Raw genomic sequence first — 71,582 nt, 5'->3', positions numbered from 1 at the left:
ATTGAAGAGTTTCTGCAACCTAGATTTGTTGTCTCCATGTGCGAGCCTGCTGCAGGCAGGGACTGTCCAGGTGGATTTACATGTCCAGCAGAGGACAGCAGGGGGAAAAGGCTGTTTAATGCAGTTTGTCACTTATTTTCTACATACAGGTAAATTTAGCTAAAATTACAGGAGACTTCTTGATGATTTTGGTAGCTAACCTTCTTAAACATAATCAACATTTTAGCAAAGAGAACACCAATCTTATTGTGCCTCTAAAGTTGCCAAAGTTAAAAACGTAATCCTAACGGGCCACTCAGTCAGAATTAAAGACTCATTTTGTTTTCTGACAAATCAGGCTTGAATTAATTAACTATTAATGAAACTTTTTTGAGAATCAGGCCAAATTAGAGTACAGGATGGGAATAAACAGGCTGCAAATGGTACCTGAAGACACAATAAATGTACTAACTGTTGATGTCATGACTGATCTATATTCATAACATTTTATAAAATTAATGAATACATGAAAAGTAATTCATGGTGTAGATATGAACGTTGTTTAGTATGTTTAGGTTAACATGAATTGAATCACTTTTAATTTGTGTGAGCTGAACATAAAATTGTTAAGTATGTATTTATACTTACTGGCCACTTTATTAGGTACACTTTTCCATACCAGACTGAACTCCTTCTTTTCCATCACAACTGGTCTAAGTACTCTGTGCATATTTTCAACAAAGTGTCAGAAGCATTCTTTGTTCCTTTTGGTCCATATTGACATGACAGCATCAAGTAGTTACTGCAGATTTTTGGGGTGCACATATTTATGATTTCACCAACTCTCCCTAAAGGTGCTCCAATAAACTGGTGAACTAAGGAGGTCATTGGAGCACAGTAAACTAATTGTTATGATCAAGAAAGCAGGTGGAGGTGATTTGAGCTTTGAAACGTGATATTCTGGCCTCCTGGAAGTAGTCATCAGAAGATGCGAACACTGTGGTCATAAAAGAAAATCCATGAGGAAATCCATACTCATCAGACCAGGCAACGTCTTCGTAGCCTTAGTTTTTTTGTTCTTAGTGTAGTGGCAAAGTTGGAAAGGCCTTGTGAGATCTGCGAGCAGTTAAATTTCCTTTAGTTTTTCTTGCCTGCTCTTCGGGAAAGTACAGGCAACAAAAATATTTAGAAATGTCTATTACAAATGTATATTTTTACAGATGGATTTAAAAACACCAAGGTGCAGTAAGAATACAAAGTTTTCTATATTCATTCCTCAGTGCAAGTTAATTCTACATAAATACCAGTGATCCTTCTTAACCATCTTGTTCACCACCATGTTTCTACTGAGCAGCCGAAAGGAACAAACCACACAATGGCTTTAGAACGAACCTTTCATGTTTTCCAAAGCTGCCCCTTCTTGTCATTTACACATCCACCAACTGGTGTACCCAAAATTTCAATGGAAGGAATGCCTGCCATCAGAATACAATATAATTTATAAACTATAATTAAAGATAAAACCCAAATGTTTAATTTTTCTTTCAGTGCCTAAACTCTGTAAGGTTTGTTGTTGGAACTGACTGCACCTTTTGTGACCACTCTATACTAAAACACTTAACTTAGACCATGTTACAAAAATCAGAGTTTTTAAACAGTATGTCGAATCAGAATGTTCTTAGGAGTTGTGTGACAAGCAAAGTTTGTAGAAAACAGCTGATGGCCTCTCAGAGAGCCATTTAAGGGATAAAAGGGTAACTAAATGTATTTGTGATCTCACAAAAAACAGCAATAGACTTGTAAGAGATCTAGTTGTTGCTCTGATCACTACTGTAGCACGGGATGTACGATCTAATCCTCAAGGCCCTCTGCCCTGCAGGTTTTAGATATTTGAATGCATCAAACACTTGACTTAAGTAAATTTAAAGGCCTCTGCAGAAATTTGATGACAACCTTTTGAGGTAACTGTTGCATTTGAAAGGGTATGTTGCAATAATGTGGCCTGAGAACCAGGTCCGGGAGACACTGATGCAGGCAATATGTTTGTTGGTGGAGCAAGAGCATGTAAAACGGGATTATGGAGACAAGATGTCCACTGGTTATCCAGTCATCCAGGACATGTTACCTAACCCAGTCTTAGCCACTAGATGTCTTCAAATTCTCACATTCAAAGTGTTAATCATCTAATAGTATAGAACAGGTTTACTTTGTTTGCTGTCAAAATCCCATAATTCTTCAGACTTAAATGGTTTTGAAGTGTTAATACAAAATGGTAGATACTTCTACAGGATCTCCTGGATGGATGGATGGATGGATGGATGGATGGATGGATGGATGGATGGATGGATGGATGGATGGATCTTTTCAGCATCCCTCTCTGCTTTGGAATGTAAAATGTAAACAAAGATCTATACGTTATGGACCAAGGAGTGAAAGAAAAAAAGAGAGAAGAATTACTTGCAGTAAAACAATATCAAAACAGAAATAAATCAAACCTAAATTTTAGATAAAACAATTTTATCAAAGATGCCAGAGAAACAAAGCTTTAATAAAATGACAATGTACAGAAAATAGCACTAATGCACCAACTTTGAACTGTTCAGAGTGTAACTTTGACATTTTTAGATGTTCTCTTTATGGCACAGTGCCATGCAAGGGGTAGTAATTGTCACTTGTCTTTTGTGGCTTCCAACGTTTAATCCTCAAAGCATTAATTTATGTCAGGGTTTAAATTATTTTCCTATGTGTACATTTAATTTGGCTTCAAAAGGCAAATGTTACGACCCTAGGGTGACTGTGTCTCCTCGTGTGTTTTTGTATTGGGCTGTTGTTCTCCATAAGGGTGGAATTCTCTGTTCTGCTGCTGACTCGCCTGTTTCTAAACGCTGACCAAGTCACAATTTAAATAGACCAGCAAGACTCTCCAGTGGCATCGTACTGTCTTTTAGTCCCTCTTGTATGAGGCTGTTGAATATGAACAATGCCTAAATGGGTTGTTTTGTTTGTTTGTTATGCGTGTTTATCTTTTGTTGTACTTATGCTGTGGTTTTGTTAAATTATTTAATGATTTTGGTTAGTGGATGCATGCTAGAGGTGAATGTATGGATTGGTAGGGTACAAATTAATTGCCCATTGGGATTAATAAAGTTGTCTGAATCTGAATCTGAACATGGTTGCAGTCATCAAGCTTCATGTGTCCTTGTGTCTTAGATATACAGAGCTGTAAAATAGTATTTTTATTTTGTATTTTCTGAAATCATTACATAACCAAGGTAAATTTTATTAGTTATACCCAGGCCTAATTATTGCCAGATATGCAGAATAAAAAAAAACCTTTAACAGAACCTGTCTGACAGCATGAAGTAGGCTAAAAGATCTCAAACAGCCATACATCATGTCCCAATTGATAGAAATCAAAAATAGTCTTTGAAATCTGTTGTTGTGCAAAGGGGCTGCACAGTGGTGCAGTTGGTAGCACTGTTGCCTTGCAGCAAGAAGGTCCTGGGTTCAATTCCCAGCCTGGGGTCTTTCTGCATGGAGTTTGCATGTTCTCCCCATGCATGCATGGGTTCTCACTGGGTACTCCAGCTGTGTTGCCCTGCCCAGGGTGTACCCCACCTCTCACCCATAGACTGCTGGAGATAGGCACCAGCTCCCCCATGACCCACTATGGAATAAGCAGTAGAAAATGATTGACTGTTGTGCAAAGGCTTACAAAGCCACTTCTAAGGTTTTGATTCTCTGTTGAATCACAGTATGAGCTATTAGTCACAAATGGAGAAAACAGAACAGTGGAAAATCTGCATTGCAGGCCTAAATTTAAGAATCATAAAGAGACTGCGTAAAATGGCATCCATAGGAGAATTCCAAGACCAAAACCACTGATGACCAAAAAGAATCCAATAGCCCATCTCACATTTGCCAAAAATCATGTTGATGATCCCCAAGACTATTGGAAATATATTTAGAGGACTGATGAGACAAACGTGGAACGTTTTGGAAGGAGTGCATCCCATTATTTCTGTTGTGAAATAAACACAGAATTTCAGAGACAAACACTATAACAACAGTCAACATGGTGGTTGTTGTGTGATGTTGTAGATCTGCTTTGCTTATTCAGGACAACTTGCAGTAAATGATGAACCCATTAATTCTGCTTTTTACCAGATATACCTACATACAATGAACAACAGCAAGTCCACTTCTGAATCAGTGAAGGCCTAGGAGTTGAATTGTCAAAGAATGGACCAAAAACCAATTGAAATGTTTAAAGAGGCTCTTCATTGCCAGTTATTACAAATGCTTGATTTGAAGACCAATTACGTTTAAAATAGGGCAGGTTGTTTTAGATAGCTTTTTTCTTTAATAAATGCAATAACACAAAAAACTGGTCTTGGTATTTACTCAGGTCACCTTTGTCTGAGGGATGTATTCAACTCCCACCTCCGGCAGAGCTTTGAGCAGATTCCAGGGGAGGTTGGAGACTGAGAGTCCAAGTGGACCATGTTCTCCGCGTCTATTGTCGGTGCTGCCACCCGTAGCTGTTGCCGTAAGGCCTGTGGTGCCTGTCGTGGGGGAAATCCCCGAACTCAGTGATGGACACCGGCAGTAAGGGACGCTGTCAAGCTGAAGAAGGAGTCCTAACGGCTGTGGTTGGCTTGTGGGACTCTTGAGGCGGCTGACGGATACCGTGAGGCCAAGGGTGCCACGGCCTGGGGCTGGGGCAGAGGCAGAGGCAAAAATTCAGGCCTGGGAGGAGTTCAGTGAGGCCTCGTGAGTTCAGTGGGGCCAACAGGAATACCTGTTGGCCTCGAAGTGATTCTCGCAAACCCTCCGGCGCCTCAGGAGGGGGAAGCAGTGCTTCGACAACACTGTTTACAGTGGGAGTGGGGATCTGCTGACCTCGACTGTGGACTTTATGGGGCGTTGGAAGGAGTACTTAGATGACCTCCTCTATCCTGCCATCACGCATTCCCTGGTGAAAGCAGAGGCTGGGGACTCGGGGTTGGACTCTTTCATCACCAAGGCTGAAGTCACCGAGGTGGTTAAAAAGGTCCACAGTGGCAGGGCTTCGGGGGTGGATGAGATCCGCCCTGAGTACATCAAGTCTCTGGATGCTGTGGGGCTGCCATGGTTGGCACACCTCTTCAACATTGCGTGGTAGTCGGGGACAGCGCCTCTGGATTGGCAGAAAGAAGCGTGACCGGAGGGTGTGTTCCAACTACAGGGGGATCACACTCCTCAGTCTCCTTGGTAAGGCCTATGCCAGGGTATTGGAGAGGAGAGTCCGGCTGATAGTCCGAACCGCAGCTTCAGGAGGAGTGGTGTGGTTTTCGTCCTGGCCGTGGAACACTGGACCAGCCCTACACCCTCTGCAGGTACTTGCGGGTTCATGGGAATTTACTCAACTGGTCCACATGTGTTTTGTGGACCCAGAGAAAGCATTCGACTGTGTCCCCCGTGGTGCCCTGTGGAGGTGCTCCAGAAGTATGGAGTAGGGGACCCTTTATTAGGGGGTGCATGTTGGACTCCAGCAGGGCTGCCCTTTGTCACCGGTCCTGTTCATAACTTTTATGTACTGAATTACTAGGCGCAGCCAAGGGCCAGAGGGGGACCTGTGGATTTCGTCTCTTCTTTTTGCAGATGACGTGGTCGTGCTGGCCCCCTTTAGCCAAGACCCACGGCATGCACTGGGGCAGTTCGCAGCCGAGTGTGTAGTGGCTGGGATGAAGATCAGGTCCTCCAAGTCAGAGGCCATGGTTTTTGACCGGAAAAGGGTGGCTTGCCCTCTTCAGGTTGGAGGGGAGTGCCTGCCTCAAGTGGAGGAGTTTAAGTATCTTGGGGTCTTGTTCACGAGTGAGGGGAGAATGGAGTGGGAGATCGGCAGACGGATCGGTGCAGCTCCCGCAGTAATGGGGGCGCTGTGCCAGTCCATTGTGGGGAAGAGAGAGCTGAGTCGAAAAGTGAATCTCGATTTACCGGTCGGTCTACGTTCCTACCCTCACCTATGGCCATGAACTTTGGGTCATAACCGAAAGAACAAGGTCCCGGATACAAGCGGCTGAAATGAGCTTCCTCCGTAGGGTGGCCGGGAACTCCCTTAGAGATAGGGTGAGGAGCTCGGCCATCCGGGAGGGGCTCGGAGTAGAGCTGCTGCTCCTCCACATCGGGAGGAGCTAGTTGAGGTAGCTCGGGCATCTATACTGGATACCTCCTGGATGCCTCCCTTGGGAGGTGTTCCAGGCACGTCCACCGGGAGGATGCCCAGGGGACGGCCCAGGACACGCTGGAGGGACTATGTCTCTTGGCTGGCCTGGGAACGCCTTGGGCTTCCCCCGGAGGAGCTGGAGGAGGTGTCAAGGGGAGAATGAAGTCTGGGTGTCTCCATGGAGTTTGCTGCCCCCGAGACCCGGTCCTGGATGAATCGGAAGACGACGACGACCTTTGTCTGACAATACATTTCTGATGATCTGAAACATTTAAGTGTGCAAAAAAAAAAAACAGAAGAACAAAAGCAATTTTTTTACTTTATTTCCATTATGTTCTATGGTGAACCTTCTTTTGAGTCACACCCTAACCTGGGAAACCTACCTTCAGCCATGAAAGTCCATCACTGGTCCTTCTCCTTAGTCATCCTGGGATCATGTTAACCCAAATCATTTCCTAGATACCGGCTTCATCTGGACATTCATAAATTTCCCACTTTTGAGAATAAACCTAATTGTAATTTGACTGCTAAGTTCCTAAAAAACAAATGTAAACATGTCAAATCTGTCCATGTAACAATAAAGGTTTTCCATGACTCTGCCCAACAGCAGCACCCACGTTTTCAACATCCTTATTGCACCTTTCCGTATCACTGGAGAAAAAAATAAAGATCGCTCCAGTTACACATCTGTAAACTTTTACCCTGCAGAGGCCGGACAAGTGACAACAAACAGATAAAGTAACTTCTCAGCAAGCTTTTCACATGGATTGACCGATTTGGATGAAATACCCAGCATTAGGGTGAAACTTTAAACCACTACATTTTACAGGAGAGGGGATTTGCTCGCAAACACTGTATGACCTCCTGTAAACATCGCTGCAATGATGGGGCAAGATGTTGAGCAAAGGCAACCAGCAGCTGAATATGTTTATAGATGTCTGACCTGGTGTGGGTACAGTGAAGAAACATTTCAGCTCTGAGATCAACACGAAATATGAGCACAAACTGTGGAGGAACTCGTGTGACACAACAAAAGCCTGAGCATATTTCACCTGTCAGCAGAATTAAGGTCTGCATTTATTCAAATTGAATGGACAAATTATTCAGAAATTACCTCAATATGTGTTTTGCTGTGTTCATTTGTGACATATCTCAGGTAAAAATCAATTTCTGAGCTGTTACTGACCACACAAGGTCAAAACCGTATTGTTTGCAGTCTAAAAGCTCATTTTTATCAAGTGTGGACCACCTTCAAATAAACCTAAACGGCATCATCCTTCCGAGAGTAGTAGCGGTTATCTCTTAACTAGATGTAATGGTGAACAGAAGGAGACATTGCTCAGATTTTGGTTGCGATTGCAAACAGTGTTTCACAGCGACAGTGGGCGAGCATTCAGCACTGACACAGCACTGGAGGAATGTTTATTTGCTGCAGTTCAGGAGTCGAGAGGCTTGCTGGAAACGTGACACATTCCTATTTATTTGGCTCTCATGCAGCCAGACAAACATGCACACATGCTCAGACTGCTTTATGTATTAGTTCGCAGCTACACACATATAAACAACTATTCTTTTTTTAATATGATGCAGAGACGTGCACATTGGACACCTCTGGATTTTAAAAGCATCTCTTATTAGGGTAAGGGGCAGTTTTATACAGGTCCTTCTCAAAATATTAGCATATTGTGATAAAGTTCATTATTTTCCATAATGTAATGATGAAAATTTAACATTCATATATTTTAGAGTCATTGCACACTAACTGAAATATTTCAGGTCTTTTATTGTCTTAATACGGATGATTTTGGCATACAGCTCATGAAAACCCAAAATTCCTATCTCACAAAATTAGCATATTTCATCCGACCAATAAAAGAAAAGTGTTTTTAATACAAAAAACGTCAACCTTCAAATAATCATGTACAGTTATGCACTCAATACTTGGTCGGGAATCCTTTTGCAGAAATGACTGCTTCAATGCGGCGTGGCATGGAGGCAATCAGCCTGTGGCACTGCTGAGGTCTTATGGAGGCCCAGGATGCTTCGATAGCGGCCTTTAGCTCATCCAGAGTGTTGGGTCTTGAGTCTCTCAACGTTCTCTTCACAATATCCCACAGATTCTCTATGGGGTTCAGGTCAGGAGAGTTGGCAGGTCAATTGAGCACAGTGATACCATGGTCAGTAAACCATTTACCAGTGGTTTTGGCACTGTGAGCAGGTGCCAGGTCGTGCTGAAAAATGAAATGTTCATCTCCATAAAGCTTTTCAGCAGATGGAAGCATGAACTGCTCCAAAATCTCCTGATAGCTAGCTGCATTGACACTGCCCTTGATAAAACACAGTGGACCAACACCAGCAGCTGACACGGCACCCCAGACCATCACTGACTGTGGGTACTTGACACTGGACTTCTGGCATTTTGGCATTTCCTTCTCCCCAGTCTTCCTCCAGACTCTGGCACCTTGATTTCCGAATGACATGCAGAATTTGCTTTCATTCGAAAAAAGTACTTTGGACCACTGAGCAACAGTCCAGTGCTGCTTCTCTGTAGCCCAGGTCAGGCGCTTCTGCCGCTGTTTCTGGTTCAAAAGTGGCTTGACCTGGGGAATGCGGCACCTGTACCCCATTTCCTGCACACGCCTGTGCACGGTGGCTCTGGATGTTTCTACTCCAGACTCAGTCCACTGCTTCCGCAGGTCCCCCAAGGTCTGGAATCGGCCCTTCTCCACAATCTTCCTCAGGGTCCGGTCACCTCTTATCGTTGTGCAGCGTTTTCTGCCACACTTTTTCCTTCCCACAGACGTCCCACTGAGGTGCCTTGATACAGCACTCTGGGAACAGCCTATTCGTTCAGAAATGTCTTTCTGTGTCTTACCCTCTTGCTTGAGGGTGTCAATAGTGGCCTTCTGGACAGCAGTCAGGTCGGCAGTCTTACCCATGATTGGGGTTTCGAGTGATGAACCAGGCTGGGAGTTTTAAAGGCCTCAGGAATCTTTTGCAGGTGTTTAGAGTTAACTCGTTGATTCAGATGATTAGGTTCATAGCTCGTTTAGAGACCCTTTTAATGATATGCTAATTTTGTGAGATAGGAATTTTGGGTTTTCATGAGCTGTATGCCAAAATCATCCGTATTAAGACAATAAAAGACCTGAAATATTTCAGTTAGTGTGCAATGAATCTAAAATATATGAATGTTAAATTTTCATCATGACATTATGGAAAATAATTAACTTTATCACAATATGCTAATATTTTGAGAAGGACCTGTATAGCTGCAAAGTAAGTTTTTGCATAATTTCATTAGTTGCCCCCCACAAAGTATAGATGTGTAAAAGGCTTAAAATAAATTAATATTTATTTTCAAATTCAAATTCCTTCATTTGAGTAAATTTATTTAGTGAGGAAAACATTCCTTGTGAGGAAAGTAATATTTTAACAAAAGGAACACTTCAGGTGGGTTTGGTGTGAATCAAAAGATAAATATCTTGAAAAGAAAGTCACGTCCACTGTTAAGTAAGGTGAAGGATTGGTAGTGCTGTGGGTCAGTTTCTCTTCCAAAGGCCAATGAAACCTTGTTAGAGTGCAAGGCATAATGAAGTATTAGAAATCCCATCACTTATATTTATCATTTTAAAGCCCTTTTATGTTTACATGTGCATATTGCATTGTTGATGCGGCTCTTGTCAAAGACCTTAAACCTTGAACATTTAGGAAAAAATTGTGTAGACTCTACTGGTAAATTAAAAATAGGTTGTTAGGGATAATAATCCAACACATTTGGGCAGATCAACACAGAAATGGTTTCCAAGACAAAAAAAATCAACCTTCTTCCATGGTCATCTCAGACCCCAGACAAGACCTGTGGAGTGAAATGAAGAGAGGAGAGCATCAGATAGGACCCAGCACCCTGGATGATCTGGAGATATTATGCAAAGACGAATGGCCAAAGATCCCTCTTTGTTTGCTCCAACCTTGTGACAAATTATAGGAGAAACCCTATTGACAAGAGGATGTTTCAATTAAAATATTAGCAGCAGAGGCACAAATAACTGTGCCACCAGTGATTTAATTAAAAATAATTATTCCTAAAAACATGACTTTTGATGTTTAGGATAAATGTGCTAAAGCAATAAACATAAATTTGTTTAAAGTCTTTTTACATCTTGTAGCCTTATTATTGTTAAATTTATATAAATGATAAAAGATATCAGAAGAAAATCTAAAATTAATACTCAAAAGAACACCAAAACGTTTGGGTGTTCTTTTTATTTACACTATGCAGATTTTCATTTAACACGAATAAAAATCAACACATGGATGTCCCAAGGGAGGAAACAGCACTATTTTTCTTATTATTGATATGTGACTACTTTTAATTTCTGTTCTTTTTGACCACAGAGGAAAAGCACTAATATGAAATACTAATGTGATAGTATTAAACAGAAGAGTAGGACCATATGATAGTCATGTAACTTTGGCTTTATTGCCAGAATAAACCCAATAGACTTTCTTTCCTGATGTGAGCGAAAGAGCACATCTTCAGCTGTGATAAGGTTCCAGCTCACCCTTGGAGCATCCAGGAAAAAGCAGGGTGTGTCCTTTGGTAAATTAGAGACTCCTGATTATTAATAGTTCTGCTTGGTTGTTTTGGTCCTGGTAGGCTGCTTTGGTCATCATTAATCTCAGCAGGTTGGGCCTGTGTTTGTAGGTCAGCACAGATTTAGAAATAAACACTTCCACAGGTTTCGTTTTATGATTTGCAGACAGATGCTAATTTCCACAGCTCCTGTTGTTACTGGCCTAACAAGGCCTAATCCTTCTCTTAGGCTTTGTGTGTGTGTGTGTGGTAGGTGTATAGTGACTTGAAGATTAATTATTCACTTCTTCCTGAAGCACAACAGGGATTCCTGCCCACAAAGCGTGCAAACTTTTGTGTGTTTGTTTTCATGTCCATGCCGCTGGCCGGCCAGTCTCATCTCTACGTCTTTTCCCCTGAAGTTCTATCCATTATCCTCGGCATCTGGCTGCCAAAGCCCGTAAAGAAGACATTTTTCTTGGCGAGTTGTGTTTTTTTTTTTTTTTGGGCAGTGACACAGGGGACAGCCAACCGCAGGAGCCACACATCTTCCAGTCTACATGCATGCAGAGAAGTGCTTGCGAAAAAAAACCACCCCAATATCCTTTTTGCTGTCTTTCTCAAAACACAGCTTCCCACTCAGACTTATAAGCACAAGACGCTGCTTCCACCCACCCATTGCCTCTTTGTGATTCGAGGCCTAATCATTTCCAGAGACAGAGCTTTAATAGAAAATATCCCAGTAGTTTTTACCCTCTAGGGGCTCCTCCTGGCTTCTAAATTGATATTATCTTATTTTTGCATCTAAAATAAATCCTAAAAGGTGAACATTTCAGACGTTGAAAGTACGTTGTTTTATTTTAAAACATTTGCTTGTATTAGAGAAATAAAATTTTCAGCTTTGATCAACTTCAATTGCACTTTTATATGTAATTGTGTTAGCTCTTGGAGGCTTAAGGAAACGCAGTCTTGCAGAAGGTAATATTAAGATAGATTGCACTCTGCTCACACCTCACTGTGTCCTCGGGTAACATCCAGCTGCTGAACAGTAAACACATTCTTTGTATGGTAAAAATGTCATCCAAGTGCATTAATTGATATCGTGCATTTTCTAAGCCATTCAGGGTGCAGTTCAAATCAGACTGTCTGATCAGCAAGCATGTGGGAAGACGTCTTGGCTGCAGCTTATGACATTTTCTGGCATCTGGATCATCCTGAACACACGTGTGTTTATCATAAGGGGATAATTGTTCAGATTTTGATAAGCTACCAGCCACGCATTTGACAAGCAGCCAGAATGCCTCCATCATATTCCCTCTGAGAAAGAAAGAATGATTTACATATTGTTGGGTAGGGGGGCACACGTGAGACAGTGGTTTTAAAATCTGCCCTGACCAAATAAGTATCAAGGTATGCAAACACTCATCTGTGCAGCTTTAGTCTAAAAGGTTCAGACAGATGTTTTTCTCTTGATTTGGCTTCATCTTCCTAACTGGGAAATTGAAGTTGCTCCAGTAAGACCCTAGAGCTAAAATATCTAGTTCTATCAACTAAGATAAGATTTAATCTGTTCACAATCTATACTTGGCGTGTTCCAAACACTGCTGTCAAGGTGTGCCCCGTCCTTATATTGAGGTGTCAGAAAAACTGCTGAAGTGAACAGTTTTCTCTAGCTGTGTAGAGCATAGAGTAATGCAATGGTGCCCTTACCACATCTACTGCTGTGCACTGCTGGTCAGCTGGCTAAAAGAATGCTTCTACACTAGTTCTATGCTAACCACAAACAGCATTTAAGGTATCTGGAAACAAGTCAACTTATGACAAACACGGACAGTCACCACCTAACTGAGATCCACCCATCTGTTATGATTTGGGTTGTTTGGTTTTTGGTTTCGGGTCTTTTCTTATGTTTTTCACAGTTAAGGTTTTTAATCGTTCTTTTGTTTATTATTTTTCTGGTCATGTTTTAGTCTTGTTCATGTTTTGTCAAGTTTGGTTTTGTTTGTATATTAGAGTCTCTGTTTTTGCCGCAGCCACGTTTTGTTTTGTCTTGTCTGTCAATTAGTTTATTCGGTTCACCTGCTCCAAGTTAATCTGTCTCCTTGCTCCACCTGGTTTTCACTCCATATATACACACCTGTTCAGTTAGTCATGGCGGAAACATTTCTCACATCATGTGTTGTTGTCAAATCATGCTCTTGTCTTGCTTTGTGGTTCATGCCAAGCCTGTCCTGCCTGTCCATTTATTGTTTTGTTCCTGTCTCTTCTGAGAGTGAGTTTTTGTTTTTTATTAAATCGTTTTTGCACTTACCATCACGCTGACTGCTCGTCTGCATTCTGGGGTCCTATATCTTGCAAGCTATAACAGCCATCACGCTTATTAAGGTTAAACTGTTTTAAAACTACGGCTGGCAAGCTTCAAGCAACTGCAGACTCCACCTGAGTGGACAGCCCGGATAGGGAACCTGGTACATATAGGCCTGTTAGGGATATGTTTTACTTTTTAAAATGCAGAAAAGCAAAAAGGTCAAATATTCTGAGTAATAAGAAGCTACGACTATATTTAGTGAGTATTCATTGTATGTTTTCTCAAGTCAAACGAATAAATATATCAAGTTTAATTAATTCAGTGGTTTTAGTACTGTGGAAAAGTCTTGAGTTATCCCTTATTTCTTTAATGTTTGCTTTTAAGGACTCTTCTAGTCTTAAACAATAGTTCGGCAGGCTTTTTGAAAGATATTTAAAGTTTTTCTTTAGATTTTGGCTGCTTTTTTACCAGTTTTCAATCAAGTGCCTAAGAGTTTTCATTCAGCTTTTTATTTTAAATGGGATCTTAAGGCACTTTTGGTGCTGATGGCCTGTCAAAATGTTTGGTGACTTAGCTTAATTTTTCCATTGGAACCGTTTTAATTTTTTCTGTTTTGTTTGCATGTATTCAGCTTAGTAACATTGTAAAATTGACACTTTTTCTAACATTTTACAAAAGTGTTTTGTAATGGAAATTACATTTGTAAGATTGTTGATTATGTTGATTGCTGCATCTCCACACGTTGAAATGTTGTTATCCCTGTGTATTGCCTTTATATGGGCGTGTCCTGTATGCTTGACCTGAGAAAAATCGCAGTAGTATCGAAACACTGCTGAAAAATCCTGTGAAGATTAAAACTCTATCCATGTATTGCAAATAGTCCGGCACCTTCATCTGCTGATGTACGCATAACTACCTTTCTCCAGCCTGCCACAAAGTCACAATAAGTTCCCATATCTTTAACTAAAAATATGCTTTATTGCCAAAAGTGTTTGTCTGTCTACTTTTACATGTAAATGAACTTTGATTGCATCCTACTTTTAATCTATAAGGTCTAATTTGTTGATGGACCCACTGTTGCCAGCAATAGTAACTTTAACTATTCTGTAAACATCTTCCAGAAGGTTTAGGAAGGTGTTCATAGTTACACGAGATAACCAGAATTGCAGCCTCTGCTCTAATTCATCCCAAAGATGTTCAAGAAAGTCGAGGTCAGGACTCCATGCAGGTCAGTCAAGTTTCTTCACACCAAACTTTATACACCTGCAGCCCTGGAAGTGATTGGAAAACCACAATTCATGGATTTGGTGGAGTGACCCAATACTTTTGCCAATATATTGTACCAAAATATAGTTTGACAGACATAAAATAAGATTTTAGCACCACTAATGTGATTTTCAAAAAGGTGCTGAAAACATGGCAGACAGTAGATGATGTATTTTTCAGGTCTTGTGCCAGTTCTGTGGAGGACCTTTCCCCATATTTCTTAAAGACATTTAGACATTTTTAGGCCTTCTTCTGTCCTTCTCTCGTCCACTTCTCTCATCGTTCAACCACAAAAAACACACTGCAGAATAAACTGTCATGGTCAGGTAAAACAACTGAAAAAAAACCAAAAAACAAATTACTATTATGGATAAAAGTAATGCGATACTACTCATTAAAACACAAAGGCACTAAGCTTTACACTCTTATTATAGGCCGCGCTAGTGTGGAAAACTGGAAAAACACTGCCATCTAGTGAAAGTCGGTCCAAATAGCAAAATATTGATCCCTGACTACAAAGGTATACTCTTTCGTCAGGGATAAATAACGTTCTCTTACCTTTTTACGGTTCAGGAATCGGTTTTCAGCTAACCGGATCTCCAATTGACTTAATTTATGAAAACCATAAAACAAAGTGCCCTAAAAATAATATGAATGTATGACTCAACTGCCTCGCATTGAACTCAGTCTTTTATACAAAACAAATATTATTACTTATTATTTACAGCCATTAGAGCAAAAACTGTTAGCTGTAAAATTACTAGCTTTAGCTAGTTAAGCTAACATTGTTTCAACCACCGACTTTGAGACAGCTAAAATGAAAAAGCACAGGCCAAATTTTTCCTGGTGTACAAAAAAGCTTTAATAACAACAACAATAATAATAATAATAATTATAACTATGTCTATATCAGCACTCAGCTGCAGATGTGCATAAGTTCATAAATGTGGCCTTATAATAATTATTTATGAAGCTATACCTTGCTCGCTTGATTTGTTTGCTGTTGCAAAATTCAGTTTAAAATAAATCTGTTTACTGAACATTTAATTACTGGTGTTGTTTCAATAAAATAGTACTGCATACATTTATAAGAATAGAGGTGAACATGATGCATACAAATCTTTTATTTTTGAACCACAAAAATGAAAAATTTATTTAAAATAAATAAAGCACTTAAATAACAATAATAACCTTCCTGGCACATATTTTAACATTCAAGCTGCAATACATAATACATTAGAAACGGACCAAACTGTCCTTGAAAACAGCTAATCTCTGTCTTTTAGTGATATTCTGTGATCAGGCTAGATTTAAAAAACCTACATGTCAGGGAAAAAACGTTTGCTGTATGAAAGCTTCCTGTTCAAGACACATGCGGCAAATCTATGTATATTAACAACTAAAGAACAAACACAAAATTTCAGAGAAAATTGCCAGCGGATTATTTCCTCAGAATTGTAAAAGCTGCACATACCGAAAGTTCCTGGGTTTCTCAAGCTGTGCCAAGCCCTCAAATTAACAGTAATTGCCGTGTGTGAACTCAGCTGCTTCAAAGTCATTTTTTTTTATCAAAGAACTGAAGTTGTACTGAGGCATGAAGAGATGGAACTGTGTGGGTATCTGACTGTGGCTTTTGTTGACACTGATTAATAAACACACCTATTTTATGTATGACATATGTAATGACATAAGCAAAACCTACAAAGGACCCTGAGAGGTAAAAATACACACATTGCATTTGTCGTCATTTTATCGCAAAGAACTGCTCGTCTTTATTGGGGTGGTAATGATGGATGAAGTCACACTTGTAAAAATAAGAAACAATGCTCACATTTATGCCATATGAAGAAAAAAGTACTTGACTGTTTCTAAGGGGTTATAATTCCCAAACACTACTAAATCATCACATCTTTGATTATCGAAACATACTTCTGGATAAATATACTACTGTCTAAATCCCCACAGTCAAGCAATTGTCACAGCTAACAGACAACACATACATTTAATGTCATATTTTGTTAAACATGTAGTATTATATTACATATATAGTTTATCATGCATACTGAACTCCCTCCCCCCTTTCACTCCTTTGAAGCAAGAGAATGAAAGGTCTGGTTTAATTATATCTAGAGTCTGAACTGCACCTGGAATCCCTATGTGGGATCTTCTAAACCAGATTTTCCACTGCAGAAGACAGTAAAAGGTCAGAACTAACCTGAAAAAGGTACAACAAAAGTCTGTCATGTAGGCATAAAGGTCACAAGAGCTTGAAGCAGTTAAGTTTCAGGTTCGTCCTATTTACTGCTAACAGCAACACCTTTTTTTTAGATGAGCTTCTAAGAACTGAAAAACTTTACTTTTTGAACTTTCACACTCATGGATCATTAACAGGGGCCTCTTTCTATTTTAATAGCATTACTGTTTTTGATGACGTTTAAAATAATAACTGGAAAGTACCTTTGATATCTTACTTTGTTCCGTAACAATGACTTTGCATCAGTTGCAAATATTTGATTATTGTGACTATGCATTTTGATAATATACAGGCACAGGCGACTCACTAAATTGGAATACCACTGAAAGGTTATTTAATTCAAAAAGTTAAATGCATTTCTTTTATAGGTCCATTGCTCATTGATATATTTCTAGTGTTCATTTCTGTTGATTTTCACAGCCAATGAAAAACCCAGAAAAAAGATAAACTCAGAAAATTCTCAGAAAATTAGAATTTTACATAAAACATTTTAAATAAGCAAATGTTACCTTACGTCCATACAGTCATGGTAATGACTGCTGTCTTAACAATCACCAAACACTAACACCCTCAACAAGGAGGGTAAGCATCGAAATGTCATAGCTTTAGAAGCTGGCTGTTCACAGAGTACTGTATCCAAGTACATTATTGGAAAGTTAAGTGGAAGGAAAAATTGTGGTGAAAAAAGGTGCACATGCACCAGGGATAACAATAGCCTTGAGAGGATTGTGAAGCAAAGCCCATTCAAGGGTTGGGAGGAGACTCATAAAGAGCAGACAGTGGTTTATATCAGTGTTTCAAGAACCACCACACACAGACATGTCTAGAACATGGGTGAAAACTGCAGCATCCCTTGCTCTTGCAGAAGCAACATCGGAAGTATCTTACTTGGGTTAGAGAGAAAAATAACTGGACTGTTGCTCAGTGTCACAAAGTCCTCTTATCAAATCAACCGCAGGCTAATTGCCTCCATAGAGTTCTTCATGCAAAAGATGCCCTTACTAAGTACAGTATGAAGACATACTGTTGACAAGACCAACGTTTCTGTATTAAAATATTTTCCCCTTCTGTATGGCTCATTTAATATTCTAATTAATTAGCTAAATTAATTTAAAAAATCTGCATTAATTACATCATTGTGTGTAATGAATCTATATAATGAGTTTATGTTTTTTTATTTAATTACTTAAATACAAATAACTTTTTGATGATATTTTTGTTCAATGAGATGCATCTGTAATGCACTGCATGACCAGGTCACAGATTAGTTTCTGTATTATTGATGGAATAATGTACATGTCTAGCACACACTGAGTTGTTAAGGGCCGAAATATTTCTTCCAGCTGTTGCAAAAATCACAGTTTCACAACAAAATGAGAATATCTCCTTGTATGCACATAGCACATAGCAGAATGACGAAGATGTTGCTTCTTAAACAACTGATATCAGATCCAAATGAAAAGACACAGAAGCAGTCATGGTAAAAGAAACTACAACTAGGTTTTTACCTAGTTGTATGTACCTTTATTTTGGGTGGGGACATAAAAGTTTCCTTTTTGGCTTCGTCTTTGTGTAATAACTGATAACATGGTATAATCTATGGTGTGTAGTCTATGGTTTGAACTCATGTTTGAACCTTGTAGATGCCAGATAATTTACACATTTAAACACTAGAAAAAACAGACCAGGTACTTTCTTTTTATCACGACTGTGCTGTATATAAGGAGAACATGTAAGCTGTGAAACATCTACATGAGTTGTGGTTAATAATAAAAGCTTTGCGGTTAGTAGGAAAAAATAGGGAAATAATGTGTGATAAACCTATAAAGAAATACAGTTAAGCCCAATATTATTTACACCCCTGGCAAACTGAGGTTTAAAGTAATCTTTAAATTCTACCGACATGTTTCTTCTGACAGGAAGTAATACTAATGTTTTGGAGAGGCCCAGGAACAGCCCTGATTTGAATCTGTGGAGGGTGCTGCTAAAGGTAAGGGTGCTGGTAAAGAGACCTTCCAACCTCAAAGACTTGGAGCTCATCACCAAAGACAAATCTTAAAAATACCAATGGAAACCTCCAAAAGCTAAGCTAATATAGGAAGGGTTTGATTGCTGTAATGCTAATAAAGATTTTTCCACTGATTATTGAGAAAATTACAATAAATCTCTCACATGCTATTTTTAAAAAACAAGTTAATTAAAAACTTTAGATTTTGTTTTTCAGAATTGGTACTCCTTTTACATTGTTTGTTATCTTTTAAGAGATACCTGTCTCTTTTCCACTCAGCAACATCTCAGGTCAACAAAAATAAATTAAAATCTAAATCAGCCAGTATGAATAATTTTGGGTTTAACTGTAGTGTGACGTGATGCATATATGACAACATTATTTGTTTTTGCGACTCATCATACCTAATTATACTTGTGGTGATTCAGCACAAAGACTCATTCAAGCTGGACAGAATCAATTTTTACAATAAATGCAACTTTATTGACAGTAAAAACTTTTGAAAATATCAAGGAGCACGCAATCTGTAGCCGCAAGAACATCTTGGAAAGCGACATGACCTTTTTTTCTTTTTTAAGTTTTATTGAACTAATGAGGCAGTTGTACATCTCGAACTTTGAGGTAAAAGTGTTTTTGTTATGTTACATCATTCACAAAGGTTTTTTTTTTTTTTTTCTTAGAACATTAAGTCAACGCGAGGAGGGCACCAATAAAAACCCATGCCTCATTTCCACTTCACGTTTCAAAAATAATTCACAATTCAGGTAAAAGCAGAAAATGACAAGCACCCATGCTATAGTCCATTCGCGCGCACACAGACACACGCACGCACACACACACACATACATTTCAAACCCAAGTGCATTTTTATATATATTTTTTAACTGTTTTCAAGTACATTTTGCTTGCTAGTAAAGAAACTCAAGTTAAACTATAAAGCAGCAAACCAACAATAATAAGAATACTGAGTTTGGTTTCATTCATGTTCCCAATGTTAACATCATCAAATCATTCACCATACTGTAGCAATAAGGTATTTGGGTGCTATAAAGAAGCAGGAGGTAACATTTCATGGACTTTGAGGAGTATGCTGGATAAGATTTGGAATATAGCTGATTAAATACACAAAGGCAGAAACAAACAACACTAAGTAGATAATCACAAGTGAGATAATAACAGAAGAGATCCAAACTGATTTGCTAATAATTCATCTTTAAATAATTTCTTAAATCACTTACAGTATGAAACTTGTTTAAAATCTCAGCTGCAGCCACCGCAGTCCCAAACCAAGGTGCAGAAGGCCGGCTCCAGTAAAAACCCACCACATAAATCAGATGGTCAGTTACTGTCATTGTTATATTCGCCGTAACCATTCTGTAAAGAGGTGAAGTGCTTCAGTAAAGACGTTCATATATAAGCAGGGAACCTATTCTAAAAAGTGCAATCCTGTAGAGAGGTAGAGCACCCTGGGTCCATTCAGTGAGGCTCTTACAAATGACAAAGCTCACAGTCTGATCTGCACCAGTATCCTAAAACTCACTTTGAAATCCAAAAACCTACTTCATCCTAATTTTCCTCAATGAATTAGCTTCATCCTGAGGCTCTGTTCCACACAGGTTGCTTTGCACTAGGCATGGGCTGGTTGTCGGTATTGATGTATACCAACGCTTTAAGAGGTTTACGTTTTTAAAAACGTTAACATTCTATGTAAAACCATTTCCATGGTTAAATTATTTTTAACGGGATGCTGCAGAAATAGCGGGATTTTCTTTGTCTGTACGAATCATAGAGTAGCACTGTGCTATCCCCTCCCCCACCTGTTTCTGCATTCTGCAAGTCAGCTTGCTCAGAAAAGGCACTTATTTCCATCCTTCGCTTACAACAAAGACAAATTTGATAGCCTGTAAATATTTCCAGTCATAAATAACAAGGGCAGATATGGAGTGGAAAATACAGGAGCTCCATCCATCACACCTATTAAGGTAAAGCCCTTTTAAAACTATTAAGGCTGCTGTTCATTTCATCCCATCACCATTTCATACCTTTGCAGTTTTGGTCATTTTGTACCCAACTTTTTCCAGGTATAAAACGGTGCAGTACATTTTATACTGAAGTTACGACAATTCTGACCTGCCTTTGGTATGTTTCGTACCGGGTCTGACAACTAACGATTAAATGTGATTTTCTATATCCTACTTATTGTCTTCTATGTCAAAACATCACAATAAGTAATGTCTATTTTGATTTTAAGCAGGGGGTCATAATCTTTCATATTTCAAAAGAGTAAATGGATCAAAGTGGGTGTCAGAACCAGAATAAAAGGAAATGGAATGTAATGTAAAGTTTTCAGACAATATTATACAATTTAATTAATTTTACTGAGGATTTGAGCATTTTTTTGAGTATTTACCTCCGTAATCCACTTAATTACAAAAAAACCCTGATACGTCAGGTTGACGTTTATGGGAACAAAATGATTTGTTTAGTGACAAAATGAAAGTAGGAAAGAATGAAACGGCAATCTGTAGGTATGAAAGGAAATTAGTAAATGGCGAATTGACCCGCAGCCTTTGCAAATGTCGTGTCTGTCCAGCAACTGACTGCAGGCTTTCTACCAAAGGGTCTCTGCAAGTTTCAGTAGGTATACTTTTTAAGACCATTATTAATTACATTTAAGATCTACAAGAATAACTCAATAATGTTTACTTAACTTAATTAGGAACTTAAATATGTGTCAACTTATGATTTTTTTAAATAAAGATTTTGTGGCACTAGTGGCTTTTTGCCATTAGTAGCTGGACAGGATGAAGGGCAGAGAAAGACATGAAAGACATGCAAATGGCCTTAGGCTGCCATGACTGTAGCCTAAACATAAAGTGCACCTGCTCTACTACTGGATCACAGGGCACCCATGTTTGTATTTTTTTGGCTCTGGCAAGTGAGTCTGCTGATTTTGCAACGACCTAACTTTGACACCCTTTATACACCATACTGTCCCTAAAACACTGCAATAAGACAGCTTCATGTACAATTTTAAGATGCAATTACATGCTATTTGAGACCTATGATGGCAAATCTGGACATTTTTAAGACTTTAAGATAGAGAAGATTGAAAGAAAGACCTTTTGTGTCTTTTTATCACCCTGCAGAAACCCAGTTTGAGAGCTGAATACCTGACTAATTAGCCAGCAGATGTAAGCTTGTTGTCTTTCAGTGTTGCTCTATGAAAAGCAGGGGGCCAGAAACAGAAAATATTCTGCAGGCTCTCAGAAAGCACGTGAACTTGAAAAGTGCTACTAAATTTTGTGGGTGTTTATTCAAAAATTTCTTCTTAAGTCAAAATAAATAAATAAAAAATTAATAAACAAATGCTCTACTACTGTTATAACTGTAATAATTAACATTCTCTCTTAGCAGGAGAAGCATATGTTGCTTATCTATTTTAAGTGAAAGAAAATAAATCATTAAATGCAATTTAGTTTAAAACGTTTTTGTAAATACTGTGATGCAATCGGACCGCAGTATTTTTTAAAGAAGATATGAAAATTTCACTCCGGCCCATGCCTACTTTGCACACTATTGAACTGTGCTGTAAACAATATGTGTTCCTACAACAGTTACCACTGTAGGAGTTAAGGCAATCCACGTCTGTGCTTTGTCTGTGACAAAAGCTCTTCCCACATTCAGAGGCACACAGCTCAGTGCATATGCTGCTCACCTGACACACAAAGCACCCTCCTCAGCCGCTAGAGCAAAGCTCTTAGTGCACACTGCATGGAATATATTTTTGATAAATGTTTAAATGCTTTCAACAACTGCATGGGAACATGACCTCTTAGATGTGATCATTTCTAAAAATCACTGAAGAAAGGATGGCTAGTCGAGTTTCTTGAGCACCAGTTTTCCACTGTTTCTTTTTGTGTGGGTGTGTTTGTGCTGTGTGACAGTTTGTGTTTAGAGGAAATCCCCAAAGAAGGCACTTCTGTGGCAAAACCTGTAGGTTGCCATGCGATTTGATTAGGGAGTGCAATCAGTTACATAATTTAATTTGTCTAAACTAATTTAACTGATGTGTTAAAAAGATTTTTCACTTACCTGTGCCTTGTAGGATATAAGTCCACAGTAAGCTCATGATTTATTCAACTTAAACTAGGGATTTAAAGCAGCTGATCTGGTGCAGAACAAACGTGAGCCCCCTTTTAGATAACAGCAATCACCCCCTCCTTGTGCAACCACCTGTCCTCAGCCCACCTGGTGCTCTCCTCGGCTGATGTGAGATGAGAACTCGTAGCGGTCCTGGCTGGGGTGGCCGCAGATGTTGCACTCGAATGGTTGGCGGAAGCCGTGACAGCCCATGTGGATTGTGTACATGACGTGGTCCAGGAAGAGGATGCAGCAGTGTCGGCAGTAGAAGGAGCGCACAGGCCTGCCTGCCCTGTCTAAAACCTGCAAACTGTTCCTGGAGGAGAGAGGCGAGCCTGGGTTCCTCTTTACTACCCCCAGGGTCACCGGACCCCCTCTGTCCCACTCTCCGTCCAAGTCTTTGGCCTGGCTGGGGCTGGGGGTGTGGCTGGCGGTTGGATGGCTGCGGGGCAGTGCTGGGGTCAGGTAGTGGAGGTGATGGTTGTTGGAGGTACTCATAGGGGCTGTAGCCCTTGTGCTCTGCTCTTCCGCTGTGCTCTCTGTGTCCGTAGAGTCAGGACAACCATTGGGCGAGGTGGTGTGGCTGTGTGCAGAGGGCTGGTCACCACGGCCTTCGCCTGCCTCTCGCCCAGGGAGACCAAGCGATATTGGTGCAAGCACGACTCCGCCGTGGGCTCGGGGGCCCTGAGGAACCACACTACTGTTGAGGGAACCCACAACATTTTGAAGCTCTGCCACAAAACCAGGTTGGAGCTGAGGCAGCGAGGGTGACTCGTGGTTCTCGGCTTTACCTCTCGCAAATTGGAGGTATGAATTCACCAGACTGGATGAGTCTCCAGCAAAATGGGAACTCATAAGATCCCCTTCCTTTTCAGAGCCAGAGGACAGCTCGTAAGGTGCTTCTGGTGGTTCAAGGTGCATGTGCTTTTCTCCTGCAAAAGAAACACGTCACTAATAAATGCTATTTAGAGATGATTTAGCCCAGTGATTCTTAACTTTTTACTGGAAGCCCCCTACCACAGTAATGCTAGTATGTAAACACATTCCTTCAAAATCCAACAGTCGCTTTTTTCTTTCAAATGCAGAGCAAATATTTCAGGATTTACAAGCCTATACAGTATTGCTCTTATTGTGAGCTGTATTCCCAAACAGGCCCTTTTTTGGGAGTATCCTTTAGCAAAGGATACTTTTTCTTGCCTTAAAACTCTCCACACTGGATGAATTTAGGTCTTTACAAAACAAGACTTAATTCCTACCAAATAATGTTGTAAACCTCGTCTGAAAGATGTTCACAGTGACACATTTTCTCAAACTTTTTACTCCAGGTTGTTTCCTTCAGGTTCCGGCTGCTGATCTCACGTTAAAGAACGAATATATGTGCAGGAATTGTCAGTTTTAATATTCTTTACATAACATGGAGTTCAATACAGTATATACAATGTACTTAATTTGTATGTTGATTGTTATTCTCTAAACATATTTATAACTGGCAGATATGTGTTTGAAAGCAGTGTATGCTGAAATTAAAGTTAAATTGTTACATTTGATCATATTAGTATGTTAATATTTTCAGTATGTGCGAAACATGTTAACTGTCCCTTTAAAAGCCCAGGGCCCCTACATGATTTTGCCTGTTCAAATTCAAGAACCTTATTGTATTAATAACTGTATTTATTCTATTGCACTTTCAAGGCAACTGAGGTTAATTACACAAAGACACAGACTGAAGTACAAAACAGAAAGTGAGATGGGTTATTAATAAAGTCCTAGTGAGAAATATACAGACATTCATTATTGGCATGAAAGTCATACTTATGTTGGGTTCTAATTAGGTTTTTCTAAACATTTCTTTTTTGAGGGGTGGATTAATTATACAACAATCAAGTTACCTGAATTCACACGTTATGATTCATTATTTTCTAATCCTCTATATGTCTAATCCATAATATTTGGGAGCATACAGTTTTTAAAGCATCATGCATTCAGGCTCTGCAAATTAATATTATATATGGGTAGCTGGGTGGACTTTAACTACCCTTACTGCCGACAATTGGTGTTTATTTTTAGTGCAATAGTAAGAGAAAAAAGTCAAAGAATGGGGGATAATCATAATAAATATTGTCAAAGAAATATTTAGCAATAAAATGACACATGTTTAACTAATGTGTTTTAGCTCTAGTTTAATGTCTGTTATCAAGTAGCATAGACGTCACAAACATTTTGTTGCTGTCATCAGGGTCCCGTCTTAATTCTGGCCGGATGTTTGGCAACTCTTCTTATGAGAGTTGGTGGGGTTCCATTAAACTAGATGGCTTCCTGGCTTTGAAGCATAGCCCCAACATTTTCAATAAGGGTTGAGGCTGGGGGCATTAACGTTCACCTGAATAAGCCATTTCAAAATCCATTTTTGTGATATCTGTACTTTTTGAACACCCAACTGTGCTCACGTTTCTTCCATCTTAGCTGTTCATTTTGAAGTGAGTCTGAAGCTTTGGAGGTAGTCCTGCTTCTTCATTTTTCTATACACTTCATACAATGCGCCAGTACCGCTGGCAGTGAAAAAAACCCTTAGCATGATGCTGCCACCACCATGCTTGACCGCTGGTACAGTGTTCTTAGATATGAAAGCTAGTGTTCTTAGGATTAAAGACTTGTAGTGAGATAGCTCAACCAGCTTTGATGTGTGTTTTGGATCATAGTCTTGTTGGAACACCCAATGGTGTCAAAGACTGGCCCATCTGGCCCAAACTGTTACATGGAAAGGAAATTGGTTAGGATGGTTAAGAAGAACAGCCCAAGAATGACCAAGGCTCAAGCTGATCATAAACTGGAATCTGCAGGAACATAAGTGTCACTGCTTACAGAAAGAATCATCACCTTCAAGCTTGAAATTGACAGCTGATTAGATGGACAAGCCAAATCTCTACTGGAGAAAAGTTTTATTGTCAGAGGAGATAAAAGCCTGAGCTATAAGGCTTTGATGGCAAAGTGTATGTATGTGTCAATGTAAGGTTTTCAAACCTAAGAACACTAAATCAAGTGTCAAGCATGGTGGTGACATCATAATGCTGAGGGTCTATTTCCCTGCCAATAGTACTGGTGTATACAAAAGAGTGAATAGAATAATGAGGGAGGAGGACTACCTCCAAATTTGCTAGCTTCACTTCAAATAAATAGCTAGATGGTTAAAATCTTAACACAACTGGTTGTTCCAGCTGGACTATAATTCAAAACACACACTGAAACTGATTTATGATAAAGCAGGCTAACATAACTCCTGCAACGTCCCTGAGCTGAGCCCCATTATAAATGTATGGTCTATGCTTTAAAGCCAGGTCTGTTGCAAAAAACCAACCTATTTAAATTAACTCTACCATTTCTGCCAAGACGAGCGGTCAACTGTCCAGTTAGAATTATGCCAGAGGTTTGTTACTGTTATTATTGGGGGTGTATGCGTATGTTTGAGCTCGTATGTATAATTATGACCCCTGTATAAGACAAAATCCACAATAAATACAAATCAGTTATGCCCTCAATTCTTATTTTTAAAATGAACTAAAGTTGTTTGTTGCTGTTTGAACTTAAACCGTTCAATTGCATCATTTAAACTCATAAATTAATATGATATTCACGCTGTTGATCAGTGCATATAAACTTCTAACCCACGTTGTAAATATGGGTTATTCTAGCTTCACAAAAACTCACCCAAAAACTTCTGCGGTGTTGACCTCTTGCGCTTGGTTATGCTGACAGTCAGTCTGTCCACAAACGGCCTTTTCTCATTGGACGGCTGCAGTACAGGTTTAGTGATGGTCTCCATATTTACTGACTCCTTACCTGCACAGAGAGAACCCCAAACTTAATAACACTGACAAATGAGCTAATATATATGTTAATTCGTGAAGGGTCTGGGCTTCATCTATGTGTGGTGTCTTACCCGGTGGCATCTGTGCAGAGTCCAGACTCTTTATATAACTATGGCAGCGCTCCAGATGTTCCTCCAGTGTGCTCTGTTGCTTATAGCTGCGACTACAGTAGCTGCACTTGAAAGGTTTTCCCACCGTCGGGGAAGTAACTGAAAATGAGAGGAAAAGGTGAGACTGGGGAGCATCTTCTCCCGATCCAGATCAATAAGTACTGGAGCCCCCCAGGGGTGTGTTCTAACCCCACTCTTCTTCTCTCTGTACACAAATGACTGCACCTCATCGGACTCGTCCGTGAAACTCCTTAAGTTTGCAGACGACACCACTGTCATTGGACTGATTCAGGACGGGGATGAGTCTGCATACAGACAGCAGGTGGATCGGCTGGTACACTGGTGCAGTCAGAACTACCTTGAACTGAACCCACTCAAGACTGTGGAAATGGTGGTGGACTTTCGGAGAACACCACCCCCATACACCCCCCCTCACCATCCTCAACAACAATGTATCGGCCGTGGACCACTTCAGGTTCTTAGGAACCACCATCTCTGAGGACCTGAGATGGTCATCACACATAGACACTGTTCGAAAGAAGGCCCAGCAGAGACTGTACTTCCTGAGGCAACTCAAGAAGTTCAACCTTCCACAGGAGCTGCTGGTCATCTTCTACATTGCCATCATTCAGTCTGTCCTGTCTTCATTCATCTCAGTGTAGTTTGGCTCATCCACAAAACAGGACAGGTCCAGACTGCAACGAATAATCAGGAATGCAGAGAGAATAATCAGGGCTGACCTTCCCTCCATCCAGGACTTATACAGGTCTAGGGTCAGGAAAAGAGCTGCTAAAATATCTGCAGACCCCACACACCCTGCACATAAACTGTTTAGAGCTTTACCTTCAGGCCGCCGCTACAGAGCACTGTTCACTAAAACCAGCCGCCACAAAGACAGTTTCTTCCCCCAGGCTGTTTCTCTGTTGAACATTCAATAGAGTACAAAACAACACCATACAGATGTTGCAAATGCACCTTTTTATTATATATGTGTATATTGTACATTGTAAATATGTATATTATGTAATACAAAAACAAAACCAAAGAGCAAAGTGTACCGGAGTCAAATTCCTTGTTTGTATATACGAACTTGGCAATAAAGCTGATTCTGATTTTGATTCTGAAAAGCATTTTAATGACTGTATGTAGAGCCATAATTATCCAATAAAAATGAGACTATTCATGACTAGAAACGTAAGAGATATTATTTGTTTCTGAAGGGGATTTTTACAGAAGAAATAGCACCAACTGCTTGGCCTGAGAAATGGATTTTCCCTTTGATTAGGAATTCCTGAAATTTATTTTTGAAGCCTGAAAGTGACGGTAAAGAAAACGCCTAACCCCTCACCGCACCGTTCCAGTTTGGTAAGCCATCGGAAGCACTGACGTCAATTCGCTGAAATCCAATGTGCAGTGATCGTTTCTCTGTAAATGAACCTGTGCGACCCAATCACATTCAGATGTAGTGTATCAACACTGTATGTGAACACCTGTTGTTCACATTTATCAGCTCAAAAATTGAAAGCACACTCACATGATTTCCTGTTTTTAAAACTGCTAAATGTCACGTTTTTTTTTTCTTTTTTTTACAGAAAACTGTAATGAAGACCTACTTCCTTTGAGCTTCAAAGGAAGGAGAAATGGACCATTCTAGTAAGTACCCACTTTTAGTGCTCTCTTTTTTTGGTTTTACACCAGCATCCATTAAGTTCACTACCTAAATGCATAAAGTAACTGTAAAGTGGAAGGACCAAGATACACGACAGAAATAAAATCTGAAAAGTATGGTGTGCATTTGCATTCAGCCTCCATTACTCTTTACTCTGTGGAAAAGCCTTTCACAGCTCAGGTAGAAGAATGTACAGACAGGACAACTAGTAGTCCTGCATGCCACATGGCATGGCATTAATAGAAGAGTTGCAAAGAAACAGGGATTGGTGAAAGAAAGCAGTAAGAAGTCCAGTTTGTTGTTTGCCACAGATAACACTGCACGCCTCCAGAAACACACCATTCCAATCATGAAACGTGGGGGTTAAAGCTTTATGGTGTGGGAATTCTTCCAAGACAACAACACTAAATGTACAGCCAAAACTACAATGCAATGGTTTAGATAAAAGAATGTTAGAAAGAATGTTAGATGAAAGAAAGGCTAGAATGGCCCAGTCAAAGTCCACACCTAAATCCAAATCCAAAATCCACATCAAATTTATCTATAAAGCACATTTAAGAACAGTAAGTTTGTAAAAAACATAAAATACAATAGTTACAATAGAAGAGTCAACTCACAACTGGTCTAATGCTATTGAGAAAAGATGTGTTTTTAAAAGAGACTTAGAAATAGGAAGCAAAGTTGCCTGTCTGACGTTTAAAGGCAGTGCATTCCAACGTTTGGGAGCCACAACAGAAAAGGCTTGATCTCCTTTTAAATTTTGCCTGGTGTTTGGGACAACTAAAAGCAGCTGGTCGGCTGATCTGAGCGCCCACAAAGAAAGATAAGCCTGGAATAAATTCGAGAGGTACAGAGGAGGAAGACCATTCAAGCATTTATAATCTAACAATAACATTTATAAATTAATTCTGTAATGCACAGGGAACCAATGAAGAGATGTGCTCATATCTCTGCATGCCAGTAAGAAGACAGGCAGCAGCATTTAGTGTTAGACCTGAATAAAATAACCTAGGTATATCTGGCAGTTGTCAGCATAGCAATAGAGGAAGAAGCCATGTTTTCTAAATTATGGACCCCAAGGGGAGTAGGTATAAAGAAAACAGAAGAGGACCAAGAACTGAGCCCTGAAAAACCCTGCAGGAAAGAGGGGGAGAGGCGGACAGAAATTTCTCAATACAAACACTAAAACCTTCTTTCACTCAAACAGGAGCGAAGCCAATTTAGTGCTGCACCTTTAATACAAACCCAGTGCTCCCAGAATAGTGTGGTCCACACTATCAAAAGCTGTCGTAAGATCTAAAAGCACAAGAGTCGTTTGCTAAAAGGATGTCATTAAAAACCTTTACCAGTGCTGTTTCTGTGCAATGTAAAATCAATTGAGAATCTTTAGTGAAATGTTATATTTGAAGTTAACAGACAGTATTTATCCAATCTGACAATAATGTCAGTCTCTACATGAAAAGCTGGTAGAGACATGGGCCAAAACACATGCAGCAGTAACTGCAGTCAAAGATGGTTCCAAAAAGTCTTAACTCAAGGGGACTGAATAGTTCCAAAGCAGTGAAACACTTACCTACAAAGCTTTTTTGTTTTAACAGGCTTCCATATATGCCCAGCTAAAGGTCGATTCTAGCTCAAATGTTGAACTCTATGAGAATGTAGCACTTAAAGGTCAATATGCTCCAAGGCAGCTCACTGACTTACCTGCATGAGTTCGCAGATGACCAGCAAGAGCATCTCTCCGGCGGCAGGCGTAGTTGCAAACGGGACATTTGAAAGGCTTCTCCCCTGAATGAAGTTTGATGTGGCGCAGCAGGTTGCCCTTCTGGGTGAAGGAGGCTCCACACTGGTTGCACTGAAATGGACGCTCTCCTACAAACATGTGCATGGATGTTTGCGCTTCATTAATTTATTTATTATGTGTTAATATCTGTGTTGCATGGTCATAAACATTGTTGTTGCTGGCTCATTCTCACCTGTGTGGCTGCGCTTGTGGACCATCAGCACATTAGGTCCGATGCAAACCATCCCGCACACCTCACACTGCAGCTTCCCGTTGGGCAGCCGGATAGGACCCGGAGAGGCAGAATTAGGAGTAGCCATCTCATTGTAAATGTTCCCTCCCTCACCCCCGATTCTGCCAAACGCTGCACCTCCTTCTTCAGCAGGACCCACTCTATCATCTTTCCCACTGTCGCTCTTCACAGCCTCTTTGTTCTCAGACTGTCGGGCACCTGAAGACTCTTCATCGCTACACAGCTCAACCTTAATGGAGCCTTTTTTTTTTTAGAATGGAAAGTAGAGGAAAATACATTTCCTTAAATACATGCTTTAAATGAAAGAGTCAACATATTCTATAAGGCTATAATAATTTAAATAGATACAAGGGCTGACCACTTAGGGAGCGATGGGGCGAGGACAGCTGGCTGTTAGGAGATCTTGCAGAAGTGGCCCGCAACCCAGCATAAAAATCCTGTTCTGCTGATGATTCACCTCCATTACCTACAACACAAATACATTGTAACAAAGTAATCATTAAAATGGGAAAGAGTGCACAAATTTGTCTATTATGCAGCACTCTGCAAAATGTCTACATTATTTCTTTATATTCATAGAATACATTTGTTCTGTTATTTTTCTTCCAAGGAGTCAAACTTTCTTAAAGTCATAGAACATTTTTACTCTTAAAAAAGTCAAAGTATTTCTATGAATAATACATGTTTTCTTCTGATTCTAATCCCATTTAGCTTCTACCTGATGACTGACCATTTTAGATTTGTTATTTAGCTCTGATCTATAAATATTTAGCTCTGATCTATAAATAATTTAGAAATAATTAGGTGGGGATCTCTAGAACTGCTTTAATATCCCTTTAAACAAAATCATGGCAGATTCCACTGATTTAATATGTGGGGTACCACAAGGCTGTGTTTTGGGGTTTCTGTTTTTCTCCCTCTTCTTATCATACATATAGTCATATTCAATAAATAAAATGTGTGTTCCAGGTAGGATTGATTGTCAGATTAAAAGTATTTTTTTGAAAATAACAACCTTTATAATTCATATTTATAATTGAAGAATTTATAAAACATAACTTTCACAAAATCCACATTTCTGAATTAAAAACTTTTTTATTATTGTCTCGTGTAATATTCTAATCTTAAATGTTGTGTTTTCATTAGCTCTATGCAGAAAATCCTCATAATTAACATAAAGAAAGGCTTAAAAATACCAGCTTGTGTGCAGTTAATATATATAATGTGTTTTACCTAGTGAGCTAAGTTACTAAAATAAATGAACTTTTCAACAATATTCTAATTGATTGAATATTTAATACATTTAGCCGTACTGTTCATTTGAGTTGTTCAAACGTAATACTTGAATGCCTAAAAGCAATTGTCAAACTCCCTTCATTTGAACTCTGAGAAGACAGTGTTTCTCTTATTTCTGCCCTAGACAGCAGGGTTCCTCTGATCCGGCAGCATTTGGTTCATTTGAATTATGCATTTAAGTAAACTTGAAAAATGTAGCTATTGTTTTCAATCAATCAATGGCTCTTGAAGGTCACTCAGAATAACTAATCTGAAATAGCTTTAATCCTTTAATATCATTTACTATTTCCAAACTAAGAAGGTTGGTGCCAAAACATGAAGTTTAGATAAATATTCATATTTACATTTCCTTTCGCCCTGACTATTGTAACACATTTTATGGATGTATCAACAAGAAACGGTTAAGTACCTTCTTATATTACTGAATTGTTAAAGCCACATTCTCAAGCCCTTCGGTCTTCAACCCAATGTCTACTTGTAGTCCCATGGACCGGATGAAAATCTTGATATGATCGCTCATTTAAGACTATTGGATCTTAGCTATGGAATGAGCTTCCTTTGTTTTTACACTTCAGAGTCTTGAGTAACTTGAAAAAGCAGCTGAAGACATTCTCATTTAAACATGCTTTTTCTTAAGATCTTTTTAAATATTTTATATTTCTTTTCTAATTATCTGTATAACTTAATACATCTCCTTATTCACACCTGAACTCAGGGAAAGTCTCTAAATATAAAAAGCAAAGAATCAATTTATATTGGATCTTTCCCAACTTTGCTATGGCAGACAGTTACAAAGACATAATTACTTTAGGACCTGTGAGAAAACACAAAAAACTGGCAGTTGTACCAACATAAAATCGCTTATAGTAACCTAGCAGTAGCAAGAGGATCCTTAAAACAAAATCATCTGAAAGTTTTGTAAGATGATGCATCTTTTAGGTCCTGTGTCAAGTCTTTGCTTCATTTTCCCCCACTTCCTAAAGACAGGTTTTTCTGATGCTGTTCATCTGCTGTAAATTTATTCAATTCAGTTTACTTATTTAGCACAAATTTATCACAAATGGCACCTTAAGGCACCTCACAGAACAAAAAGGTCCAATTCATATCCAATTATATAAATACTTGAATTCAAATATGACAGTTGTTTGTTTGTCACCCATTTGTCCGCATCCCTAATTTCTTTAAGCCTTTTTTTTAAGAAATTATCTGTCCAGGTCAAGAACTACAGAGAAAATTGGTAAAAAAGTTAAAAAGCAGCAAAGCAGCAAAGAATAGCAAAAAAAAAGAAAAGAAATCTCTTAGAAAACCTGGAGAAATAATAATACAAACCACTTTAAAACATCCCAAGAGAGTATTTAATCAATACAAATGTACCTTGTGGATATGAGCGTCCATTACATTCGTCAGCATTCATTCTCTTACCAGATGCCTGTAAAAAAAAGAACACATTACTTGCTTCCATTCATGATAATGATTCATTTATAATACAACAAACTTTTAAATAATAAATAAAAATAGATACCTTTACTATTGGTAACACAAAGTATACTCAGTTGGTGGATGCCACAACCGCAGACCACTTTAGTCTTTCAGTTCTGATTATCTAAAGTTAAATTTAGAAGTAATGCAATTTTTAAAGAAAACTGAGTTCTATCTGACTGCTTCTGTATTCTGGAGAACCTCCTCTGTCTCACACATGAAAATGAGAGGCTTGACATTTATACAAAACGTCTGGGAAAGAGTGACAAAGGAGGAGTTGAAAGTAACACAGAACAAAGATTCAGGGGTTAGTGGGTAAAGCTTAAAATAAAGAGTATTTTTAACAAAAGTTCACATACAATTGAATTGGTAGCTCATTTTAAGGACCCCATCCAAATAAACTACATTAAACTTAAGAATTTCGTCATTTTGATCAGTTTAATCTTTGTCCTAATAATGGAAAAATATGATGCTTATTTTCCAATAAGTATACTTAAGAGATTGAAAAAATGACATCTTGGGCTCCATCTGACCTCATCAAACGTGGATGGATGGATTAATGGGAATTGCAGCACTTAAATTTCACTTGAGGTCACAAACTGATGGCTGCTAGGCATGGGCAATTATCGTACCGTTTAATGTTATTGTAGAAAAAAAGTTACCATGATGAGAATTCAATTTTATTATTATAAAGATACATTCGAATTGATTATATTTGCAAAACCTGAAAACTAACAGCATGGTTGGGATTTTTACTTTTATTGTTTGAACCATCTTCGTTTCCATAGTTGCTTTCATAAAAGCAACATTCCATATTTTTGAAAATATGACTTAAGGCAATTATTGTGTACGGTTAGGAGTGTAACTGCACTATACTTTATGTAGCTGGTATACCAAGGAAGCCTATTTGATGATGGTCTAAAAGTCAAACTTTAGAGCAGTATTTGTGTTTGGCTGTATGCAGAGACAGTAAAAGAGAATACTGATGCTATTTGTTTTATTTCTTATCATGACTTTTATAATTATCACGATAAATGCCACAAATTATTGTGATAATATTTTTAAAGTCCATATCATGCATCCCTAATGGCCAGACTTTCTCCTTCAGAATTTTCTGGTGGAGAACAAAATTTATGTTTGCTGTCCAGGTCCTGAAGCAGCAAAACAGGCCCAGATCATCACACTACCTCCACCATGTTCGACTGTTATTGTGACAGACTAAGCAATGTTAGTGATCTTTTTGCCTCTGATCTGTTCTTCAGTTTCTTTATATCAGAGCACAATATGTGGATTTGCTTTTTGCCTACTTCGTGCTGTCAGAGAAGTACTAATTAAATGATTCCCCGATAACACATGCCAGGCAGTAATCAGGGTTGGATCTATCAGTGGAACACAGCCACAGACAGTAAAGTCTTTATTTTACAAGGGGTGAAATTTCTTCTTTACAACATGAACAGGTTGGTTTGGAAAGCTTTATTACCTTAATAAATGAAACCATCTTGTAAAAGCCACTTTTTCTATTTACTCAAATTATCTATGATCTGAAAGATTTAGACAGACATAAAAAACAAAGCAGAAGAAATCTGGGCAAATAGCTATTCACAACTGTAACTTGGAAAGCTAACCTGGTTAGATAGCTTGAGTCTGTTGGCTATTAGTAGACATCATAATACCATTGCAAGTTTCTGATTAAAAAAATGTCTAACCATCTCTTTAGTCCACACTGGTACTGGATACTGAAAGTCAAGTTAAAGAAAGGTTTTCAGCCAAACAAGTTGGTAAATTCTGTAGTGATTTTTGTTTTTTTAATGTGAAACAACATTCTTTTCAGTTTAACATCGAGGAAACCGGCATATTAGTTTTAGCAGCCCCAGGTGAGTAGATGTTAAAAGCATGTTTTTGAAAGATTTGTGTTTTTTTTCTTCTTCTGTATTTTTATATTTTGGTCTTAAATAAAAGATCGATGAGGCTGATTGAACTGAATACCAAAAACATTGGTCACAGAGAAGTTTGTTACCCTCTGAAGTTTTGAATAACCTTATGTTAAATAAAAGCAAAACTATAGGACAAATAAAGGACAAATATAAAGGAGTGAGGGTGCCAGGGCTTTTTTAGTAGGTAAAGGTAAAAACCTTTTTAAATAATCACGGGTTTTTTTTTTTTTTAAATCTATTTAGGGTGAAATAAATATTGTACAAGTTATGAAGATTGCCACATAGGGAACTCAACATCTGAACCAGCCAGAACTCCAAAACTGCAAAGGACCGATATTTTAAATTAGGAAATACTTATATCATTTTAAAGAATTGTTACTGTAAAACATGCCTGACAAATGTGTGCACAAAGCATAGGAAAACTATGTATACTTAGCTCTGTCTACACAGCTATTTTACAGAGAGATTGTATTACCCAGTCTAGGAAGATAACTCAAACCAGATGTTGTATTTATTTAATATAACTTGCTGGAGCTAAGAAAAGGAATTAGGTGATAATTTGCATGCACTTTTCTGGGTAAAATTGAAAGGAAAACAACTTTAACAAAGCAAGTTGACACCTAATATAATCAAAAGTTTAGTGAAACAAAAGTGCACTAACCTGATGGAAAAGTTTCATATCTTTTTATATTAATTTTAAGCTATCAAATTGGAACTGAAAAAAATAGAATCCATGCTATTTTTTTTTTTTTTTACCAAAGTATTATATTATTTTATAGTTATCCTAAATGTTTTTATTTTTATTAGTTAATGTTAAACAGGTATTTAATCATTAAGCCTTATTTTATCCATCTCCTTCATGCATAATTGCAAGGTAATTAACAATAAGGGGCATATAGTGTACGTTACATAAAACAGTTATCCAATAACCAATTGACACATATAGATAAACCAAGACCAGACACTTTCTTGCTGACTTACGTTGTCTTTAGACCTAGCCGCCAACATGTTTATTTTCATTGAGAGCAGACGGAGCTTTCACGTTAGGGAACGGAAACAGACCAAGATGTACAAGACAGCAGCACCTCTCGCTCAAATGGATGACAACAGTGGACATTGACTTTGAAAGGAGGGGGGAGGCGGAGACAGCACATCTCAGGGAGAATTAATATCCTGGCATTGGCCGCGCATGGGGAGCAACAGGCGCTGATGCAGCCGAGAGACGCGCCAGCCACACCGGGGCACGGCGATTAAAAACAAAATTAAATAAATAAATAATGGCAAGGAAACGCGCATCAGCACCAACCCTTGCTTTACAATCCTTTCTGGCCCCCAGACTGTCGAGTGTGGATTAAATCATATATGTTTCCAGATAAGTGTCATGCCTCTCTCCCTCTCTCTCTCTCCCTCTCTCTCTCTCTTTCTCTCTCTCTCTTTCTCTCTCTCAGTGCATCCGCGGCTACTTGTTTTAGGCTTCTCGGTGGATTTTTGGTCCGATCAGCTCACGCACGGCTCCAGACAGCGGCGAGACGCGGCGGCGACGGCGGTGTGTTGCAGGAGTTGCGACTGAGCGAATTGTCCGCATGAACGCAGCTGTCATCCAACACCGAGCGCGTCAAACCGACCTGGGCTATATGTTTCTCACGAGCCGTTGCTATGGCACCCGACCACACGACAAATGGCATTCACCCGCAGCAACTGTTCAAAAACACACCGATCAAGCGGCGACGGATGGGTGGCGGAGTCCTCCACCTTACCTGGCGGCCGATCGGTGCTCTCCTCTTTAATTGCCTGCCTGGCTGTTTGTTTTTCCCAGCGACGGCAGCATATCTGGGATATTTTTTTTCTCTTTCTGTCTTTCCTTCTTTCTTTCTTTCTTCTTTTTTTTCACCTGAAACCCAAACAACTTCCGGGCCCATGCTGAGATACAGACAGAGCTGTTGATCCAGTGATTGTCGAATGCATCGATACACATAATATACAAAAAAATATGTTGACGCTTGTAGATTTCTAACAACATAGATTGTAAGAAATTACAGAATCCCTTTTGAGAATATGTGTTTTTGGGACCTACCAGTCTACCAAACCAGTAAAATGCTTTACGAGAAGATCTGAACGCGTTTTTTATTTGCATTTATCGTGATTTTATGTGATTACATATAAACACTTTTACGTAAACATATAATGCACCTGCTGAAACACCCAATAATGACAGCAAGAAAATTTTTGCGATGAAATCGTTTCTTTTAATACTACATCCGTACCACAAGATGGCAGCAAATTGCTGTTTTTGGCACAATCAAAAGTGTAAATTTAAGATTCGTTAGCAAAAGTACAACCCTTGGCAAAATCTTAGGAAAATAGTACTCTTAATATGTTCACGAGTTGTACTTTAAATTAAATCGAATAAAAAATATGAATGATACAAATTTATTTATTTTAACAGACAACAATCCTGGCTTTCTAAAAACATACATCAAAATAATTCATTGACATCTCTGCAGAACAGAGAAGGGTTATACAAATACCTGCACAAGTCTAATTCTGCAAATGGGTCTGCATTTAAAAAAGAGTGCTTGGAGGCATCTCTGCCTGACAGGATACATGACTCCATCCACAGAGCTCTCAATTGAAAAATGTAATTTTCTATGCTCACTTAATGTTGTAAAGTCACAGGGAGGCGGGTGCTATATCAACTGGTCAAGGTAGGGAGTAAAACCTGCCAAGTGGCTGAAAAACATTTTATCTAAATCCTTACAGGACCATAATAGAGACAGATGACCCTAACAGCCATTCGTGCACGTTGACATTTTAGACACTTTTCTTGTTCCACCAGTCCTGAAGGTTTGATGATGATGAAATAATTTTTAATAATGTATCTTCCAAATGAACAAAAAACATTCAAACCTTTCTTTAAGAACTGCAGATCAACTTAATTACATGTCCTGCAAACCTTCAGGATCTCAATCCAATTAAAGATAGAAGAAATTGGAACTGACAGGTGGTCCATAAACACGGTGCACATCACAAAACTGCTCCTTTATTACTGAAATTCGAGTTTGGCCAATCTGTAAGAAATACAGCACTGTTATTTGAATCTATGGGGTTTGTGCCATTTCATCAAGACCTCATAAGCCTCCTGGACCTTCATGAACATTTTCTCAGCATCATTGCTGGGATTGTGGTCTGGATGCCATGTTTTGGCCAGATCCCTGTAGCTTCGGGTTATCTCCTCAAGTGATGCTTCTGTCTCCAATGACAATACCTTGAGAACAAACATTCAAGCACACAGGCTGTAAAGAGAATCTTGACCAGATACAGCGTATGGGTATTTTAACTCATCACTCACAGCCTGCTCACCCTCAACGCCTCTTTTTCTCTCTCTGTGTACTCTTTCAGCAGTATTTCCAGCACCTTCCTCCAAGCATCTTCGTGGTATCCCCCTCCAGTCAATGCACACAAGATACGATATGGCATTAGAAGAAAGTATTCCAACACACCTCTGAGCCAAGGCAGGAACCAGAAAATATCCAGCAGTGCAGCTATTGTGTCAGACATGTAATACAGTGTGGCTGTAGTGTTGTAAAAAAAACAATAACCCAATGGAGCAGAGAAGGCCAGCCAAGCAAGACCAATCCTGTAAAGCCGTGGACCTGAACAAAAAGCGTAGAAAAGGTAGGTTCAGTTGGATTTTATGAATTCAGTTTTCAGTATTTGTGGGTGCTTAAATGTGCTCACCTAATTTCTGCTGGCTGCCACGTGCTTTGGAAGGTTTGAACTTGCGGTTCTGTGAGGCAGTGATGCTAGCAGCCAAGCTTATGGGAAGAGGTGACAGAGAGCTGCCATAGAATATTGGTGATGTAACAAGACAGGCAGTCAGGGTTTTTTGGAGATCTGCAGTCTGTTCACCAACACTGGACACCAAGTGAACTCCTGCACCCACGCTTAAGGGCAGAACAATCAAGTAGAAGAAACTGAGGGAGTTTAGTCCAATGAGAGCTACCACTCCAAAGTAGATTCCAACACACACCTGTCCAGCAAATCTGACGGGGCTGGCGGGTGGGGGTCCCTCTATGTGAGGCCATCTTTCTTTTTCTGCATCTCGATTGGCCTCACTTACGTATGCAGGAATACGCATGAACTCTCTGGCCCAGCCAAACCCAAAACCTCCCAGGGTTAGCATCCACAGTAGAGCATGGCTGTCTCTTCCTAAGTAGAGATGGTGAAGACCCAAAGGCCCACCCATGGCCCACAGGGCATAGGCTACCAGTACTCTTTTCACCATACTGTGCTTGAAGTGGATCAGTTCCTGTGCTAATGAGCGGTCATCCTTGGTTTGTTCCTGCAATGGAGTAACACAGAATTATGTTTGCTTAAAAATCAAACACTGTTTCCATGTTTTTTATTTAGTGAGACTGAATTTATTTAGTTCTTTACCCAATATGAGCTGTCATGAAACTACATTATATTACATGTGGTGATTTCCTGATCTGGTCTCCCAGCTGCTTATGTCATTTTGGGCAGAAAAGTCTAAGTGATTTTTAATCTTTGTGATACTCTTCCCTGCTTGGATTAATATGTTATATAAGTAGGATTTGTTTTAGCTGATAATCAGCACTGTCATTTAACATGACATATACCCACAAATGAGTACTGTTCAAAAAGAATCATATCACACACCCATTCCAGTAGACTGAAAAGAAAAAAAAGTTCATCCAACCTTCCCTATTCATCAAACACATCTGTTACTTTTACACATTTAGTATTTGGCTTTGAGTCATAAAGACTGTTTTACTTACTTAGTCCATAATTTCAAATCTGTAGTCAGAGAAAATCCTTTCCAGCGCTTTCCGGAGTTGAAGTTAGGACATGTTGCAATAGTTGGACTTTGGATCAAGTCAATGAAATTGCACAGCAGCTTCGATACAGAACGTGCATTGCCATGAGCTCCCGGATCATCAAAACTGATACAACGAATTCAGTGCCTTTGATGAGCACATTTTTAAAAACAAGTTGCTAATGTTAAATGTTTTCAGTATTTTTTTATTATTTTAGAAGCATTCAAAGAAAAGTAACATGAAATAGCAGTGATTGACATTGTGTCAGTTAATCCAAAAAAATAGGATCAAAGTTGTCTAATGTGAAACTGACTTTTTTTTATTAAAGAAGCAGCTGATTAATCAGCAAAAAAAATTAAACAACATCATACAAATTTAGATTGATAGCAATGTATTTTTTTATAATTACATATGTTCCTTCCATCTTAAGGTCCTGGTGTTTTAAAAACAGATTTTCTGCTGTTTGTTTGGTTAAAGAAACACTCTAAAAATCATCTGTAAAAATGCTTTTCAAAGTAGAGATTTTTAAAAACTTAATTTACAATGCAAAAGTGTAGACTGGGTGTCTAACACCTATTAGAAGTATTGACTTTGTGCATACTCACTCTCGCTTTCTGTGCCACAAACCACAGCAACAGTGGAGCCATTTTTTATGACTCATCTTATATCTGCCTTGCTTTGTGCTTTTTCAATTGTAAACTGTAAGTTGAATAAAAATAATGACTAACAAAAAACGCACGTAACAACTGTTTTGTAAGAATTTTTAGCCTAGCACTGCTTTAGCCATCTTCAAGACCAGTTTCTTTAGATTTTTTTATTTTGTGTTATCGCCACTTGCTGGTGCAGCCAAGGGATTACAGCATTTTTGACTGGAATCCCACATTTTGAGTGTATGCAGAACTTTTTCAAATATGCAGGAAAAATATCCATTTAAAAAATATCCAGAATATTTCCTGAGAACTTAGGGTACAATCTATTTGTACTCAGAAGTTGGATTTTCAGAGTTCCAAGTCAGAAATACAAGAACATCCCCGAAAGTCAGAAAATAAGAAAAAGAAAAGCATAATTACTTCAATATAGGAATCAATAATCAGTTATAGTGAAAAGAAAAACAAATGAGAACAATACCAGATGCAGTATAACAATACAAAGTTATTTACACTCATAACCCTCAAATATTGTCCCACTTATCATTTTTTTAAAAGCTAATAAATGAGCTAATAATGATGACGCTTGTAAATCCATGCTAGCATCATTACATAATTTAACTCCAACAACAGAAATACTCTTCCTTTTAATCTCTTTTCTAGTTTGCTGTTTAGTAAATTTGCAAACCTGTCGCAAATCATATTTGGATTAATATAATCTTTGCACACCAGCAGGGAGTAAGTTTAATTTTGCTCTATACATTATTTGCATTATTTTGTAGTAGACCAAATCATGAAATTTCATGTTAGAATTCATAAACAGTGGATTACTATGGTCATAATAGCCAGGCTTATTAATAAAACGTATGGCTCATTCGATCCCAGCGTCACCTATTTTTTAGTGTCATATACCCATTAATGTCTTTTCGATTTCCAAACACCATGAATATATATATATTTTTTTATGTTAAGTGATAATCTAAGGTACAAATCAATTTTTAAGATTTTCTAACTCCATTTCAATAGAAGGCAATAGCACCTTTAAAAATTTCCCTGAACAGTACATGTTAATATCTTCTGCAAAAATAATACATTTTAATAAGTTGGTGACATTACAGATATCATTAAATTACAATAGGAAGAGTTTTGGACCAATCACAGATCCCTGGGGTACTCCACATGTGACCCTACTGAATTGTGACACAGTCTGGTTAATTTCCACACATTGCAGTCTATTTTCTAAATTACGCTCTAGCCAAGAATTAGCCACCCCTCTTATCCCATACCTCTCAATTTTTCTCAGTAATACACTGTAGTCTATAGTATCAAATACCTTTTGCAGATCAATATAAATGCCAACAGAGAATTCATCATTTTTAATTACCTTTGATACCTCCTCTATCATCTCCATTACTGCATGGGTTGTAGTTCTATTCTCTCTAAAGCTGTACTGATGTTCAATTAATATTCTATATTTGTGAATAAATAAATCCAATTGTTTAACAAACAATTTCTCTAATAACTGGGGAAGAAGGGAAACTGGTCTATAATTCTCAATACAATGTTTATCTCCATGTTTAAATATTGGTATGACCTTTGCTGTATTCATATTATTTGGAAATATGCCCTTTTGGGAAGACAAATTGTATATGTATGTCAGAGAGGGCATAATTTAACGTCTGATTTCAATCAATTGAAATTATATTAGTCGATGTTTTAGTTTTGAAGTTTTTTACAATCTTAATTACGTCATTTTCATCAATCCTCTGCAGGAACGTAGTATTGTTGTTACTTTTAATTAAATTTTCATTAAACTCTTCAGTTATGTTTTTTAAACCACCCACTGTATCTCCAAAACAATTTAAATATGACATAATTTGAATACTGTTTCTAATAATGTGATTGAGTGCTTTCCAAGTCCTTTGTTTATTTATTATAATACTCCATATTTTGCCTTCTTATAATTAATTCAATAATACTGTATTGACCAAAGGAAAATTAGATGATTTAGAAACTCTACTCATTTACGTGTCTTTGTCTTGAAGACACAGTTGTTAGATTATTGTGTTGTGAAGAGGATGCTCATGGATGTCTGTAATGTTTTTCATTTCACAAAGCTTTCTTTGCAGCACAATCAGCTCTAGAGGCTCCAGAACTGTTCCCACAACTGAAGCAGTCTTCTTTATCAGTTTGTTCATTATCTATTAGTTTTATAATGGAATATAATAATTATAATTATAATATAATGATTATTGTTAGCAAGAACGTCCCAGGTTCAAATCCAGGTCTGGGGTCTTTCTACATGGACTTTGCATGCCCCCCCTCCTGCATGTGTGGGTTCTCTCCAACCACTCTGGGTTCCTCCCCCAGTCCAAAAACAAGACTGTTAGGGTAATTGATCTCTAAAACTGCCCTGAGGTGTGAGTGTGTATGTAGATGGTTGTTTCTAGTGTGTCACTGTGATTGACTGGCGGCCTGTCCACGGTGCACCCCACCCCTCGCTCATTGACTGCTGGAGATAGGCACCAGCTCCCCCGCTACGCTGCAAGGACAAGCGGGTATAGAAAATTCATGGATGGATGGATGGAATTCTGGAGATGCATATTGTTTTCTAAAGGTAACTGTAACAAGAACATATTGGGTCTTCAAAATACCAAATGCAATAAAAATCAAAGTTACTGAGTAGTTTCCCCTAATTATGATGGTGTTAGGATCCAAAAGTCAGTGCTTTAAAGCGCACTTACTAATAAATATGTGCTAATTCTTTGCTATTTAGAAATAATACTAAAAGTTTATACACAGAACAAGTCATAAAAAACCCTTTGAGCTCAGTTGTGATTGACAGCTACCTGGGCCAATCGATTGGCTCCGTTCTCGTGTTAGGCCCCGCCCCCACTAGCCCCTCCCTGCCCGGTTTTGATCAGGGTGGCAGCAGCCGTTTTAAAACTCAGCCCTGCTAACCATCTGAAACATCCGCTGCAGATCTTCGAAGATGCGCCCGGTTCAACGTTTTTAATCAACCCGGCCCCTTCAGCGCCTTCAGGGCCGATGATACCGGCATGTGTTTTAGAGGATGGAAACGGACGAAGTGTCGATTAGAGAGCAACTTTTCCACAACCGCGTCCGGGAGACGATAGTAAGTAAAGTTGGGCTAAAGTGAAGCAACCGTTGGGGTTGATGAGTTAAAGGGGGGGTCGTCACACACAATACAGTATGCTGCCATTTCTCATGCAAAAACTCACGTTGTTTAAATGTTTATGTTTGCCTTTCTCTAAGTTACATTTATTTCACGTGGGATTTATTTATTTTTTGTTACTTTTACCTGCGCTCAGTGTAAATATTACAAGGCAAATGCAGTCATAATAGTACTGTATTACTGTCTGTTTTTATACCGTGTGTATAATTTAATTGAACCGTGCTGCTTGCTCTTGTGTCTGACTCAGCTTTGTTTAAAACCACAGCTCAAGTTGAACTTCAGACTTTGCTGCCTGATCTAATCACTTACAGCAAGGCAGAGAACTTTAACCCGATATAAAAAAAACATTCAGGTCTCCCAGGCAGCTCCTCCTGAAAGTGGAGATGTTGATACACCAGTTTATCTATAAGGATAATGTTGAATTTGCAGTTATGTTCATGTTTGTTCATTTCTTGAAAGCCCAGAAAAGAGTTTCACAGCAAGGGAGGATAAGCAAAACCTATGCGCCTACAGTTCAGACAGATATGTACATGGCCATAATATTAATTAAGAAACAGGTAAACTTTTTGGAGATCATTTCAGCATATAAGGATAGATTAATTAATTGTGTGACAACTGTGTGCTTTATCATGAGCAGATATGCATGATTAATAGCTTAAAAAAAAAAAGAATTTCAACAATGTTGATGATCTCATTATGTTTTCATTACCACGAAGATAAAAATAGTAATGATATTGATGCATAGAGATACATTTTTGTAAAGTCTGAACCTGATGATAATGGTTTCACTCTATCTGGATTTTTGTGTATGAACAGCGTTCAAAATTTCCTGTAGGCTTTCTGGTGTCGGTGATCATTAATTATTTCTATTAGAAGCTGAGGCGACGTCCCACGGTGTGCGAAGAGTTACCGTTAAACAGAGTTCTGTTTATTTAAAACGGAAACAAAATGACTTGGAGTAGACGTTTTAAGCTGTCTTTAGCATCTTAAATTAACAATCCGCATGATTAGCAAGGTTAGCATGACTGTAAACATCCCTTAACTTTGAGGTGTCCAAATGGCGGCCAACATTTCCGAGTCCAGCGTGTTCTGTAACAGACCGAGGCTGACGGTTCAAAAGCATAAAGCAGAGCAACTTTGCTGCGATACATTCAGCCTGTCTGATATTTACTGAGGTCTACTCCATGGTCAATATCTCCATCGCAGATTTAATGAAACATCCCCAAGGAGGGTATAGATCGACGTCCTGTGGTAGACAGCTTTTTTTTTTTTTTTCATACGTCAGAATGCTCGGCACAAAATGACCCAAACTATAAACCAACAAAATCACGAATTGGCTAAATGACCAGCAATCTCCCAAGTCTTGCTGTGTTGTAGCAGTCTGAGGGATCAACTGACATGCCTTTTTCAAAAACTAAAAGATGCTCTTAAAATTTCTTTTAAATCACCCTGACTAAATTTTAAATGCTGTACTAATACTGAAATATTTAACTCTCCACTAACCGCTTCCACACAGAAGACAGTAATTCAGCTTGGCAGAACTTTCTGGCGTTGACCGATCTAAAGATTGAGGGTTTAAACTTCAAACCAGTGTGACAAAATCATCCAGTGCCATATATCAACCGATGTCTCTGTAATTTCTCTCTGCTTTTGCACCAAAGATGCATAATTTATCGAGACGCAGTCATCATCGCAAAATCAAAAAGAGTTTGAACATTTTGGGTTAAACTTAATTGTTAGCCCAATTTTCAACAACAGCGTTGCAATAAAATATTATTCTGAGATGTTGCAGCCCTTTTTTGTATGAATCAATCAGACACTGATCTAAATTGGTCAGTTTTATTGATCATCAGTGCGTCATTAACCAGAGTGATTTAGGGTTTTTCCTTGCTCTATTAAAATGGGTCAAAACTGTAAGCTTCCATGTTTGTCTTTAAACGGATCAATTATTAACTGCATATTACTGGATGCGCTTTGAATGATTTATTTATTTATTTATTTTTTGTAAAAATAAACTATTTCCTCCCTTGATTTATAATTTGAGCTAATTTTGTTACCCGTTTTATAGTAAGGAAGAAACTTTTACCTGCAAAAATCTCAATTATTAGCCCAGACCTCAAACAGAACCTGAAATGGGTACCAGTCAGCAAAAGCCTGATTGGTGTGTGCCTACTCTTCTTGCTTCTACACGTGAAAATCTTATCATGACAAATACACCAAAGGCAAGATACGTTCAGACAAGTTATAGATGTTTGTTAAACTGACTGTCAAAGCACAACTGTCAAACCGTCTCTGTTTTCATTCTGAGGTAAGTTTGGCTCCAGATATTAACATTATGAAGGGATTTGGGATAATTGTCGATAAGATACTAAGAGGTGCTGGAACGTGACATGTGACAAACAGTTCATGTTTGTAGTTTTGTACTCATTTTTAATCCTCTTTGTTCACTGCTTTTCTTTTGCCCTTGTTTGTCAGTGACCCTTTCCCCTCGGGACCTAATGCTATTAGCTCCTGGCGAGCCTTGAGCGTCCAGCTCACCACCTCCTGACGGTGCATCCTCTCATGACGGTCAGCTGCCCCAGCACCTAATAGCATTAATCCAAGACTATGAGTGACAAGCTCATTTTGAGATACTCGGTTGCTATAGTAAAGATATGTCACATTGGTCTAGGTCAGGGATGTCCAAAGTGTGGCCCGGGGGCCATTTGAGTGGACTGATTTTGTGCGGCCCCGATTGCAATTCCAGGAAAACCTCTGTGAAAGGTTAGCTTCCAGACTTTAGATGGACAGAGGTGGGCTGTGAAACCAGCTTGAGGTCTGACAATTCCCAATGATACATTTTCTGTGGAAGTAATACATGCTACAACCTTTAGGTTTGGAGGAAAGGCACAATTTGACCTTCGTTGCAAAGACAAACACATAAGGCAGTAATATTACATGGGCGGATTAGAGCAAGTGGCGAGAGGGTGTTAAAATATGACTTGAAAAAATAATGGAGGCCCCTCTTACCCTTTTGTGAAGCATTTTGTGGTTTGTATTTGGGAAGGGTTCTATATAAATGATTATATTATTTAGAGCTGAAACACTTAATTGGATTAATTAATCAATTATTTAAATGATTGCCAACTAATCTAGCAATCGAATAATCGTTAACTGTAGTATACAGAATCTAAAACATGACATTGTGCAAAAAATAGACATTTTGCATTTAAGAGGAAAAGCCATGGTCTGTAAATATGCTCTATCCAGAACTCCTAAAGTGGCATAGCGATAGCTTCACCTGGTGCAAATCTTGTAAAATATCTCTTATTAAGCACCTTTTTCTGTCCGATTATCAATTGATTAATTGAAAAAAATATTCGACAGATTAATCGATTAGCAAAATAATATTTAGTTGCAGCCCTAATAATATATATTATAATTTACTTAGGAAAGTTTGCTAATTGTATTTGAAAGAATAACACGTTAAATGGCAGCTGTCCAGTGTTTTCAACTGACCAGCATCTTCAGATATGTTTTAAAATGGCCTAGTTAAAGTACCAGTCAGTTTTCCCATACATTTTGTTTCACATTTTAATAAATTTTCTTACTTTTTTTTCTGAAAGTAACAAGCATCTTAAAAATTCAATACTCTAACCAATTAATAACAGCACTGACATATTAAATTCACGTATACCTATATAGTTATTTATGTAGATGGTTGATGAAGCTGCTTCCTTTTTATTCAGAAAATTGGCAAATTAGCATGGTAGTTCTACTGTACCATTAGTAGCTGCTAAAATATTTCTCTAAATGATTTTGCCCCTTTTGAAATAATTCTACCACAGCTCTGATGGTTCCATCCTGTTGAAAATAATATTACAACCCAATAAGCTGCCTATAATTTATGCTGCATACCAGTGTTCAGGTTAAAATAAAAGGAACAATCCTTGAGAAAATGATGTTGCTGCCAAACATCTGTCTTCACTGTCATTGTAAATCATCAGGTCTAACAACATCTGGCAAATTTATGCATAACTGACATGGGAAAAAAACCCAGCCTGTATAGCTAGGATGTAAACCGTAGAGTGCACGTAGCCGGCACCCTGAACCTAGATGGGGGGGGGGGTAAAGTAACAATATAGCAGAATGATTTGGAGTAGACATTTTAAAATGTCTTCTTCAATGTATATTGGTTATTAGCACTGTTAGCATTACTAACTAAACATCAATCTGTACGTATTCCTCGAGAATCCAGATCCTTACCTGAACTCTTAGATTTCTGGAAGCAAAATTTCCAACAAGAACCCTATTCCTAACAGACAGAGGTTTTGAAGCTCAGAAGAATAATCGAAGCAGCATTGCTGTAATATGTTCAGCTTCCCTGCCATCTACCAAAGTCTGTTCCACTTCAAGAGGCGAAACGATCACCACCCACCAAAGTCTAGCGCCGTCATGTAGCATCTACCTTCCCACGTTGGAAAAACCGTTTCCTTTTGTATTGCTTCTTGCAGCTTTTAGTCTTCGCCGGCCTGACCTCATTTTTAAACACCTCACTGATACTAGAAAACAAAATCCAACTGTAATTCTTTTTACCACATAAGCAAGTTCCCCGCGGAAAGGTGTTGTCAGAGTGACATGATACACCTAGCTATGGTGCATTTGATTATCGGAAAAAGATCAGACTTTTAGTTTCCAGCTGGCAGGTCACTTGTTGGTGCCAGTCAAGCTGAAATTTGTCCTACTCTGATCACCAGCCAGTGTCTCTTTGCATCTCTACTTGAAATGTAAAAGTAAACTTGTTATAAAAGTGAACTTTTATAACATGTGATTTGTCATTGTTAAAACAGGGTTTAATCACCTCCTGGATATTGACGAATATCTATGTGTAAAAGAAGCGTGCTGAGGGCTACCAGGCAGCCCCGTCTGTGATGTGCATCATTACAGAGGTTCACTTAACAGTGTTTTTTTCATGTGAGGTTCGACAATTTCCAAGTCTGATCCTAAAAGATCCCAAAAGTATTTTTTCATAAACAAATAGTTTTATTACTTATGACAGCAAAAGAAGTCGATGCTCTTGTACTGCTATTCATGCTGGAGAGGTCATGTTCTGCTGGAAAGCCCAGCTGCAGGTGCAGTGGAGAGCCACGTTAATTCGTCCCACCTGTATAGACAGTTGCATGAAGCAGTGCTTCATAAAGGCACCTGCTGTAGACTAGTAAGGAAATGTGAAAGTCAGGGGAGATAAAATAATAATGTGATCACTAGCTGTGCTGCTACATTTCTCCTGTCAGTTTCAAGGTGAATTGAACAACCGATGGACTAACCTTCACCTTCACAGATCTGGGTAACTTCAGACTGGTGCTTCTTAGATTGGGATGTTTTTAATCTCTTACATGTTTTATTTTTCCATTCAGACTAGAAAGGATCCATAAACTGAAAGTTAGAAGTGATTGCGGAACTCATTTAGAGACTTTTAATATTTCATATTTACTGAACACCTTTTGTCCTTTAATGGCATTGGAATGACACGTTGTACTTTAGAACTGTGTTGTTTTGTTAACCACCTCCCATCATGCTTTGCTAGAATGTATTTAAGGACCAGATGAGGCGTATTTGGTTAGATTTTCTCCTAAGAAATTTCAATATTTTTCTTCTTTTCACATGTATTTGAACAAAGATGTACAAGTGCCTCTGTAACATTGACTATGACTTTGCATACAACCCAGATGTGCCCCCAACACACAAACACACATACTGAAAACCTTAAAACTCTTCGGAGCCACTTGTGTCTCTTTACACCATAGAAAGACGCGTGTTCTCAACAACACGAGCTAAAAGCGTCTACCTCTCATCTTATTTCTGGCCCAATACCCATCCTTTGTTTCCTGCTTTTCCTTTTGTTAGATTAGCCTTTTGCCAAATTAGGCTGCATTATACAACAATTTGCAGACTGAGCAGATTAGTTGTATAGGGTGCTTTGTTGCTGTAATGCAGTTTGTATGCTGCCACAGATTTGTCCTGCTTAGGAGGAGAAATTCCAAATATTTCATAAAAGAAGAACCTTCAGGTTTCATTACTGGAAACTAAATTCAGTTTGCTTTATTTTAAACATACAAACGAAACCTGTGGAGCTCTGCTAAAAGCCTTTCAGTTCTCAAAGGACGTTGAAGTTGAAGCAGATTTAATGTTTTGGGATTTGTTGAGATACTCTCAGACAGAGGTAGGGAGACCAGAAAAGGCAGATCATGTGTCCCTGCTTGAGAAATGGCAGTTTTTTTACAAAACGTTTTATGTACTATATTGTACCACTGTTATTGTGCGCTGTCATCATAGCAATTCAATAGATTTTGATATCTGGGTGTGGCGAAAAAACTGTCTACTGAAGTTCAAAAGAAGCATCAGAATAAAGCAGAAACTGGATTTTAGTGAGTTTTAACATGGCCTGATTGTTGGTGCCGGTTTTGTGAGTATTTCACAAACTGCTGATCTACTGTTGGGTTTGTCACAGGTTTACGGAGAATGGTGTGAAAAAGAGAAAAAATCCAGTGAGATGATGGTTGTGGGGACAGAAATGCCTTGTTGATGCCAGAGGAGAATGGGAAGACTGGTTTCAGACGATAGATGGTCAACAGTGGCTCAAATAACGTTTTGTTACAACCAGGGTATACGGAATATGGTCTCTGACTGACGTCAGAAGCTTCAAGGAGATGAGCTACAGCAGCAGAAGACTACAGCGGGGGAGCCCTCCTGTCAGCTGGGAACAGGAAGCAAAAACTTCAATTCACACAAGCTCACAAAAAGTTTCTTTGTAATTTTGTGGGCTGTTGGTGTGACTGTTTTCAGTAGAATAAGCGATCTCAGTGTTTTTTTCTGTACTCCAGTCGCCTCCACATTTACATATGTTATGAATTGTGACATTCCCATCAAAGATGTGCAGCTGATAATTATTTGTAACAAATGCATGAAGCATTCATGTTGATACGGATCGCAACTTGTGAAGAAATTTCCAACACTTCGTTGGATCTTTCAAAGCAAGTTAAGGAAGTTCTGGAGGCAAAAAGCAGTCCAGCCCCATGATGGCAATTTGCACCTTTTTAATAAGGTTACTGGTGAGTGTGTATCATAATCTTAGCATACAGAGTACCAATCTATTAGAACCGTCATGTCGGCTTTATTGTTTTAGATTTATTTAGAAGAACCTTATCTTACCCAGGAGAGCTTCGTCTTTGTTTGTTGCTGCTGTTACCAGAAAGACCAACATGTAGAACCTGCTCTGCGTGTTGGGCGCCAGTTCTGAAATCTTTTCCTGATGTTGCCACAATATTTCCTCTTTCAATTTGTCCAGCATGCGCGTACATACAGTAGATTAGACTGATGGTTCTCAAAGCTGGGGTCAGAAAAAAAAAGAAAAAAAAAAGTGGTCTAAACATCTCCAGAAATCAAACCAAAAAACAGAAATCAATGTAGTAAAAGCATATTTTTGGTATATATATTACAAATGCAATAGAGAAAAACAACATAACAGCTGTAGATGGACTTATTAATTATACTTGTTTGGTCAGTTGATAGTTAGGGATCAAACGCCTCTTCTAAGCTTTGGTTTGTAACTTTAAAAGCTAAAAGGTTTTGGGAATTCCTACTAATATGGATATAAAAACTAACGGATCTGTTTCTTGGAATTTGTAGTTAACTGAAACAATATGAGAGGTTCAGAAGACCCTGGTGTTTAACATGTTTAGAGCTTTGTCAGACAACAGATAGCTGGTTTAACCTAAATTTGAATTAATGTAACGTCAGCTGATGACCTTTACCGTCTCCATGGGGGCGGGGCGCAGTGTTCCTCCCTGGTTTTAAACCATCTGTCCCTCACTCCCACTAATCCGTCTAAGTAAAGGGGAACTATCTCTTTTGGACACTGGAACCTCATTCCCTTTGTTTGAGTGAAGGAGGACTCCATCTGTCTGAATATCATAGACAAACCAGTTTGTGTTTCCAGCTTTTATGGCCTTGTATCTTGTTCTCCCCCCCCCCCCCCTCCAAAGTCTTGTGCTTTTAAATCTGCTTTAAGGTCTGGGCCAATCTAGATATGTTAAAACCAGGTAAATTTGTTCAACAGCATCAGTTTTGACAAATTATTGACGGAGGTACATTTTCTGTCTTCATCTCTACTTCCTTTTGTCCCTCCCCCTCCGTGCAGATCTGTGTCCTCCTGTTTACGTGCCTTTACATGGTGTGCTACCTCGTCCTCACACACTTCAAAAAGACTGCAGAGTTTGTCACAGGTGAGTTGGAAAGCTTCTTGATGTAAACGTGTATTTTAGGGGTGCTCTGTGAGAAAGCTTTCAATCAAAGGGTCACTGAGAAGTGCCTTAAGGAAAACTAACGATGTTGACAAGCATACTGATTACATTGCTGTTTTGGAATTTCTTTTCCATGACGGTGTTGGCTGCACGTTTCAGGCTCACGTAAATCCTACTGAGAAACTCGATGTTAAGTTAGAGAAAGGAGTCAATTTTCTTTTTCCTGTTCTAAGTTTGTGTTTATTTACAGTTTTGGTCATTTGCTTTTCCTTCCTTTGCATGCTTGCACAGTTAAAGTTTGCCCAATTGATGGAAGCATGATGGAACAGACTCTAGACTTTGATTTGAAAAGCCTGGAGATAAAGGGGAGATGTTGCTCAATGTGCAGCAAGCTCCTCAAAAGGCAGAGAAGTGTTGAAAAATGCTACAAGATAAACGACAAAGTTGGAACGTAGCCTCTTGTAAAAATGTTCTGACGGGCACATATGTAGGAAATCTGTCTTTTGGTCAGGACATTGAGACTTAGGCACAGCTATTGTGCGCTCAGACACATTGGAAGTTCTCCTGTGTGACTGGGCTGTATCCAATAAAATGTAAGTCAATTGGAAGCAGATGTGGATTTTTCAATGCACCACTGAGGCGGGGCTGCAGCCTAATAGATTCTTTTCTGTGTGCACGTTATTATGCACATGCTTTGTTTTAGCCTACTTCTGCACCAACAAGAGCACAGTTGTGCCCTGCAGCTATATGACAGTTGTGCAATTGCACTGTGAGGAGATGTTTGTGACATTCAGAACAGGTTCTTGCTCCTTAGACTTTACATTGCATTGTAATAGCTGTGACAGCATTGCCGAATAAGACATATTATCACTTACCAATAGTACTTCCATCCATTTTAGGTGCATAATACGGTGAAAAGCAGTTGTTTTTTTGCTCTTCTTGCTTTTTACGGTTGTAGCCAAAGGTTAAGGCTGACAGAAGTTAGTTCTTTGCAAACTTTATAGCTTCTGTGTTATAAGGTCTATTTCCCAGATGTTTCTATGGTATTCTGAAGTTCATTAATTGACATTTAAATTTTAAAGGCTTTATTTGAACTTTATCAGATATACTTTGTTTGTATCAGGGCACTTTGCCCCGAGGAGCGCCTTAATTTTGCTCTATAGGACTGAGGTCTGGTTATGTTGGATGCAATTGAAGTACAGGTCCTTCTCAAAATATTAGCATATTGTGATAAAGTTCATTATTTTCCATAATGTCATGATGAAAATTTAACATTCATATATTTTAGATTCATTGCACACTAACTGAAATATTTCAGGTCTTTTATTGTCTTAATACGGATGATTGTGGCATACAGCTCATGAAAACCCAAAATTTCTATCTCACAAAATTAGCATATTTTATCCGACCAAAAAAAAAAAAGTGTTTTTAATACAAAAAACGTCAACCTTCAAATAATCATGTACAGTTATGCACTCAATACTTGGTCGGGAATCCTTTTGCAGAAATGACTGCTTCAATGCGGCGTGGCATGGAGGCAATCAGCCTGTGGCACTGCTGAGGTCTTATGGAGGCCCAGGATGCTTCGATAGCGGCCTTTAGCTCATCCAGAGTGTTGGGTCTTGAGTCTCTCAACGTTCTCTTCACAATATCCCACAGATTCTCTATGGGGTTCAGGTCAGGAGAGTTGGCAGGCCAATTGAGCACAGTGATACCATGGTCAGTAAACCATTTACCAGTGGTTTTGGCACTGTGAGCAGGTGCCAGGTCGTGCTGAAAAATGAAATCTTCATCTCCATAAAGCTTTTCAGCAGATGGAAGCATGAAGTGCTCCAAAATCTCCTGATAGCTAGCTGCATTGACCCTGCCCTTGATAAAACACAGTGGACCAACACCAGCAACTGACACGGCACCCCAGACCATCACTGACTGTGGGTACTTGACACTGGACTTCTGGCATTTTGGCATTTCCTTCTCCCCAGTCTTCCTCCAGACTCTGGCACCTTGATTTGCGAATGACATGCAGATTTTGCTTTCATCCGAAAAAAGTACTTTGGACCACTGAGCAACAGTCCAGTGCTGCTTCTCTGTAGCCCAGGTCAGGCGCTTCTGCCGCTGTTTCTGGTTCAAAAGTGGCTTGACCTGGGGAATGCGGCACCTGTAGCCCGTTTCCTGCACACTCCTGTGCACGGTGGCTCTGGATGTTTCTACTCCAGACTCAGTCCACTGCTTCCGCTGGTCCCCCAAGGTCTGGAATCGGCCCTTCTCCACAATCTTCCTCAGGGTCCGGTCACCTCTTCTCGTTGTGCAGAGTTTTCTGCCACACTTTTTCCTTCCCACAGACTTCCCACTGAGGTGCCTTGATACAGCACTCTGGGAACAGCCTATTTGTTCAGAAATTTCTTTGTGTCTTACCCTCTTGCTTGAGGGTGTCAATAGTGGCCTTCTGGACAGCAGTCAGGTCGGCAGTCTTACCCATGATTGGGGTTTTGAGTGATGAACCAGGCTGGGAGTTTTAAAGGCCTCAGGAATCTTTTGCAGGTGTTTAGAGTTAACTCATTGATTCAGATGATTAGGTTCATAGCTCGTTTAGAGGCCCTTTTAATAATATGCTAATTTTGTGAGATAGGAATTTTGGGTTTTCATGAGCTGTGTGCCACAATCATCCGTATGAAGACAATAAAAGACCTGAAATATTTCAGTTAGTGTGCAATGAATCTAAAATATATGAATGTTAAATTTTCATCATGACATTATGGAAAATAATAAACTTTATCACAATATGCTAATATTTTGAGAAGGACCTGTACAGTGAACTTCTTGTCATGTTCAAGAAATCATTTTGAGATGATTTGAGCCAAGAAAATGTCCCCCACAGCTGATCATCGATTACTGATCAGATTTTGGTCGATACAGATTAAACATTTTTTTTTATTTTTTATGACTGACTGTCAATGTCAGATGTTATAAGGTCACAATACACCATCACTGTTCCAATCTTACTTTATTTAAAAACATTGAACAACACCCGTGAAACAATAAAAACTTGTTTTAACTTCACATGAGGTGTTGCTCTCAAATATAAATGAAAAGTTTGGAGCATTGCAGTTCCTTTAGTCTTTTATTTTTTTCACATTGTGGTGCAAACTTAACTTGCACAGCATTTTATACAAGTAGATAAGATCGGTTCATTCAATAAATTTGGTTTCACATGTAAGAATCAGCTAATCGCCGATCATTCGCTGCACCCCTATACAAGACAGGATGGTTTCATTCTGTTCACATGAAATTCTGACCCTACCATCTGAATGTTGCAGCAGAAATCGAGACGCGTCAGACAGGGCTGCCTTTTTCCCATCTGTTAGTGTCCAAATTCAGAGAGGCTGTTTGTCAGAATTAGTTCCCTGTTCTTGGCTGACAGGAGTGGCATCAAGTGTATCCTTCTGCTGCTGGGGCTCATTTGCTTCAGTGTTCAACATGGTGTGCGTTCCAGAGATGGAGTTCTGCATACCTTGGCAGTAAAAAGTGTTTTTTTTTTTACTACCACTACTGTTGCCTTTTTTTGTCATCTCAAACCGTTCTGCCCATTCTTGTCTGCATTATTCTCCACATGCCTACCGCTAACTGGATATTTCCAGTTCTTGCGGCCCATTCTCTGTAAACCCAGGAGATGGGTGTGTTTCTGAAATTCTAAGACCATCCCATCTATCACCAACTTTCAAAGTCACTTAAATCCCTTTTTTTCCCCAACTATGATGCTCAGTTCGAACTTCTACATGCCTACATGCTGTTTTGTGATTGGTCAGTCAGTCAGTCATTTTCTACCGCTTATTCCATAGTGGGTCGCGGGGGAGCTGGTGCCTATCTCCAGCAGTCTATGGGCGAGTGGCAGGGTACACCCTGGACAGGTCGCCAGTCCATCGCAGGGCAACAGATAAACAACCATGCACACACTCATTCATACACCTAAGGTCAATTTAGAGTGACCAATTAACCTACCAGGCATGTCTTTGGACTGTGGGAGGAACCTGGAGTACCCGGTGAGAACCCATGCATGCACGGGGAGAACATGCAAACTCCATGCAGAAAGACCCCCGGTCGGGAATCAAACCTAAGACCTTCTTGCTGCAAGACAACAGTGCTACCAACTGCGCCACCGTGCAGCCGTTTTGTGATTGGTGAACTGGCTATTTGTTTTAACGAGCAGGTGTACCTACAAATGAAGCTGATGAGTGTACATATAGTTTATGCAAAGAGTCTAACTGGGATTATAACTGGGATTAAGATCGGCGAAGCTTTCTGAAACGTCGGTGTTATAATCCCTGAGCCACTTGGTAATTGCTTTCATTTTTCAGTTTTTGAATTGATCCTGGATGTTAGGTAAAGTGGCTCCTAGAGGTTGTTTTGACCCCTGTTTATTCATGGCCGTCTTTTTAGGTAAAGTGAACCTTTTGAACAAGTGACACAGCCAGTCTCGGGATGCTTCACTGTCAGGATGACGCAGTACTCATGGCAGCATTCACCTTTATTAACTTTGGACCTTTCTTTTTCCAGATGTCCCAAACATCAGTCTAAAGACAGCTTCATGCTGCTTTCAGACTGTTTGCTGCCCTTCTTGACACTCAGACCCCAATCTGAAAATATCAGCCTCATTATGCGAACAGAAACACTCACACCTTCCTGCTGCCATTACAGAGCAAACTGTGCACTGGTGGTAACGTAATGCCTTAGTTGAGTCCTCTTTAGGAGAGTCCAACACTTGCTGGACTTTCTTCAGGACAGTTAAACACATCTCCCTGAAGTTCTTAATGATTCTGTAAATGGTTTATTTGAGTCCAATCTTAGTAGCAGTAATATTCTCGCATGTGAAGCCTTGAGGATGCCAAATGATGATGAGACCACATGTTTTTTTGGAGGTAACCATGACTGAGAAAAGAAAAATGATTTTCAGCACCACTCTGTTTTAATATATGTTGCTCTGTCCTCATTGAATGACGTGAGCTGCGACACAATTATTAAAAATATCATTTTGTGGAACACTGCAAATGTTTTTTGTTTTTGTTTGTTTCTTATTATTTTGCTGTTAAATGCATTCAGTGAGATCACTCTTCATAGCAACCGAGACTTGATCCAAATCGCCACCATAAAAACTGCAGTTCTACGGTTAAAAAGATGAGTTCTCTGTCAGTCTCAAACTATTGTGTGGTTATATATTCTCCCGCAGAGTTTGGTTTTACGGGAGTCTCGGTCCAGAATGAACAGAATGTTCCACACGGGCCTGACCCCTGCTCACGCCCCTCTCTGAGCTCAGGGAGAGGTTTGCTTTCTTCAGCAATTTGTGTGCAGTGCACTCACACGCATGTTTTTTAACTCCTCGTATAAAAACACATCTTCATGAATAAATGTATCGGTTCGAAACTTCTTAAGTTAACACTTCTTGTTTTGTTTCCTTACTTTTTGACTTCTTGTTTAAAAAGTCCGATTAGAGACATGTAGTTTTTGGGTTTTGCAAAACGTAATGTTCAATTTTTATTTTTATTTTTTCTCTCTGTCTTTCAGACGATATCGAAGATGCAACCGTCAATAAAATTGCGTAAGTGCAAACCTTAAATGATTAACTGGTCAACAGTTGCTTTGGCTGCCACTTTGGATGGTTTCACAGATACTAGTGGATAGCACATTTTTAGTGACCAGCGGTATTTCCTTTGATTGCCCTGTTATGTAGTTTTCTGTGTTTATTGGCACTCTGTACTTTGCACCTTCACGCTGGAGGCTTCTATTTGTGTTCAACTTGGTTTTATGGACCCTAATTTTCTAGGCTGCGGCTGAAATACACAAATACACATGTGTTATCTTATTGTTCTTTCCAGACTCTGGTTGTGCACGTTCACCTTGTCTGTCGCAGTGTGTGCTGTGCTGCTTCTCCCCATTTCCATCCTGTCGAATGAGGTGCTGCTCACCTTCCCACACAGCTACTACATGCAGTGGCTCAACGGATCCCTTATCCACGGTATATATTTTTAGTTGTCCATTTCATTGAAAAATAATTACCAAGAACAGTTAAGCATCATGTTACGGCTTCACAGCATGGGTGATAACATCCAAATCAATACTGCACTGGCCTGTGTCCAAGCAGATAATTGGGATGGACAGAGCAGCTTGGACCTTACGTGTGCATAGCTGAGCTGTTATGTAGAGTCAAAGTGTGCTATGTATTTTCTGCTTTTTGATTTGTTGAAATAGCGTTTTAAATGTTGCACATTGTTTTGTCAGTGGCAGTGGACCATATAACCATTCTTAACATGCTGCACTGTTTAACTGTACAATGCCACACAGTGGTTAATGGTGGGTACTGCTATAATGTTTCATTATAATCTTTGTCTCTAATGATCTGTTTCTCACCTGTCAGGGTTGTGGAATCTAGTGTTTTTGTTCTCCAACTTGTCCCTCGTCTTCCTCATGCCTTTTGCATATTTCTTCACCGAGTCTGAGGGATTTGCTGGATCCAGAAAGGTACCAGTTTTGTTTTACTTTCCTTCCTTCCTCCCTTTCTTTTTTTCTATTCTTCCTATCTTCCTTGCTTCCTTTTTTCTATCCTTCCTTCCTTCACTTATGTCCTCCTTTTCTTCCTTCCTGGGAACTTTGGAAAGTTGAATCTGGAAGGCTATGTAATTTCTTCATAGTAAATGTGTAAGAACCACATACAAATATTTTTTTTTAAATGAACTTCATCTAAACTGATCACCAAACGACTTGTTTCTGTGTAGGGAGTAATGGCGCGAGTGTATGAAGCTGTTGTCCTGCTGATCCTGCTAGCTTTCCTTGTGCTGGGTATTGTGTGGGTGGCATCAGCTCTCCTCCATGACAACATTGCCCGAAAGAGCCTCTATGGTGAGTCACTCTCATCATACATTTATACTCTTTTTGGACTGCAATGACAGTGTTGCTAATTGTTATTCTCTCTTTTTAAACTGCAGACCTGTGGGAGTATTACCTGCCATACCTGTACTCGGGGATCTCTCTGTTTGGAGTCATGCTGCTTCTCCGTTAGTATACATTGATCACAAATAGGAGACTTGTAGAAACTGAGTCGTATCACTCTTGTGGATTGATTTGTGTTTTTCCTTTTCAGTGTGCACCCCATTTGGGTTGTCTCGAATGTTCAGTGTTACCGGCAGCCTGCTGGTCAAACCTCGGGTAAATCAAACTTACCTCTCTGCAACCATCAAAATTTACATGACGTACGTAGGTTTTATCTAAGTTTTTACAGACTTGTGCGTTCACAAAGGAGAACAAGGAACATATATAGTAAGATAGCTCTACAGTATGCAACTTTTGTAAAGTCCCACACGTATGCCATCTTCATCCTAAATCGGTGCAGGAACAGAAAAATCTCTTTTTGCTGCATTTGTCGTTTAGATATCTTGGTGTTTAAAGGTGCAGCTGCTCTCTAAAGAATATTTATGCAAGTGCAAAAATTCTGTTTCTCAAAAAATGTAACAAAAGACCAAAAATAAATGTATTTTTTATCATTCTTTTTATCGAGCATTTTGAATATTTAAACCAAACACTGAAGCACAACAAATAATAAAAAAGGGACAGAGCCTTTTTGGCTGTACATACTTTTTATCCAGTTTGTGTTCATGACCTTTTAATCTTCAGACCCTTCAAAACACTCTCTCTTTTCTCAAACAGATGAGACTTACCACTGAGATAGTATCTTGATCTCTCTAGAGTTACATATTCAGAAATCAAAGATTTCCACATTTAAACAAAAGGGGGATTGCTACCAACCCATTCGGAAATTATGGTCTTTCGCGCCAGCATGAAAAGAAATTTGACAGTGTCATTGTGAGCCCTCAGAGGCCCAGGTATGATCCCCAACAGGCACATGAGTGGGCTGAGTAGGAGTGTATGTCCCACCACAGAGCTGATTTCACTGCATACCGCCAACCAAAACACCTGAACGTTGCTGCACTGCCAAAGACATCAATATCTAGTTCCTTTAACCGGGCTGCTTTTTGGGCCATTCATAGAATCTTTGCGAGTGTACTAACTATATATAGAAGAAGATATGTAAATATTATGTAGAATATTGGACTGCTGTTCTTTACACCTATTCCAAACTGATATTCTAGAGGGCAGCAAGATTTCCTCCTATGACTCAAAATCATTATTTTAAGCAAGGCGTTCCAAGTTGAACTCTTTAAGTTTCCAGTTTGTCTTCCTTCAGAGTCTGCAACTCAGAATTAAATCTACGTTTCTGATAATCCAGTAAGGTTTTTTTCTAGGGGTGCACCGATTGATCGGCTGGCCGATTTTCTTTAATTTTTGGAGATCAGTGATCAGCTGAAACTTAGTGTGAAATAGATCTTATCCACCAATCTTATCTACTTGTCTAACCTATTGTCCAAGTTTTGAAACACTAAAGGAACTATAAACTTTTCATTTTTATTTGAGAGCACTGCCTCATGTGCAGTTAAAACAAGTTTGTATTGTTTCACAGGTATTGTTTAATGATTTTGAATAAAATAAGATTGGAACTTTCAAGGTGTATTGTGACCTTATAACACCTAACAGTATCAGTTATAAAAAAACATCGGTATCGGCAGGTCAGGCTTTTTTTGAGATCGGTGATGGGCCAGGCCAGAAAACTGCAATCGGGGCACCACTCTTTTTTTCTACCAGATGTCTCCAGAAATCCACTCTTTGAGTTTACATAATGACTGATCTGGAGGTACTTGTAGAAGTATGTGACTGGTATATTGCATTTAATTCTTATAACTTCAGACAACTTGAATTTACCCTTGTTACAAAGATTATGCTTTCACTTAATACCAGCTTCTTGCCATGATTTAAAATTGAGGCCAGCACCCCCTGCTGTCAAGTCTGGGTTATCTACCAATGTTGTCAAAACATTTAGAGTCTGGGACTTTCCAAACATTTTCTACATGTCTTGATAGCATTAATAATTAATCCTCATTTATCTAATATATTTATTAGACAGAGGGGTTTGCTAATTCTTTTCTAAATCTCAAGCCTTGGTGTAACATCATGTTCAGTTGCCCACACCAAAATAATTCTCGTGTGCATGGACGATGATTCTCAATCCTAGGTAAGCCCCACCTGCCCTGTTTTTTTGGAAGTTGTACAATTTCCATTTTTAAACTTCTGTTCCTGCCCGGATAAAATCTGATGTTATCCTGTTAATGTCTTTAAGATTTTTGGGGTTCAAAAACACAAAAAGCATCGACACTGGACAGGTACTTTTAGCTAGTAGTATCATTTTAGTAAGGTTGATTCTACCAATCGCCAATAAAGGAAACTTCTTCCAACTTATTACTTTTTCTTTTTATCTGATTAATTAAAGGATTATTGTTTGCATATAGCAGTGTACATAGTTCCTGGGAGTCTTCAGTGTTGGAAAGAGGCATTAAAAACTTTCTGTTGCAGTTTGTTAATCTTTTCTCTCAATACTTTATAAAACTCAACATAGTATCCGTCAGCTCAGGGCAATAGCCTGACTCGAGCAATGAAATAGTTGTATCAATTTCTAATAATTTAATGGGGCCTTCTAGCAAGTTAGCCTGGTCTCCTGTCAACTTTGGTATAGTTAAGCTGTTTAGAAACTGTTTAGACAATCTTTTAGTTTACTGGAATCAATCTCAGAACTGCACAATTTCTCAAACATTTGATGTGTAATATTCTTCAGGTTTTTAATCTTTGGTTTTAAGTTTCTTTGGCATCATCATTTATTATTATTATTATTTATTCCTTTCTTTTACAACTTGTATATGCAATTATTATCCCTCTCATATATGCTTTGTAAACATGCCATACAATCCTGGGGTCAGCATCATCTTTGCCGTTGATTTTAGGTAAAAGTCTGTCTATTCTACGAACAATTCAATAAAGATTTTAAGAGTAGTAATCTATGGATGAAATGTAAAGCTTTGTGTCGAGGGGTTTTAATGCCTCCGAATATCTTAACAGGTCAAGATCCGCTAAAGTGTTTTTAAGTGAACTTGCACTTTTAGGCTGACTGCCTAAAAGGAGGGGTAAGGCAGAAATGGTCATTGCTTAAGAAGCTGGCTGTTCAGTGTGCTGTATAAAAGCATGTTAATGGAAAGTTAAGTGGAAGGAAAACATGTAGAAAAGCTGTCTGATGAACAGGGCTAACTTCAGCCTTAAGAGAATTGTGATGCAAAGCCCATTCAAGAGTTTGGGTGAGATTTACAAGGTGTGGACTGTGGCTGGAGTCAGAACTTCTAGAGCTATCACACACAGGTGTTTCCAGGACGTGTGCTACCACTGTCACATTCCTGACACAAGCCACTCCTGACGCAGAGACAACATTAGAAGCATCTTGCCTGGGCTAAGAAGAAAAAGACTTGCTTAATGGTCCAAAGACTTATTGTTCCAAATAATTTAGTTTTTCACATCATTTGGAAATCAAGGTCCCAGATCCTGGAGTAAGAGTGGAGAGGCACAGAATCTAAGTTGCTTGAAATTTCCACAGAGTGAAGTTTCCACAATTAGTAATGTTTTGGGGATCCATGTCGATCTGTGGGTGTTGGTCCACTGGGTTTTATCAAGTCCAGTTGATAAAACGGTGTCAAGTGGAAGACGAGAGACACCATACCTAGCAATGCAGTAATTTATGCAAAAATGGCTCTGAACAAATGCTGCCTATACTGTACAGTATAGCTTCATATTTTATTGAGACATTTCTTTTTTTTTTATTATCTTAAAATAATCTATTATAGGTTTTACGTGATTCTAATTCATTAGCTAGAGGCCATAATGATTCAAATCAACAAAATAAAAGCTTTAACTAAATCTGTGTGCAATATATCTGTATAAAATGAGTTTTTCATTTTTAATTTAATTACTGAAATAATTTATTTCATGATATTCATATTATTGAGATGCATCTGAAAGTAACACACGAGTGGTATAGATTTGAAACATCTCTATAGTTAAGCATGCTGATATCGTCTAGTCAGGATATACTGCTAACTGGACATTTTCCAGCATTTAGTCAAAGAACATTTTTATTTTGTTTTATCTTTCCTTTCTAGTTTTTTTTAATTCTGTTGGGCATCTATTCAGAAGACTTAGAAAATAACCATAACAAGTTCTAATTTCCCTCCCCTTCTGATGCTGTTGTGTTCCAGCTTCTGGAGGATGTAGAAGACACTCTGAGCTGCACCGTGTTTGAAGAAGATTCGCTCTACAGGAAGCTGCATTGTAGGTGTCTTGACTATGCTCGCTCTCCATTGCTTTTTTACGGCTTGACGTTGAGATTATTTTCTGCTTTTTGCATGTGTGATTGGAGGTGGCAGTCCATCATGTTGGGTCACACTGAACATGGAGGCCATGAGAAAAAAGTACCAGGCAGTTCAGAGCAGGCGTGTCGCCCTGGGTAAGACTGAGGAAGCTTCTCTCTGCAGGGTTTCTCCTGCAGCATCCACACGATGCAGTCTTCATAGTTTTTTATTTTCTTTTTGTTTCTCTCAAAGAGATGCGAAGAAAGGCGTCGCCCTGGCAGCGAAACTTGGGCTATCCTTTGGCAATGCTTATGCTTCTTGCATTAACGGTACACACAGAAAAAAACGACATTCGTGATTTCCACATTAACTTCCCATTCACTGACATCCTGTGGTGGGATTGTTGCTTTCGTCTACAGGTGATGTGTGTGCTGATGGTCTGTTTCAATGTGTTGGAGTTGCTGCTGGATGAGACGGCCATGCCCCGGGGAATGGAGGTGAGGGTTCTCTCTGAAGGCACTGGAAGCATTCCTTGCTTTGTTGGAAACAGGACAGTTTACAGTGATTATTGTTATGTTTGTGTTTAGGACCCTCACCTGGGAATGGCCTCCTTCTCCATGTTCGGCTCACTGGGTGCTGCAGTTCAAGTAGTCCTCATCCTGTATCCTTTCAACCCATTTAGTATCTTGCATTCAGTCTTTCACCACAACCAGTGAGCTGTGGTGCGCTCTGCTCTCCCCTGAAGCATTAAGACATCAATCCTGGAAGTTTTTGCTTGATCTCTCTTGCAAATCAACATTTAGAGTAAAAGCAGGCCAAATGGTTGTGGCTGTTTCTGTCAGTGAAACAGATTTTTCAGTTGATACATGTGTGCACATTCACTCTTTAAACAGCACATTATGATGTAACCGCCGGGTTGTTCACTCTCTGTGTTTCTCATCCTGTTACTGTTGTCCTTAAAGTGAATCTCAGCTACCTAATGTTGTCCTCAGTAGTGGGCTTTTACAGTTCTCCTCTCTTCTGTGGCCTCTTGCCTCGTGTGAAAGACACTAACCTCACACAGGTAAACTGCTTCATGTGTTGGAGTTTCAGTGACAAACTGGAGAGGTTTCCTGTTTACTGGTGGTTACCTGTGAATTTCTGCTTCTTTCAGATCATTGCAAACTGTGTTTCACTGCTCATTCTGAGCTCCGCACTGCCAGTGTTTTCACGCACACTTGGTGAGAACTTATACATATATATATATATTATTTATTTTTTATTAAATGCCTTATGTTTGAATGTGTGGTTCATGTTTTGCCCCCCAATGTTTGGGTTGAGTCCCCCTTTGGAGGAACAACTGTTTTCAGGCCCCTCCACCTCAACAAGGAGATAAAAACAAATGGGCTAAATGTAGTTTTAGTAAAAAAGAAAAGAAAAATAACACAGATCAAATCAATGTTGATCAATGCAGTATTTATTTGAATTTAATATTTTTATTTTGTTCTTTTCTATCATGGTGTCTAGAAGAAAAGTGAACAGTGTCTGTCATGTCCTTCTTTACTAATGGAAAGTGGGGAAAAAAAACAGCGACACACCTTTACCCAGACAGGTCCTGTAGCTGAGCCTTTTCATGTAAACAATCAGCTTTTGACCCATAACTATCAAAGACATACGCTTACACAGCACTGCTTGCGATTCGGTGGAAGAGACTGGCCTCGTGGGAATCTGCCTGCACCATCACAGCTTAAACGGTTACAGCAGGACGTCTGGGCTTTGTGTTGTCTCGTCCTGTTACCGTGGAAATGCTGATTTCTGGAATATGTAATGCAGAAGCAAAGTCCGGGTCGCAACATTGACAGATTGTACATTAGTTCTTTTTTCAAACAGATCAAAATAAATAAATATCAGGGATGTTCTACCCTCACTCTTGAGACTCAATGGATGAATGTGTAATGCAGCACAGTAAATACATAAAGGTTTGTCTGAGAGTTAAGTGGCTGCTAAACTATGCTTTCTTGGCTTCCTGCATGCTCTCAGGTTTTTTGGTCCCTGGAAGGCAGCAGACTTTAATGTAGTTGTCTTTTATTGCAAATGGTGACCGCTATTTTGATTTCGTTGAGCCGCTTCTGGGAGCCTTACATCAGCAGTGCTCGGTGTAGTCGTCTCTCATTATAAGTTCTGTTTGGAGTGCTTTTAATATTACAGAAAAACATTGAAAGACAACCAATCCAGCGCACATCTACAGCTGAGCCAAAGGGTTAAATGCCAGAATAATGGGAGAGATACTTGGCAATTCTTTTAGGAAACTGCATAATCATCAATTTACTTGCAGTTTTAATAATGATCACAAGAGGCCACGTGTATTTCAGGAATCCTCACACTGCAATCAAGCCACTTTTGCTTAGCATTTTATTTGACCTCTGCTCCTTTCCTACAGGGATCACCCGCTTTGATTTGCTGGGAGACTTTGGCCGATATAATTGGCTGGGGAACTTCTACATTGTGTTTCTGTACAACATGCTGTTTGCTGGTCTCACCTCTGCCTCCCTTACGAAGACGGTCACCTGGGCGGTACGCAGAGAGCTCATCCGTGCCTTTGGTTAGTCTCTTTATGGTCACTGCATTGCGAAAGTATTTACAGGACTTGAACTATTTCACATTCTGTCACATTAAAACTTTGTATTTTATTGTGGTAATTCAAAAATTACTAATGTTTCACGATTAAAAGTCTGAAAAATGTAGTGTATGTTTGTACTCAGGACCACCTGAGTCAATACTTTGTCGAACCACCTTCTGTACTCTACTCCACTTGCTGCACTTTTAATAGCAACACCATGAGCTCCCCACCTTTGGCCCCATTTCCTGACGGGCTGTGCTCTCTTCCTCAGATAGAAAGAATACAATTCTTTCAGGAAATTGTAAAGGGACAAGAGGAGAGTCGGGTCCATTGGGGACCTTCAGGCACACCGCCCTAGACCCCTAGCATTATACACACCCTCGAAATCTCCACCCAACACAAACAAGCACTCAGAGCATGGCCACGTCAAATGCACACACACAGACACGCAATCCCCTTCCTCACAGGGAAGATAGCATCTCGGCAGCACAGCAGTCCTGCTGTAGTTTTCCATTACCTCCCAAATTACTTTTGTTCTGAGATGAATAGATTATAATTTTCCTCAGTTTTGCAACTTTAGGGTTGCTTTAATGTGCATAGTGATTTTTATTTCTTTCCTTTCTTGCAGGACTCGACAGGTTGCCTTTAACCGTGTCACGGTCTACCATTCCAGTTAAACTCCTCCTGGCCAGTGGGCTGTCTAAAATCCAGTGACTTTTTTTTTTTTTGTGTGTGTAATCCTCTGCACTGGCAACTCTAACCTTTTTAAAGGCCGAACTACTTTGAATTGAATATGCAGCCAGCTACTCAGGCCTCCTCCTGGCTGTTAGACCGTTCCTGCATTAAAATGATGGATGAAGACAGACCTCCACTGTGTATTCAGTGGGAGCACAGCATATTGGTGTTTCATGAACACTTCATCTGGATCCAGAACTGTGCTGCTATGTGACTTTAACTAGAACATTCAGCCAAGTCATTGTGGGCAAGACCAGACAAGGGAGAAAAAAGGAATGAAGCCATATTGAGAGTCCTGCCTTCCTGAACAATATAAGTCAGCAGTATTATTGTAAAACTTTACATTAAAGCTGTATCGTCAATACCTCTTCCTAAAGGAGGGTCACTTCATTCTCCGGTGAATTCCTTGCAAGTTGCACAACTATTGTAAGATTGGGAAACTTCTGCTTCCATGTGTTTGTGGGTCCAGCTTTTTAACAGGGTTTTACTGTAAATAAGTGGAAGTTGTTTTGTAGAAGGAAAAGAGACGCAGAAACTTTGCTGTATGTCAATCCAGAGGTTACACAGGGAATTTTTAATAGTTTGCCTCTTTTCCAGGCAAACATTTCCAGGAGAATTTTGTGAGAGACTTTTAGATGGCAGTAAGCCTGCTGTGTGTGACGAGCTGTACCTTTTTGGAGAAAAAAAAATATTTGTCTTAACCTTGTACCTTTTTTTTTTTTTTTTTAAAGCAAGCATTCCTCGTGAGGAACTGCTGGCTTGACCAATCAAACTGTGAATCATTAAGAATCTGTGTGGGGTTGTGCAATATTTTATGCATAAAGGCACACGTTGGAACTCTTCCAAGTCATTTTAGAACCTGCTTTACCTGTTTTATTTATCTTATTTGTTTATCCTTGATTTTTTTTGTTTTGTTGAATCCTTTTTTCTTTTCTTTTTTCAAATCAAAAAACCTAATTTGACCCTGAGGGCTTTCAGTGTTTCTTATCCTTAATATCAGCATTACGCCAGCATCTGTTGTGTGGATAATGATCCTGTGTCACTGCTTTTTCTCCTGCATCAGCAGCTTGTTTGCTGTTGGTTTGACCAGCAGGTGGCGCTGCATCTCAAACTCAACAACCCTGTTTATTTTGTTGGTTGTAATCTACATGTCATGTACATGAGCTACCAAGTTTACCCACTGATGTTCAGAGAATGTTCTTTCTTGCTTTTGAAACAGGAAGTGTGTATTATTTTCTATTTATGGGTATTTGGGTTTCATACTTTACACTTTAATCATTACTCTGTTAGGTATCAGTAAATATTTAAAGTAATACTGCAAGTAAAAAAAAAATCTGTTTAAAAACTTGTTTCACATTTCCTCTACTTGTTTTTTAAGTGTCATGTTTTACAGTTTTATGAGCATAAAGCAATAAAAATGTTTGACTTTTTAACTTTTTGTGTCCTTTTGGGAACACGTCATGATACCTTTTTATTTTTTATCAAGTCTTTGATGCTGTTACATTTTGTGAAGTATATCAATGCTGTGAGCAATCTGCTGTGGCTCGTACTGTGGGTGTGTGTCCTCCACTCTTTTGTTGCACTTCTTTAATCAGCAGCAGAAGAAAGCTGTATTTTGGCCCGTCTGTCAGCGATGTCCACCCACGACGCCACTGTGGCCGTGGCCCACGCTTTCCCTGCTCTGATGCAAGCGCCAGATAAAAACCCTGCAAATCAAGAGAGGGGACATTCACTCACATTAACTCCTCGTCATCCTCCTCCACTTTTCGTCTTTCCTCTTCCTCGCCTTTTGTTCATTTCCTGTCTTTTCTGCTTGAAGTCTGTTCAAGCAAACTCCAGGTCTGATTAATTTCTCCCTCTTTTTTGTTTGCGTTTATTTTCTTTTGTTGGATCTTTTAATTAAGCCTTTTTGGCTTAGCTTTTGTTTTGCACTTTGCTTCCTTGTAGTTTGAAGGAAATTAACTGAAATGTCGTAACATCAGTGCTACATCTGGAGCCTGGTAACCCTGTGGGGAAGTGACACGTAGGTCAAATCAAAGGTGTGAAGTCTAGAAGGAAAGGAGACAGACTGACGTCTAATAAAATATGTTGATTCTGGGGCTCAAAAACAATGAAATAAATGCACTTTATATTGAAAGAACATCACTTGAATGAAACTGCATCAAATAAATTAGAATATCATCAAAAAAGTTTTGTATTTCAGTAATCCAGTTGTGAAACCCTCAGCTGGTACAGTGCCTTGCAAAAGTACTCGGCCCCCTTGAACTGGTCAACCTCTTGACACATTTCAGGCTTCAAACAAAGATATAAAATTCTAATATTTTGTGAATAATTAACAACTAGTGGAACACAATCATGAAGTGGATTGAAATTTATTGGATGTGTCAAACTTTTTTAACAAATAAAAAACTGAAAAGTGGGGCGTGTAATATTATTCGGCCCCTTTACTTTCAGTGCAGCAAACTCATTCCAGAAGTTCAGTGAGAATCTCTGAATGATCCAATGTTGTCCCAAATGACTGATGATGATAAATAGAATCCACCTGTGTGTCATCAAGTCTCCGTATAAATGCACCTGCTCTGTGATAGTCTCAGGGTTTTGTTCAAAGCGCAGAGAGCATCATGAAGGCCAAGGAACACACCAGGCAGGTCCGAGATACTGTTGTGGAGATGTTTAAAGCTGGATTTGGATACAAAAAGATTTCCGAAGCTTTAAACATCCCAAGGAGCACTGTGCAAGCAATCATATTGAAATGGAAGGAGTATCACACCACTGCAAATCTACCAAGATCCGGCCGTCCCTCTAAACTTTCATCTTGAACAAGGAGAAGACTGATCAGAGATGCAGCCAAGAGGCCCATGATCACTCTGGATGAACTGCAGAGATCTACAGCTGAGGTGGGAGAGTCTGTCCATAGGACAACAATCAGTCGTACACTGCACAAATCTGGCCTTTATGGAAGAGTGACAAGAAGAAAGCCATTTCTCAAAGATATCCATAAAAAGTCTCATTTAAAGTTTGCCACAAGCCACCTGGGAGACACACCAAACATGTGGAAGAAGGTGCTCTGGTCAGATGAAACCAAAATTGAACTGTTTGGCCACAATGCAAAACGATATGTTTGGCGTAAAAGCAACACAACTCATCACCCTGAACACACCATCCCCACTGTCAAACATGGTGGTGGCAGCATCATGGTTTGGGCCTGCTTTTCATCAGCAGGGACAGGGAAGATGGTCAAAATTGATGGGAAGATGGATGGGGCCAAATACAGGACCATTCTGGAAGAAAACCTGTTGGAGTCTGCAAGAGACCTGAGACTGGGACGGAGATTTATCTTCCAACAAGACAATGATCCAAAACATAAAGCTAAATCTACAATGGAATGGCTCACAAATAAACGTATCCAGGTGTTGGAATGGCCAAGTCAAAGTTCAGACCTGAATCCAATCGAGAATCTGTGGAAAGAGCTGAAGACTGCTGTTCACGAACGCTCTCCATCCAACCTCATTGAGCTCCAGCTGTTTTGCAAAGAAGAATGGGCAAGAATTTCAGTCTCTCGATGTGCAAAACTGATAGAAACATACCCCAAGAGACTTGCAGCTGTTTTTTATTTGTTAAACAAGTTTGACACATCCAATAAATTTCATTCCACTTCACAATTGTGTCCCACTTGTTGTTGATACTTCACAAAAAATTTTAATTTTATATCTTTATGTTTGAAGTCTGACATGGGCCGAGTACTTTTGCAAGGCACTGTACCAGCTCAGGGTAAGAATTATTCACCAGTGATATTCAGCTTTGACCTTTATGTAGTGAAATTTTCACAGACTCCTCTGTGTAAATCACTGTAGTCTAGGTATAATCAGAGGTTTTCTATGATTTCATAATTTTGAACTTTGACCTGATGAGATAATCGTTGATTTTAGTTGATTTGCTGTTGATTCTTTATTTTTTATTTCGGTTATGGACCTACATTGTTAATCATCACACATGTTTTGCAGCCAGTTGTGCTGCCTTAGTAGCCTTTGGATTTCAATTTCAGTTACACCTTGATGTGTTCTTGCCCTTCTGTGCCCATGTTTGCAATGCTTTGGGCGATACATAACATTCTTTCATATTCCATATTGTTTGCTACTATTATAATATTGTAAATTTACTGTCATATGCATTTAGTAGTAGTATTTAAAATCTTATATACACTACCAGTCAACGGTGTTCACATGCCTTTTTAATTTATTGACCTTTTGTTGTTTTTATAATTGAGTACCTTGTAGACACATAGTGAAATATATCTCTCTCTCTCTATATATATATATATCTCTATGTAGATATATTTATATATATATATATATATATATACACTGCTCCAAAAAATAAAGGGAACACTCAAATAACACATCCTAGATCTGAATGAATGAAATATTCTCATTGAATATTTTGTTCTGTACAAAGTTGAATGTGCTGACAACAAAATCACACAAAAATCATCAATGGAAATCAAATTTATTAACCAATGGAGGCCTGGATTTGGAGTCACACACAAAATTAAAGTGTAAAAACACACTACAGGCTGATCCAACTTTGATGTAATGTCCTTAAAACAAGTCAAAATGAGGCTCAGTATTGTGTGTGGCCTCCATGTGTCTGTATGACCTCCCTACAACGCCTGGTCATGCTCCTGATGAGACGGCGGATGGTCTCCTGAGGGATCTCCTCCCAGACCTGGACTAAAGCACCTCCAACTCCTGGACAGTCTGTGGTGCAACGTGACGTTAGTGGATGGAGCGAGACATGATGTCCCAGATGTGCTCAATCGGATTCAGGTCTGGGGAACGGGCGGGCCAGTCCATAGCTTCAATGCCTTCATCTTGCAGGAACTG

At 39.1% G+C, this 71,582-nt stretch overlaps 3 protein-coding genes across 5 annotated transcripts; 1 reads left to right on the top strand and 2 right to left on the bottom strand.

Moving 5' to 3' along the window:
* Positions 1–19,055: 19,055 nt before the first annotated feature.
* Positions 19,056–37,214, bottom strand: ikzf4 (IKAROS family zinc finger 4). Of its 3 annotated transcripts, none has more exons than XM_047379620.1 (9): positions 36,890–37,214; positions 33,094–33,148; positions 30,782–30,889; positions 30,364–30,663; positions 30,092–30,259; positions 26,680–26,817; positions 26,448–26,579; positions 22,851–23,674; positions 19,056–19,973 (listed from the first exon to the last, which is right to left on the bottom strand). In XM_047379620.1, exons 1-9 carry the CDS (start codon positions 37,049–37,051, stop codon positions 19,938–19,940), a joined length of 1,923 nt encoding a protein of 640 aa, XP_047235576.1. In that variant the 5' UTR covers positions 37,052–37,214; the 3' UTR covers positions 19,056–19,937. The 3 variants fall into 3 exon arrangements, with proteins under 3 accessions (XP_047235576.1, XP_047235584.1, XP_047235591.1); XM_047379628.1 differs by having other exon boundaries at positions 36,114–37,029; XM_047379635.1 differs by lacking the exon at positions 36,890–37,214 and adding an exon at positions 33,242–33,321.
* Positions 37,215–37,550: 336 nt separating this feature from the next.
* Positions 37,551–40,024, bottom strand: dnajc22 (DnaJ (Hsp40) homolog, subfamily C, member 22). The gene is made up of 4 exons (XM_047379649.1): positions 39,932–40,024; positions 38,871–39,474; positions 38,493–38,785; positions 37,551–38,397 (listed from the first exon to the last, which is right to left on the bottom strand). The coding sequence occupies exons 2-4, from the start codon at positions 39,415–39,417 to the stop codon at positions 38,221–38,223; spliced, it is 1,017 nt and encodes a 338-aa protein (XP_047235605.1). The 5' UTR covers positions 39,418–39,474; positions 39,932–40,024; the 3' UTR covers positions 37,551–38,220.
* A 3,522-nt stretch (positions 40,025–43,546) lies between these two features.
* Positions 43,547–68,132, top strand: lmbr1l (limb development membrane protein 1-like). Its single transcript, XM_047375118.1, has 17 exons — positions 43,547–43,753; positions 51,993–52,077; positions 57,655–57,688; positions 57,966–58,105; positions 58,505–58,608; positions 58,863–58,986; positions 59,073–59,141; positions 59,228–59,292; positions 63,273–63,345; positions 63,434–63,520; positions 63,618–63,694; positions 63,785–63,862; positions 63,953–64,026; positions 64,338–64,428; positions 64,519–64,585; positions 65,785–65,946; positions 66,593–68,132. Exons 1-17 carry the CDS (start codon positions 43,691–43,693, stop codon positions 66,676–66,678), a joined length of 1,479 nt encoding a protein of 492 aa, XP_047231074.1. The 5' UTR covers positions 43,547–43,690; the 3' UTR covers positions 66,679–68,132.
* The last annotated feature ends 3,450 nt before the right edge of the window (positions 68,133–71,582 follow it).

Source organism: Girardinichthys multiradiatus, chromosome 1, assembly GCF_021462225.1.
Source record: "Girardinichthys multiradiatus isolate DD_20200921_A chromosome 1, DD_fGirMul_XY1, whole genome shotgun sequence".
NCBI classification, from domain to species: domain Eukaryota; kingdom Metazoa; phylum Chordata; class Actinopteri; order Cyprinodontiformes; family Goodeidae; genus Girardinichthys; species Girardinichthys multiradiatus.
The sequence above is the reverse complement of the archived record's forward strand: the minus strand, read 5'-3'. Positions and strand labels throughout refer to the sequence as shown.

What these genes read in the sequence shown, in the direction of transcription:
- dnajc22 (XM_047379649.1), bottom strand. Translation starts at nt 39,417, where the DNA reads ATGGTGAAAAGAGTACTGGTAGCCTATGCCCTGTGGGCCATGGGTGGG. An exon ending in TGGCAGCCAGCAGAAATTAG is followed by an intron (nt 38,786 to 38,870) that starts GTGAGCACATTT and finishes CTTTTTGTTCAG; the next exon opens with GTCCACGGCTTTACAGGATT. An exon ending in GAGAAAAAGAGGCGTTGAGG is followed by an intron (nt 38,398 to 38,492) that starts GTGAGCAGGCTG and finishes TTTGTTCTCAAG; the next exon opens with GTATTGTCATTGGAGACAGA.
- ikzf4 (XM_047379620.1), bottom strand. Translation starts at nt 37,051, where the DNA reads ATGGGCCCGGAAGTTGTTTGGGTTTCAGGTGAAAAAAAAGAAGAAAGA. An exon ending in TGGACGCTCATATCCACAAG is followed by an intron (nt 30,890 to 33,093) that starts GTACATTTGTAT and finishes TTTGTGTTGTAG; the next exon opens with GTAATGGAGGTGAATCATCA. An exon ending in CTCTGCACAGATGCCACCGG is followed by an intron (nt 26,580 to 26,679) that starts GTAAGACACCAC and finishes CTCTCTGTGCAG; the next exon opens with GTAAGGAGTCAGTAAATATG.
- lmbr1l (XM_047375118.1), top strand. Translation starts at nt 43,691, where the DNA reads ATGGAAACGGACGAAGTGTCGATTAGAGAGCAACTTTTCCACAACCGC. An exon ending in GCTCTACAGGAAGCTGCATT is followed by an intron (nt 63,346 to 63,433) that starts GTAGGTGTCTTG and finishes GTGTGATTGGAG; the next exon opens with GTGGCAGTCCATCATGTTGG. An exon ending in GAGCAGGCGTGTCGCCCTGG is followed by an intron (nt 63,521 to 63,617) that starts GTAAGACTGAGG and finishes TTTCTCTCAAAG; the next exon opens with AGATGCGAAGAAAGGCGTCG.